The sequence below is a fragment of the Puma concolor genome, chromosome B3 (assembly GCF_028749965.1).
Source record: "Puma concolor isolate L17-30 chromosome B3, mPumCon1.1.hap2, whole genome shotgun sequence".
Classification (NCBI taxonomy): domain Eukaryota; kingdom Metazoa; phylum Chordata; class Mammalia; order Carnivora; family Felidae; genus Puma; species Puma concolor.
This window is the reverse complement of record NC_141672.1, coordinates 113650003-113719287: the sequence shown is the minus strand read 5'-3', so window position 1 is coordinate 113719287 and position 69285 is coordinate 113650003. Positions and strand designations below refer to the sequence as shown.

Below are 69285 nucleotides of genomic sequence, written 5' to 3'. Positions count from 1 at the left end.
AGCGCACGCACACACGCATGAGCGGAGAGGGGGCAGAAAGAGCCGGGGACAGAGGATCCAAAGTGGGCTCAGTGCTGACAGCGGGGCTCGAACTCACGAACCACGTGAACATGACCTGAGCTGAAGCCAGACGCTTGACCGACTGAGCCACCCAGGCGTCCCTGATTCTATTTTTAATTTCTTGAGCAACCACTATACTTTTTTCCATACTGGCTCCATCATTTTACACTCCCACCAACAGCGCACGAGGGTTCAAATTTTCCCACATCATCACCAACAGTTATTTCCTTCCTTCTATTTTTTATTTTTTTTTATAATGGCCATCCTCACGGGGTTGAGGTACTGTCTTACTGTGGTTTTGATTTCCATTTCTTTAATGATAAACAGCGTCAAGCATCTTGTTAAACGCTCGCTGGCCGCCGGTATATCTTCTTTGGAGAAATATCTATTCAAGTCCTTGGCCCACGTTTAAGTCCCCTTATTTGCTTTTATGCCATTGCTTTGGAGGAGTTCTTGATACAGCCTGGATGTTATCCACGTATCAGAGACACGATTCGCAAATCTTTTCTGCCATTCCATCGTTTGCCTTTTCACTCTGTTGATTGTGGCCTTCGAAGCGCAGAAGTTTTTAAGTTTGATGTGATCCCATTTGTCCATTTTTGTTTTCGTTGCCTGTGCTTTTGGTGTCACATCCCATAAATCATGGCCAAATCCAATGTCGTGAAGCTTTTCCCCTATGTTTGCTTCTGGGAGTCTTAGGAAGAGGGCTTCCTCTTCCAGCACAGTTAAGATGGCGAAATAGGGGCGCCTGGGTGGCTCCGTCGGTTGAGCGTCTGACTCGGGCTCAGGTCATGATCTCACGGTTCGTGGGTTCGAGCCCGCGTTGGGCTCTGTGCTGACAGCTCGGAGCCTGGAGCCCGCTTCGGATTCTGTGTCTCCTTCTCTCTCTGCCCCTCCCCTGCTCACGCTCTGTCTCACTCAAAAATAAACAAACGTAATAAAAAAAAATAAAAAGATGGCGAAATAGATGGTCACCTCTAGAACCTCTAGCTTCAAGAATCCCTGCTGTCGTCAAGATCCAGAGCTTAGAAAGCTGGGCCACCGCCCCTCCCCTCCCCTCCCCTCCCCGCCCCGCCCACCACAACGTACCCTTGACATTCATGGAGCTAGTGACTAGACACTGGACCGCGGGTGCGGAGAAACTCACCGTCTCCACAAACCCGTCACCGGTCAGAAATAACTGGGGGAGCCAGAGATGGTCCCTGCCAGACATCTGCTTGCCGGTCTTGCAGCTGATTGTGGAACCATATTTTTGTTCAGTGAAGGAGTCTAGAAGCGCGAGGTGAGCCCTCAGCCTGTGCAGCAAAGGAAGGCGCCCAGGAAGGAGGTTGGAATGGATGATGAGGACTTGGGGGGAGGAGGGGGAACAAGTAATAAATCAGACGATGTATCAGAAAATGCCAGCTTCCCGCTTAGCAGAGAGTGGAGCGTTATTGTACGCTGCGCCCCGCCAGCCATGAAGCGCAGGGGGTTGACGGGGCAGGGTGGTGTTGGCTAGGGTGGTGCGGTGGCTGTGGGCACCGACTGCAGCAGGCAGGATGTGGCTGCCGTGGAATCCCACTTCTGCCACCCAGAGTTGTGTGACTTGATTCATTCCTGGTCTCCTTTTTTTTTTTTTTTTTTTTTTCCCCTCCTCTGTCAAAGGGGTGGGAAAGAGGTGGCCCAGAATAATTTGCAGCTCTCTCCTGGGCTGCCAGGCCATTTCTCACTCAGGTCAGCAAGACCTGAGTTTAAGTCTTCCTCCTAGAACATCTCACAGGAGCAAAGGGGATGCTGGCTCAGAGCGACGGGGCTCCCTGAGTATGAAGACAGCACAGGGGCTTCTGCTCTATGGCACCATCAGGACCCACCCCCCCTCCCCAGCACAACGGAACCCCTGCAGCCCTCCCAATGAGCAGGAGGAAATTTTTGTGTCACAGCTGAGAATGTCTGGGAGGACTTTATGTAGTTCAGCAATTCTAAGGCTTCTCTTTTGGCCCCGGAACCTCCCCTGTCTGTCCCCCAAACAAAACATTTTGTAGAGCCTGACCTACAAACTAGATCACAAATTGGAGCCGGTCCAATGAAAATGGTGGGGGGGATCCCTGCGGCCCTAGGGAAATAGTTAATTCTGATTCCAGAAGGCCTAATTCGTTCAAGGCTCCCCCTTATCGGCTTGTGAGGTGGGGGACAAACCACTTAACGCTCTCTGGCCCTCAGTCTCTTCATCTATCACACGGGGATAATTTCCCTGCTCTGTGTGTTGTCGATGACTCCATAGATATGACGGTACTTTAAGATGCAAACACAAAATGTGGTGTTGCTTTTGTTTATGTTTTCCTCCGTTCTGCAGATTTTTTACAGTGGGTTAGTAGTGAAATAATAAGTCGGACTTCCAGACTTTCAGAATCTGAACATCAAAATGTGAACTGGTTTATCTGCTTTATTTCCTCCTTTCTTACAACTGAAGCCCCCCCTCCCCCTCCCCCTGCCCCCCAGCTCTCCATGTTCCCAGAATTCCAGGGTCCACCTGCAACCTGGACCTTCACAGTCTCCAACTCCCTCTTCTCCCCGCCCCCCTTTCCTGCCCCAGCCTTCTTTGGTTGCCCCAGTGTCCCTCCTGCAGAAACCCCGTTCCAGAAAGGGCACTCGCAAAGGAGCCAAAACATATGCCCTTTTAGAGGGGCAGAGCTCAACAAACATTCCCTCCCTTCTTGCACACGCGGTATTTTCCTTCTTGTACCTCCGTTTGCTCGTCTACAAATAGGGACATAGAGACCTACCTTACTTGTTAAGACTACGTGAGACAAGGTTGTCCGCGTCCCTCAGCCTCAGCACTATTGACATTAGGAACCAGATAACCCGTTGCTGTGGGAGCTGTTCTGTGCACTGTCGGATGTTTAGAGGCATCCCCGGCCTGTGCCCGCGAGATGCCAATAGCACCCTTAACCCTGAGTGGTGACAGCCAAAGATGTCTCCAGATATTGTCCCATGTCCCCTTCGGAGCAAAAATGCTCCTAGTTAACGACCACTAGTAGGTGTGACCGTATCGGGTAAACATACTTCACTATCATTGGGTGTATGTGACCAACACATATTTATAAAATCAGCCACCGGAAGGACATAAAGCTGAGAGCAAATTTGGAAGTGAAAATCAAAGCTGTCAGGCAGAATCCTTCTGTTCTCTCCTCCCCTGCTCCACCCGCATCCCCCACCCCCCCACCCCCTCCCACTCACCCCCAGCAAAGACCGGATGTGCTTGGTGAGAGTCCTACCTTAATCACCTTGGCTGACCCGGAGCACTCCCCTCCACCGGCCTGGATAATTCTTCCAGCGTGGGCCTCACCCTTGTGAAGTTGGATGCATTAATACCAGCAAAATATTTCTTAATCTCCTAAGCTTCAGCTTTGAATCCTTCCAAAGGAAAGAAAGAAACGGCCCAAATCTCTTAATTAGGACGCCCAATCACTTCGATAAATATTTACCCGCTTCCTGCATGAGGCATGGAAACCCTGGGCCATCAGTCAATAGAGGTCAGCAAAGTGCACCTTGGGAGCAGCAGGATGCGGCTCAGACTGGCTTTGGATGGAGTGTTGGAGGATGTTTCCCGTCTTATGCTTCTTTTAGAGACAGGTGAACAAATATTTCAAGCCTGCTCTGCACACCTGCCCCCAACAAAGTCCCAGGTGGAAATGGGGTGGGGGTGGGGGGGGGCTCATTATAAATCATTGCCTGGCTTCCTCAGCTTTCTGGAGAGAGGTGGTGGCCTCCCCTGCCCCTTGGGCCACCAAGCAAATCAAACCATCCCCCGCGTTCTCGAGAGTGCCCTGGCTGAACACCTTTGTCCCTATCTGGAATTGTCCCCCTTCTTCTCCATTTAGCCACACTAAGGGCCATGCTCTACACGCAGCTTCTCTGATGGTCAACTCCATCCTTCCAGCCAATAGTATCTCCCTGTGTAGACTCTATTTGGCTCCTGGGGCCTGCGCACAGCCTTGAAAGTAAGTGGGAACTCTCCGGTCTTGTCTATGTCCCCAAAGCAAGGGCTTCCCTTAGATTTTGGTATCTCCAAAGGGGTCTTGCATAGGGTAGGCTTTCTGTAAATTCTCGCCACCATGGGGTGCCACTGTTCCCATTTTACAGATGTGATAACTGAGACCCTGAGAGTTTCAGGGTCTTGCCCAAGACCTTGCACATCCTCAGGCCTCCCGTTGCGTTGGCTGGGGCTGCCACACGGGGAGCCTTCAGAGACAGATTTCACTGGAGCCTGAAACAGAAGTGGGGGGTGAAGGCAGAGGTATTAGGGAAGCAAGTGCTTAGCTCCCTTCTTTAGGGACCAAAACCACCTCATCAGGTGGCAAAACACAGAAAGGATCCAAGGAAGCAGAAAGCACCCCGGTGCAGGCTGAGGGGGAGGGGAGGGTTTCTGTTAGAACTGTTTGCTCCTCCGGGCCCCCTCTACCCACTGGAACTTCTGTCCATCCTTCTGGACTGAGGTCAGGTTCCACCCTTCCAGGAAGTCCTCTGAGAAGCAACCTCTTCACAACTCCTGTCCTCCCTCAGAACCAGACTGCGTTATATATATACTTCATTGCTGTGGTTTGTCTTCTCAGAAATGCTACAGACTCCCTGGCTGTTATAGTCAGATTTCTCTGCCTGCATTTCCCCCCTCCCGCCCCAGCCCCCTGCACTGCACGCCCCCCCCACTCCATCCCGCGCCTTCCCCCCCCCCCCCCCGCCCCTCCTCCTTCCTCCACATACACACACTTCAGGGGTCCTTGGGTAATAAGGAGATCCAAAGTCACTCGAGGGCTAAGGTAAAGAATGGGATTTCTAGAGAGGGAGGGAACCACCCGATGACCTCAGGAGGGCACTGGGGGAGCTCAGGGGAAGGGAGCTGGGTGTTGCCACCTGGGCGTGGTTACTGCCTGGCTTACTCCCCGCAAAGGGCTGGGATGTTAGCCCTTCCTGTCTCTGCAGCCTCCCAGAAATGAGTGGAATCACTCAAAGGTCCTCCATCACCATCACGGCCACCATGGCTAACTGTTATCGATCACTTAATGTGCCAGGTTCGGGGCTAAGTAAGTCGTGCGCATTAGCCCCATCGATCCTCAGAATAGTCCTCTGAGGCAGACGGGATGGTTATCTCCACTTTACAGATGAGGAAATGGAGGCTTAGCAAGATTAAACAAGTCCCCAAGGTCACATAACCAGGACCGGCCAGAGAATCAGAAGAGGGGTTGGGAGAGCCTGGGAAGTCCCCTGGAGCTCCCTGAAATAAAATGGCTCCCCGATGAGCTCCATGGGGCCTCCCTCTGGGACTTCCTGGGGCCCTCTAGTTTCCTGTGTTGTGTCCTGAAGCCTGATCCACATTCCCAGGAAAGCCAGGCCAGTAGGGTGTGGTGGTGCATTGCCCAGGCTCAAGTCTGGCAGCCACTGAAGTGACCTTGGACAAGTCACGGTACTACGGTGTGTCAGTTGCCCCCCCCCCCCCCGGAAAATAGGAGGAAGGCTGAGAGCACCCACTTCATTCATTGTGAAAGGATTAAGCGTGTTAATATTTGTCAAGTGCTTAGAATGGTGTCTGGCCCAGCCTAAGCACTATGTAAGAGTTTGTTAAATAAATAAAAATTCTCTTTCCTCTTGCTCTATGGCAAGGTGCTTGCTTGTGGAAGAGGCCTGGGGGTGCGCGGTGGGAGGCTATGGGGGGGGGGGGCGGGCAGAATTGCCTTAGCCGTGCAGCCACAAGCCAATAATCAGAGGGACCTTACAGAATCAACCAAAGAGATGGGTGAAGGAGATTTCTTTTCTCTTTGGGCAGTCCCAAGGAAAGGTCTCAAAAAAAAAAAAAAAAAATAAAAATCAAAGCCCACGGAGGCTGTAAGGGGAAGGGATTGACAGGGAGAGGTTCAAAACTCCACCCAAGGCACTGGGATCAGTTCCTCAAGTGGGAGGCCGCAGCCTGGTGGCGGACCTGAGCCAGACCCTTTAATTTCTGAGAAAGGGAGAAAACATGTATTAAAACTCTCCCTGAAGTATTTGACAATCATTTTGAAAGAACCAGAGCGGCGGCTCTTGGAGCTGGCATCCAGCTGCCCACCAACCACCCTGCACCCCAAATGAGGGGTTGAGAAGACTAGGTTCTGCAAATCCAGGCCGGGCTTTCTATCTTACCCGGGTGACTTTTTTTTTTTTTTTTTTTTTTTTTTTTTAATGTGCCAGGAATTCCTCTCCCACGTGGGGTGGACTCCGAGGTACTCAATTAAGCAGCCAATGAAAAGTCAGCTCTTCGGTAGCAAATGACCCTGACACTTCTTGTAACATAAACAGTTGAAACGTTTCCAATTAGAACTGGAGACAGAGACGTTTGAACTCTTTCTCTCCACTCCCCTCCTTCTTTAAAAATAATTGTCAAGAGCTTTGGACGTGGTGTTGTATACGTGTTTTTTATTTTCTTTTCTCTTTCTCGAGCATCAAAGAAATGTATTTTTCTCCTTGTTTTTTTTTTTTTTTCTAATTTGGGGGTGTCACGCGGGTGGGGGTCGAGCGGGGGTTTGCTTAAAGGGGTGCTGGCCTGGTTAGTTACCTCCCGCCCCTCTCCCAGTTCGGGGCTCCGGAGAGCTGGGCGTGACGCTGGGTGCGCAGCGAGTAGGAGCCGGAGGCGGGCGAGCTGGGCCAGTGACCTTACAGCCTGACCCGCAGAAAGAGCTGGTAATGAATGAAAGAGTGAATGAATAAGGAATGAATCAATGCCTCTCCTTCAGCAACTGCTTGCGCGGATCCTGCTCCCGCAAGCAAAGGAGCAGCTGAGGTTGGCTGTTGAGCTGGCTGTCCTGGATTCGAATGTCGACGCTTCTGCCCAGTTTGGGGCAAATTACCGAGTTTTCGAAGCCTCTCTCTTTTTTTTTTTACTCTATAAAATGGGGACTACCGGCCAGGCCGCTTCCCTAGGGCGTGAGGTGAAGAAGAGAATTCTCGCTAGGGTAGCAGTGTTCTGCCTCGTGCATAGTAAGCGCTCCAGCGCCCTAATCATTCTAGACTGTTTGGCGGGCCCTCCAGCTGGGCCCTGCAGAGGAGGCGGCGCTCTGCAAAACCCAGTCCATCAATGCAGCCGCGCGCTTCTCCAGCGTGCCCGGCCCCGCGGGCGCTGGGGCTCACTGGTGAACCCCACGGGAGTCGGCCCGGTGGGAGCGTCCAGGCTCGCGGGGTCCCCGGGATCGCGGACGGCGGGGCAAGAGCGAAGAGCGATGCCTAGGACGGGGACGGAGCTGCAGTGCTCTATGGTCGCAATCTGCATAGACCTGACCTGGGGGCCCAGGCTAGTAGGTCGACGGCGGGCGGGCGCCGTTGGAGCCAGTCCCGAATGAGATCGGGAAAGGGAGGCCGGACAAGGCGCATCTTGAAGGCATTGTGTTTAATAAATCCGGGCGAGACGCACACCCGCTACTCCCCCACCCCTCCTCTCGGCTCCCAAATCGAGACCTGCTGTGGGATCCCCAGTTTACGGGGTCTTAAAACCCCCTTCACTTTGATTAGCAGCTTCAAAGAGCTCCTTTAAAGTTTGCCCCCCCCCGCCCCCACCTTCCCTTTTACAGGCCACCCCTCCCCCATCACTCCTAGACTTCTGGACGACAACAACAAAACAAGACGCAGTTTGGGGGCGGGGTGGGGGTGGAGGGAATCTTCAGGTTTCCTTCTAAACGTGGGCCGTAGAAATTACCTGTTTCAGGCGTGCGCAGGAGTCAGAGAACCGTGGAGTTTGGGCTTTTTTTTTTTTTTCTTTCTTTTTCCTTTTTTTCTTTTTTTTCCCCCCTTTTCGGGGTGTGTGTGTGTGTGTGTGTGTGTGTGTGTGTGTGTGTTTTACCTTTTATTATTTAAATTGATACGTTTCATTACTAGGGAGAAAAATAAAATATTCCTTTGATACACAAAATCAAATTGATATTTAGCCTCTGCTTACTTTTTTATGCATGGCTCCTTTATACCACATGGTAGTGACAGATTGTTTGAGCTGGAAGGAAAAGCCATTCAAAGCTAATTAAGCAGCCATTCCAAGCACTATTTGCAAGCGGGAGGCTCAGAAGCCTCGGCATTTGTCAGCGCTCCCCCACCCCTCGTGGTTTTGACTGACAGCTCTGGCCGCGGACTGACAGCTCCCGACCGTTTCACCAATCAGTGGCGGAGGGCCTCCTCGGCGGCCTCTGATTGGTTTCCCGGGCCTTGCTAGGGGGCGTGGCCGACGGTTCCCACGTGGGGGGCAGGAGCGAGAAAGGGGCGGGGCGGGTTGGAAGCGGGTGCGCCCACCCGTGACGTAAGGGGGAGGGCAGAGAAGGGGGAGGGGAAAAGGAAGCTCCAAAGAGGAGCCATTTTGTGTCTAATGAATGCTGCGGCCAGATGCTCGCATCTGTCGACCCGGGCTTCTCTCTACCCCCCTCTTCGGTGCGCGCCGCACACGATTTATGTTTTTATTTAGGAAAATAAATAAATGAAGAGAGGAGCGCGGTTCAGGGCTGGCGGCCGGAGCGGGCGCGGGGAGGTTCAACTCCGAGGCGGGCGCTCACGTGTAACTCCCTGCGCACCGGCCTCCGAGCGCCCGCTCGCTCTCAGCTCCTCATTAAGATGCAAAGAGCGAACTCCAGATCCTAATGAGGGGAAAATATAGATCCGGGGGCGCGCGGCCGGCTCGCGCGCGCCCGCCACCGGCCCCGGGGTGCGTGCGCTTTCGCGGAGATGCCGGGGAGGGACCCGCGGGCGCCCGTTGGGCCGGTCCACCCGGCGGGGCCCGCGGGGGTCCGGGGCGCGGCCGCTCCCCCACCGCCCGTCTGCCCTGACGTAACCCCGAGCAGCAGATCGAGGCTATCCGTTTGCGGGGCGGACTGGCCCCGGAGTCGAGTGGCCTGTGCGACCGCGCGGGGAGTCCCGGAGGCGCGGCGGTTGGGGGTGCGCGAGGAGCGCGCGGGGGCAGGCGAGCGTCTGCGCCTCCCGAGGCGTCGAGGCTGGCTGCGGAGACACCCACGGGCCCGCACGCGAGCCCCTCCGCAGGCTTCCGCCGACGCCGCAACACTGCCTCGAGCAGGCCGGGCAAACCGGGTCGGAACGGGGAGCTCCCCGGCCGCGGCAGGGCAGGGCCGCCTCCCCATCCCCTCCTCCGCTCCCCTGGCCCCAGCGCGCGGTGAGGAACCTCGGGAACTGGGCCGTTTGTCCGCCGGCAGCCGGCCCTTCCATCTGCGCTGCCCGCCAAGCCAGAGTTCCTCAGACTTCTAGCCGGCAGCCGCCGCACATCAAAGACGCTGTTTATTTGGCTTTCTGAAAAGAAGGACGAATGAACAAAGAAGAAAAAAAAAAAAAAGCTGGGGGCCAGTGGAACGGGGAGGGAGGGCAAGAGAAGGGGTAAAGAGAGGGACACCCTCAGTTCCCAGCAAATTTTTTAAGGTGGGAGGCAACTTTGGGACCCACCATTTTCTCAGTCCTAAATCCTGCGAAGTGAAAACATTAAAGTGACAAAGTGATTCTGTTTGTTTTATAGTATCTAATTGGGCTGCTTTGCAGACCTAATGAGATTCCGGGGAGGAATCGTTCGCCGCCACTGCAGAATAAACTGATACATTACTACCAGCCACAGGTTTCGAGGACCGTACGGCTTGTCTTTTTTTCTTTTGTTGTTATTCCTCGGGTTCCCCTGTTTCCCCCTCCCGCCAAATAATTATTTGCTAGTAGATCGTGGGAAAAAAAAAAAAAGAGAGAGGCGGGAGAAAAAAAGTCTAGCAGCCCAGCACTATAATATATATCTATTTATTATATGTCTTTCGGTTAATTCCTGATCTGAGGAGCGCTGTTTTTCACTCCCATGCGAAAGTCACCAGCGGGTAGGGCCTGATTGCTACTTTTCATGCATAGTTTTAGACACAAGAGGGCATTGTGACGTCGCGCCCGGCGGCGCCCAGTCGCAGGCCGAGTCCGGTAGCCCCACGTGGGGGCCCCGCACTCCCATTGGCCAGCACCGGGCGAAGCTGCCACATTATTTTGTTACTTTTCAGTCCCTATTTGGAACTGCTCTCGCGGCAGTTCAGACCTCGTGCTTGTCCCCCTCGCCTGTCTGTGTGTGGTATCCGCAGGTCCCGGGCACTTTTTTGGGTGTGTGTGCGTGTGTGTGTGTGTGTGTGTGTGCGTGTGTGTTTGGGGTGTGTGTGTTGGGGGGGTTTTCGGGCGCGGAGAGAAGAGCCAGGCCGAGGGGAAGGAAGGAAGCCGCAGAGCTCCCCGGTCTCGGGCTGCGCTCTCTCCTGCCTGTGCGCTCCGAGGCTGCGGTGGCGGCGCCGAGCGCTCCTCGCTGGGGACGCGGCGCTCAAGCTGGGAGCAGCGAGGACCCCTTTGCGGAGGCTTCCTGTGCCCGCTGGAGTTAGGATGCCAGGGCAGCTGATTTGCACCTACTGAGCCTGGAGTTTCCTCCTCGGCCCTGGGAAGGGCTTGCAGCGGCGGCGGCGGCGGCGGCGGCGGCGGCAGTAGCAGACGGAACAGCAGGCTCTCCTCTCCGAGGGGGGGCGTCTAAGCGCCCGCGCCGGGCTCCCGCCCTCACCCTCCGGCGCTCCTGCGGCCCCCAGCCGCCACCTGGGTGCTAGCCTCCTTCCTCTTCTCCCCGAGCGCCGCCTCTGGGATCGGACCCGCGCGCCCCGGATGCTGGGGCTGCCTCGGCGCGCCCCCCTCACGGCGCGACTCGCCGAGTGATCCGGAGGGGGTCCGCAGTCGCCCCAGGAGGAGACCCCGGCCTCGGGACCCCGCGCCGGAGCCACCGGGGAGACGACGATGTCCGCGCTGTCCCCGGCCCTGACGCGCTCCACGCAGCGGGGGGAAGGCGGCCGGCCGCAGACCGCCGAGCCCTAGGCGCACAAAGCCCGCGTCCGCCGCCCGGCCTCGGCGCCCGCCGACGACTTTGCCGCCTGCTCCGCAGCTCTTTGTCTCCACTTGGGGCGGGCGCCCGACTCTGGGATTTCGCTGCGAGAGCGGGCTGGGGGGGCCGGGGGCGAGCACTCGGTTTCCCGGCCGCCCCCCGCTCGGGCTTGGCTCCCCCCTCCCCCGCACCTCCCCGGCCCGAGCTCTCGGCGCTTCCACGCTCTCGGAATCACGACCCCTCCCTGCCATGTATCCGCAAGGCAGACATCCGGTGAGTAATTGCAACTCGGTTTATTTAAGCATCTATCATGGCAGGGTAAACGAGGCAGTTTATCTGGCACCTCCATTTTGCTTGTTGCTACCTTTATGGTGTGTGCGTGCGTGTGTGTGTGTGTGTGTGTGTGTGTGCGCGCGCGCGCGCTCACACAAAGGGGATGGGGATGGGGGGGCGCCGTGGAGAGAGGAGGTTAATTCCGCCCGAGTGGCGTTGGGGGGTTGCCTGTGTTCCAGCGGAACTGTTTGTTTTCACGCTGCCCCCCTCCTCCCCCGCTCCCTCTCCCCAATCTCCCAACTCACCCGGCTATGTTCCAGTGCCGGTCTTACTTGGGAAGGGAGCGCCTTCGTGCAAGGGATGAGCCCCGCCGCCAATGGGGAAGGATTGGGGCGCCCCCCCCCCCCACCCCACCCCGTCGGGCGGCTGAGAAACTTGCTGGGAAGGCTCTGGGCTGTGAGGGTGGCCTCCCGGGTTGGGCGGGGGGAGCCGGGGGAAGCCGCGGAGGGGCTGGGGCCGCCCGGAGCCCAGTCTGACGCCCCCGCCCCCTCCCCTGTCTCGTCCTCGCGGGCTCCAGGCTCCCCATCAACCCGGGCAGCCGGGATTTAAATTCACGGTGGCTGAGTCTTGTGACAGGATCAAAGACGAATTCCAGTTCCTGCAAGCTCAATATCACAGGTAAGGCCGGTGGGGGCCTCCCCGGGGCCGGCGGGAAGGGGCGTCCCCGCCGCGGCTCCTGCCACCCCCCCCGCGGGGACGGAGGGGGCTCCCGACCCGGGGTGGCGGGGCAGCCGGGGCCTCCGCCTTTTGTTTCCCCTTTCCGAGCGCGGCGCCTTAACCCTTGGCTGCCCGCAGCCTCCCGGCACCCTGGGCCGCCGGCGGGGTGAGGGTCGGGGTCGCGGCGGGCCCGCTCCGGGGGTCGCGAGCCGGGTTCTCCACCCCCCCTCCCTCCCCCCGCCCCGGCCCCCGCGGCCCTGAGCAGTCCACGCGCTCGGCCGCGGAAGTTTCAAGTTGTGTCTCTCCGTCCGCCGCGGCGAGGACCCGAACCCCCTCCGCCCCGGGGCTGCGGGGTGACAGGGGTCCCCCAAGGGGCGGAGGGGGGGGGGGCGTTCAGGAAGTGGCAAAGCGGTTCTCAGAGGCCCTGACGTTGGGGCCTCGGAGGAGGCAGTGCGGGCCCCGGGCCTGAGCCGGCTCCTCCTGCCCTCGCAGCCTCAAAGTGGAGTACGACAAGCTGGCGAACGAGAAGACCGAGATGCAGCGCCATTACGTGATGGTGAGAGGCGGCCGCGGGCCGGGGCCAGGGCGGGCCCGGGGCGGGGGTCTGGGGGACCCTGCAGCCGAGTCCCCGGCCCGCCGCGGCCAGCCGCCGGGCAGCCCTGGGAGCCGGGGTTATCCGAGTGTGCCCCCGACCCGCCACTGCCCCCCCCCCCCCGCCCCCCGTCCCCTTAGCCCGGGCCACTTGGAGGAGGGTGGGTGAGAGGAGGGGCCGAAAGGGAAACCCAAATCCAGGCGGGGCGCTTTTGCGCTACCTTCGTGCCCTTTAGTTTGTGGCCTGAAGGTTTCCCAGAGGGACTGGTGGCCCCTGTCTTGGCTAGTAAGATAGGACTGGATCAGCTCACGTCTGGGTGGGATAACATCTCTGTTAGGGACCTCCGGGGAGTGTTGGGAAACTTTGCTGCCTTGCAGCCCTGGGATCTAGCCAGAGTGGGACAGGAGCCCTCTCCGCCTATCCCCTGCACGCGCCCCCCCCCCCCCCTTCGTTCCCCGGGGTTTTGTGAGAGCGGAGGAGCCTTTCAAAGCTCTCTGCCTCCACTCCCCTCCCTCAGCAGGGATACCCCAGCCTCGTCAGCCTTGGCGCAGTAGGGTAGACTCTCTTCCCTTTCCCAGTGTCTGTTGCCCTGAGTTTCCATCTTCTGTTTGTTGAGAGGACATGGGAGGCACTTAAGCGCCCTCCCTGCACTGCTTTCCACATAAGAGGCCTTTGACACATTGCTAAATAACTCTCAGAGGACAAGAGGGGCCCAGCGTACACACGATTCCCTGTTGAACCCGAACCTTGTATAAACAGGATATATGGCCCACGAGGTGCTTGTGGAAGGGAGGGAGGGCCCAGCTTCTCTTACTGCTGCATCGATAATGTTCTGTAGAGACGAGAGCCACATTCACCCCTGGTCAGCCCTTCAACCCCCCCTATAGCGGGCTTTGGGGTTTGACTTGAACTTCGTTAGCAGATGTATCCTACAAGTGTGATTTGGCCAGAAACCTGGCCCCAAAGCTGATTTTGGAAAGTGAACAGATGACTGGGCGTTGCCTGTTAATGGCAATTCTTTTTGCTTTTAGTACTATGAGATGTCCTATGGCTTGAACATCGAAATGCACAAGCAGGTAAGTGCTTTTCTTCTCGAAATCTACCTAGCGGTTAAAAACCTAATAAATGGGTTTCTTATGGCCCCTGCCCTTTGAAAAGGAGCCTCGTCTTCTGTTCCCCCTCCTTCTCCTCGAAGAGCACGTGGATCCGGTCTCTGAAATGCAGGGTCTGAGGCGTTGCTGATTTCTTGGGCATGAGTTTTTGGCACCTGAGCTTGTGAAATTAGCCCTGGTCTTGGATCTTGGTATAAAGGAGCGGAGGAAACGTTGTGCCTTCAGGATCTGCTTTACAAACTCCTGAAACCCAGAGGGGGCTAGCTGGCTGCTTTTAAGTGTTTTAATATAAAATTCTCAAGGGGAAATGCAGGAGGGGTGTGCGTGTGCGTGTGTGTGTGTGTGTGTGTGTGTGTGCGCGCGCGCGCGCGCGTGCGCGCATGTGTGCCTGCCTGCGCGTAACAATTTGATGTTCTACCTTGATAAGATTAAATTTCAAGAGTCTTTAAAGCCAGGCTGAGCTGTCAAAATTTAAGGGAACAAGCCACTAACTGCTTAAAAATACAAAGCCAGGATGAAATATAGCCCTCATGTCTTAACGTTTGCGAGGCAGCTTTCTCCTCTCAATCTTCGTTTGAAGGCAGCCCGGGTCCCCATTTTACAGAGAAGGAAGCTGAAGCAGAGAGGTGAAGTAACTTGCCCAGGGCTGCCTCGCCAGGACCTCGGAGGTGGCTGGTAGTTGGGCTCAGCTTTGAAATCCTGAAGTCAAACCAGTTTAGCTAGTGTGGTGTTGTTTAATGGATATGTAAACTACCTCGTATTGTCACTCTCCTAATAACAGTATACCTCAAACCGAGCAAATACAAACAGCCTTTATCTCAGTGCATATCAGTAACTAGTCCCGGGTGCTAGGCTGGGCTGTGGGAGAGGCCTGTTTGTGTATTTGTGTTCCAAGGAGAGGCTGGCTGTAATTTGGCTTGGCCAGCGATTAGAAGTGACTTGGCACGAATAAATGGCGCAGTCCGGTTGTTCTTTTTAACAATTGGTGTTCTTGAAATCTCAGAAGACTGTTGACTCATTCTAGCCTTTGGTGACCGTGACTTGAATGGATTTGCTGCCCTAAATGAACAGTCGTTGACGGGGGTTTAAAATCTGCTCTTGAAGGGGGCAGGGTCTGGGGCAGGTGAGAAGGGCAGGTGACCCTGAAATGCCTGTCCCTTGCGGCCTGCTCCGGTGGCTTCCTATAAAGCCTTTTGAATCTGTGGTTTCCTTTCTGTCCTGGAGGAGCCCCAGTGTTGGGTGAAGGGCAGCCGGAAAGGGGCCTGAGTTTCCTGGGCGATGTGGGAAGCCAGTTTGTGGCTTCCTGAGGGATTAGCATAGGAAGGCTACCAAGTTTTCACTTCTTAACCCACAGAAATCACAAGCAGCCACGGCTTTGTATATTGAGATGTTTCTCTTGGGCAGAATGGACTGGAGGCAGGTGCTGCCCAACTTTAGGTGGGATTGAACGCATGGAGTGGACCTCGGGTGTTCAGGGACCCTTGGGGTGTTAGGCAAGGTGCCACCTTCTCCCTTTCTCCACCTCCTCTTTTTCCTTTTTTTTTTTTTTCCCTCGGTGCTTAGTATCTTGGGTGTGTTTAAAGAGGGTAATTGCACCCAGGTTTAAAATTTATAGCAGCAGTTATTCTAAGAGCTTCATAATTAAGGCGTAATATGTCGTTGCATGTTGAGGTCTGCATGGGTGGTGTTCCCCGTGTCTGTGAGTGGTTGGTTCTTTGGCACGAGTCCACCTTGGCTGGTGGAGCAAAGGTGTTCCCGGAGTCCTGGGGAGACTCTGAACTCAGGAAGAGTTAACCGCCTTAACGCATGTGGTGCTGGGGTTTGCACAAAGAGCAGCTGTGTGCATCTGGGACTTCTGGCTATTCCCCAGACAGGGTTCTCAGGGGGAGAATGCCTGAGGTTTGGCAACACGGTCCCATTTAATCCTCTCAGCTGCGAGAGGCAGGCAGACGGAGCGTTTGCACCCTTTGTACAGGCGGGGAAACTGAGGCTTCAGGGAGGCCCGTAGCGCAGGGCTGGGACTCCAGTCCAGGCCTCTGGATTCTCGAAATGGGTGCTTCACCCTGCCTGCCAGTCACCTCTGCCCTACAGCCAGCTCCCCTTTGCTTTCCCAGCACGAATGAGTGTTGCCTTCTGGTGCCTTCGCTGGGTTTATGGCAATCTCTGGAGTTGGGTGAAATCGCCCGGAGGCTGTGGAGGAACAAAGAGGCAGGGAGGTGAAGAAACTAACCTGCAACCCTGACCTAATGGGGCTGGCCACTCCCTAGGCTTGCCGGGGTTCTGCAGAAGAAAACCCAGCCACTAATTGTAGTGTGGGTCTCGGGTGCATTTGGCGGATGGTGGTTAGGCCTGAGCAAACAAGTTTATCAGCTGACCTGTTTAGCGGTTGACTGGTGTTTTATCTGCACACACCATCAAGTGACTGGAGCGCTTGAATTATTCATGCAGTGTCCTGCCCTCTAGACTTGACTGTACGTGTGATTACATCTGCCTGGAACAAACAGGCTGGATTCTTCGTCTTTAAGCTCAGGGGTGGGGGTGGGGACTGTCTGTACCTTTATGTAATAGGTGATCTCCAGAGCTGGCACTTTGGAAAGCGTGGGGGTCCTCCGCCTGCTCGCTCACATGCACCCCGCCCCCCCTTCACCGCCACCACCACCGCCACCTTTTTTTTTCTTTTTTTTTAAAAAAAAGGTCTTCTTTGCTGTCTCTGGGGAAATGCCTATTAGTTGGGAACCTCCGGGTCTGCCCGATAGGCCCTGGGTATTGACAGAGGGCAGCTGACGAGGTGCGTCCAGCCCGTTTTTTATTTTACTGAGAGGTTAAGCTCACTGTGGCTGGCTCCTGCTGGCTGTTTCCCTGTATCCTTCTCGTTCTTCTTTCAAGCTGTCAAATCCCACAGAAGTAATAAATGGTTTCTCCTCCTACGCCTCTGCCTACCTCCCTAATTATGGCAAAGCAAAGATTACAGAATCACGGGCCTGGCCTGAGCTTTCAAGGGGTCACCCACCTCCTCTAAGCCCCTGCTTCCAGGCAGAATGTCAAGGGTGATTCAGGGAGGCCAGGGAGGCGATGATGGCTGGCCAGCTCATTGATTCCTGTCCTGTCCCTGCCGAGGCTCTCCAGTGCCAACAAAGCCAGCTTCGAAAGGAGCGCCCCAGAGCACCTGTTGGCTGTGGGGTTTGAGGCACGAGAAGCTGGGTCAGGCCGTCTTCACCCTCCCCCGGTGAGCACTGAGGTTTCAAAAGAGAACTTGAGACATTTGGACTTTGGGGCAGCGCTACGCCAACCCTTTTTACGGTCACCCTTTTTCTATAAACCCAGAGGAGCAACCCTTCCTCCAAGTTTCTCTTGGCATCCTAGAAGGGGGGGGGGGGGGGGCGGGGGAGCCCTCTGGCTTCTTATGCAAACCATTCCAGGTTGCAGATGAGGAAACTGAGGCCAGGGAGGGGAGCTGAGATACCCAGTTACCCAGTCCCGCATTAGTGCTGGGGCTGCTAATGCAACCTTTTGTCCCGAGCCCAGGTCTCTGTTTAGCAAGACTCCAGAGGTGAGGTGTATTTGTTTACTAACCGATAGCACTCTGTGGCTTTAATTGTCATTGCCGCTTTCTGCATTATGTCAAGAGGCTAAGGCGACGCCTGCGAACCCGGCTATACCAAAGTACAAAGTACCCCATTTCAGGTTGTATAACCATATCAGCTGGATGCTTTTTGCCCACCGTCCTCTTCTGAATTGCCAGCTATTTGCACATCTGATGATTTGATGTGCGTAATAATAAACCCAGTGCGGAACTAGCGACCCCAGAGGTCGGGTTCATGGGTGAGGTAAAGTGGTAAGGCCTGTGACCTTTTTACCCAAGGATACAGAAGGCCATGGGCCGTGGCCCGGAACACGGGGCTGAAGAAGGAGATGGGAGATCTCCGTTTGTCCCCTCCCCTCTCATCACCTAAGTAATTAGGGGCTTGGCTGGAAGATGTCCAGGTACAAGTTGAAGTTTGGGGACCATCAGTGTTGAAGGCCGGGTGGCCAGAGGGAGCCAGCAGGTGGCGAGGTTACAAAAACCCTGCCCAGGAGTGCCTGTTTGTGGGGTGCGTCTGGGTTGAGCTAAGAAGAGTTCCGGAGTGGGGGGGGGGGGAGGGGGTGTGGTTGCTGGCATCCAAGCACTCCCTCCTAGGCCCTGGTTTCCACCTCACCTTTCCCGGCCGGTCACTCTTGCTGAGGAGAGTCTTTCTCCAGTCACTTAGCTCCTCTCACTGCGTCGAGGGCCTGCCATGGTCAGCTTTGGGGGTCTGCCGAGCTCAAAGCCCCCTGCCCCCTGTCCTGTGCACCTGCGAGGAGCTCCCGCCCCAGACTGCCTTCCACCCTAGCCTTCTCTGGACCCCCGTTCTTCACTCTGCTGTTGCTATATGGAGTGAGATTCGTGTGCTCTTTTGCTTCTCATACGCTTGATCATTGGGATGGCCTCGGCTCATCCGAGGAAACTGAGCCTGACTCTTCCTTCTTTCCATGAACTCTTCTGGGCCAGGGGCCCCCGGAGGGCACGGAGCTCTTTTATCTCCTTGGGGTCCTCCTCCTGCACTTAGTATAGAGAGGGTCTGGTCTGTGTCAGAGGCCCTCGGTTTCCGTTCCGCTGTGGGAGTGAGCTCCCTTTTCTCTCCTGCGTGGGGAAACTGCTTTCCTATCCCTATCCGTTTGCACAAAATCCTGGGACACTTGGGACCAAAAGGTAGTCAAGGCCAAACCTCCGTGGGGTTTCCCGCCTGCGATCTGGCCTGCATGGCGCCCTTTCTCACACGTCGTCATCTCCTTTTTTGGTGGCCACGGAGGAAGCCCCTCTGCTGGGGTCTCTTACGGGCGCTTGGCACGTAACAGGTGCTCAGCAAACACGCTGGTTTACCTTTACTCAGAATTACTGGGGTCATCAGAGGGTGGGATTCTGGTTCCCTGAGCTCTGGGAGTAGGAAGTGAGGGTTTTAATTGTGGGTTGGCTACCAGCTCTGCAGGCTTCCTCCTACGGCTCTCGGCATCCAGTTTCTTCATCAGTAAAATGAGGGGGTTGGAGCCGTTCCAAAACGGTTATTAGGGGCCTGGGATGTGCTGGGTGTGGGCCGGGGCTGGTTACACAGCCGAATCAGACACCATTCCCTCCGCTGGGGAGTTGGCATCTAAATAAGTCATGGCAGTGCAGTGAGGTAAGTGCTAATACGGCCCCAGTGTCACAGGAGGAGTACCCAGGACAGAACAGCTTATGCTTCCCCGGAAAGGGGGAGGGGAAGGGGGATGGGGGGGGCACAGAAGACTACACCGAAGAGCTGTTACCTGAGCCGAGACTTAGAGGGAGGGCAGGGGTTTATGAGGCAGAAGCCAGCAGAAAGCCAGCCTGGGGGGAGGAGGGGGAGGACGCTGCTCCTCAATCTGGGTGGCAACCGCTCTTGGAAAGGCAATCGGAAGCACCATCCACAAGCTGGAATGGTGGGGGGGGCGGGGCTCCACTTGGGGAGCCAGGCGAGGTGGTGACATTTTGCAGCAAAGTGATCTCCAAGGCCTCTCTGCTCTCACACTCCCGACTCCGTGGCTCCCTCTGTCCCCATATGGCTCTGCGGGGCTGGCCCGCGGCCATCCCGCCCCCCCCCCTCCCGGGCGGCGGTGGGGGGGGTGTGGGGGGCGGGGGATGGGGACGCCCCGCGCTGGCGGAGGGAGCGGGAGGGCCTCCCGGTGCCTCCTTCTCCACCCCCACATGCCGGTTTGAACTTTCTTCCCCAAAGTGGCATTGCCTCCTTGCTCGTGTTGGTAATTCTGTAATGACTGGTTCTGACCCGCCCCTCCCCCATATTTAATTCTCATCAGCCAGCTCTCTCCACTTTGCTATTAATGATAGCAGCCAGCAAAATAGCTTTCAACATGCCATTGACAGTCTGGTTTAAGAGAGCACTTGAAGTAGTGCTAGACAGCTGAAAGCACCCATAATTGTGTACCAGAGTGAGAACTGCGTGCTCAAGGGCCTTGTTTTTATATGCTTAAAGGGACAATATCTTGTTTTCAACAAATGCTCTCTGCGACTCCCGGGCCAAGATGCTTGCTTTCTCGCTCTCTCTCACTCTCTTGCTTTTCTCTCCCGGCTTTTTCTTTTCTGGCTCTCGCCTTAACACGGTAAAGTGTTCCCCCTCCGGTGGGGGCCGGGGAGAAACTTAGGGCAGGGGGGTGGATTTCCTGCCTGAGCCTAAGAAAGGACTGTAGGGTGGGCTGGTTGATGTAAGCCCGCATCCACTGCAGACAGGAGCACCCCCTCCCCGCCGCCCCGGCGGGGGCGGGGGGGGGGGGGGGGGAGCTTCTTAGGACTTGGCCTTTCTGGAGTTTCTGGAGGAATGGATGGGAGGGCTGTTCTCACCCGGTGTTGTTGTGGAGTTCTTTTGTTTGTAGTCAGCCTGAGGGTGGGGCCCAGCTGTCACTGAATGTTTAGCTGAATGTTTAGGCTAAGGCCACCTTTGTGGGGACTGAGGGGGAGGGCTTCACTTACTGGAGAGGCAGATCCCGGACCTGGGACCTCGAAGGCCCTTTCAGCTCAGGTTCCGGAGGCTGTTCACTGTGCAGAGGTGGGGGGGGGGGGGCTCTGGAAAGCATGAGGGTGGGGAGGGGAGGGTCTTATTCTCAAGTGGAGGTTCATGCGGGGTTTAGGGGCTTATGAGCCAGGAGACCCTTTAACTCAGCCCTGGAGATTTGCCTGAGAACAAACACCTCCCTCCCCTTCACCCCAGCCGACTCTGAAGAAGCAACACAGCCCTTCGGGAAGAGGTTCCCCTGTCCCCGCTGTCACCAAAGCTCCCCTTCACCAATGGCATCCTTTGAAGGGTGAAAAGAGAGCTTGGGAACGACCAGGGCTGGGAGCGTGGACGGACTTGGCTTTTGTGTCGAAAGGGGGCCTCTTCCTTTCCACCCACCGAGTGAGGGACACAGACCGGGGTCTGGGGGCCTGGGGCAGCTGCCGCCACCACCACTAAGTAACCTCAGGAGAAGACCTTTATGGAGGACAGACTTTGAAAATTTTGTTCTTCCACATATCATAATTATGATAACATCGACTTCTGGTGTTTCCGTAGCACTTGATTGTTTACAAAGCAGCGAAGACATTTTCATCTTAGGAACCTAAAATGACAGGCATTTGGGCGTCGGACAAACAAACGGCAGGACAGAAGCCTCAGAGTGCAGGGTGTGAAAATGACCTGTATACATCCAGGGCACTAGAGGGCTGTGTTCATAAACTGGACGGGGCGGCAGGGGCAGGGGCTGGCTGTGTGTGGAAGGATGACGCCAGGAGTTCCCCAAGGGATAGGACCATTTTGTATTCACTGAGGCCCCCTGAGCCCTGCGTGGTGCTGGGCCACGTTTTGGGGGAGGGGAGACTCACAGAGGGTAACCTTCCAGTTGGGGGTTGTCCCTGACCCTGAGAGCATTATGGACTTTCTGGGAAGGATACAGGTTTTCTCCAGCTTCTGAGAGAGACGTCTTTTGGCTGCAAAGTTGTGATTGGAGGAAGGAACGGAGAAGCGTCCTGAGTTTTTTTTTTTTAAAGCGTCTTTAATCTAGCTCAAGTTTTTTGTTTTGTTTGTTTTTCACCTTGTACGGTGGACAGTTTAAACGTGAAAAGGGAAGAAAGGAGGTGGTGAGGAAAGAGATAGCTGGGAGGGGAGATGATGGAGCAGAGATACTGGGGAAGGGTGGGTAGGAAGGGGGGAGAGAAGGGAAACCAGGCTGAATTGGGATTATGAGAAGGAAGCGCGAGGGTCAGTGGCTTGGGGGTAGATTGGCAAATTCGGCATGCCCTGGCTGTCTCTTTGGGCATGGAATGTTCCAGATGCCAGGACTTTGTCCTGCTGTCCTTTTAAATCCTTGGTAACCATCGTGCGCAGCTTTTCAGCCGTTTGTTGCGGTTGTTGTGGCCCTTGTAATTCCGATTGAAAACTAGACTAGCCCAACAGAGGAAGTTCCTTCTTAGTGTGCCCGGGAAAGCTACCTGTTTCTTCATACGGGAGACTCCAAGGAGCAGGAATCCTTCTCCCAGTCCTGTAGCACTGGGAATGTCAAGAGCACCTTGGGGGCATGGGAGGGGGACTCTTCCTAAACTGGTCGAGAAGGCTTTGGTTCTAGACTCCTCCACCACCACCCAGCCAGTCTGTGACCCGAAGGTTGGAGGAGGGGGCCTGCTACTCGGTCCCCAGATACGCGTCTCGGGAGAGCCCGGAGTCTGAAACCGGTTGTCCTGTTGGGGGTGTGCTTTGTGAGTCAGTGGCGATCGGTGCTGGGAAAAGCGGAGCAGTCTGGTGGGGGCGGGCGGGGGGGGGACTAGTGGGTGAGGCCAGGGTGGGGGACAGGAACTATCAGACTTCCTGCCCAGGAAGAGGTAGGGCAGACGCAGGGGGCGGTGGAGAAGCCACAGGTGATCCCAGACGGTCTAGACTGAGAGGCTCAGTGGCCCCCGTGGAAACAGAGCAAGCCTGAGATCCAGTAGGTGGAGGCCGTGAGTCGGCCAGGACTGATGGGTCCAGGAGAGCTCTCCCTTCTCCTTCCACCGTTCCCCATTGCTTTTCCTGGAAGGGGCCCCTTCCTCTGAGCTCCCCCACCCCAGGAGAGGGCTGTCATCTTGCGATCTTACCTGGCTTTGCCTCAGGGCAGACATCCTGGGGGGGTTGTGGGGGGGGAAGGCTCTGCAGGGGTTGAGGTTGGCAGTTGGGGTCCTGAGGCCCTCGCACTTCATCTCAGAGGAACAAGGAATCTTCGCGAAGCCAGCCTGAAGTGGGGAGAGAAGCAGCAGCACCCCCAGAGAGCAGCCCCGCCCCTGCCAGAGTCCTCTCACCGTCGGCTCGATGCTGGCCTCCGTGTCCCCCCGATACATGCGTGCGGTGTCCAGCCTGTAGGAACTTATAAAGGGGGCGGGTGGGGGTGCGGTGTAGATAATTCTCTCTTCGTGGCCTGTTGGAGTTTCTCTATTCTCCCACCTGGGTCTGACCTCCCTTCTCAAGGGGCCTCCACGCAGCTCTCCCTCACTGCCCCCCTGCCCAGCCCCACCAGTGGGGAGAGGGGCAGGTCCCTGATGAGACTTTTTACTGGCTCCTCCGTGCCAGAGGGCTCCGAGTTGCTCCGTCAGAAGCCACTGGTTTTCAGAGGGGCATCCTGGCCGGTCAGGTGCAGAGCATCAGGAGCTGGGAGGGCTAAGTCCTGGTGGCCGAGAGACAGGCTTGGAGGCCAGAGAACCTTGGGTTTGAGTCCCGTGTCGGGACTTAACTGGCTGTGCGACCTGGGGCTGACTACGTAGACTTCCTATGAACTTCAGTTGATGCGGGGGAGAATAATAACACCTACCTGCTAGAGCAGTGCCGTCCGGTAGAACTTTCTGCAACGGCGGAAAGGTCTAGCTCACCGTCCAGTATGGTAGCCAGCAGCCGCACATGTTTATGGAGCCCTTGAAATGTGGCTGCTGTGAGAATCTGAGTTTTACGTTGAGTTTTCATTAACGTTCACTGGCCCCCCCGTGGCTCGTGGCTTCATCTGGTGGACCGTGCGGTCATAGGGAGCGTTACAAGGATCATATAAGATGATGCCTCTTGATTGCTCCGTACAGTCTCTTGCACGTAGGAAGGCCTCGGCAATGTATTCTCCCAATGGGACAGAGTCCCCGGCGTTGCCAAGGCCTCAAAGAGCGAGGACAAGAGTCGTGGGGTTGTGGATGCGGTGGAACATTCCAGGGCCCCTTCCCATTTGCTGCTTGTTGGCCCCACAGGCCGAGCCCCACAGCATAGCAGCGTAGGTGTTCCGAGCACTCCCTGACAGGAGCACTGACTGGAACACTGCCGTCTGGGGAGGTTAAGTGACGGGCTCGTGGTCTCAGGTGGACCAGAGGCAGGTTCAGAACGAGAAACTAAGGTCTGTTTTCTTTTTTTTTTTTTTTTTTTATTTTATTTTTTTTTATTTTTTTTTTTAAAAATTTTTTTTTTTCAACGTTTTTATTTATTTTTGGGACAGAGAGAGACAGAGCATGAACGGGGGAGGGGCAGAGAGAGAGGGAGACACAGAATCGGAAACAGGCTCCAGGCTCCGAGCCATCCGCCCAGAGCCCGACGCGGGGCTCGAACTCACGGACCGCGAGATCGTGACCTGGCTGAAGTCGGACGCTTAACCGACTGCGCCACCCAGGCGCCCCTAAGGTCTGTTTTCAATCAGGAACCAATGACTCTTCCCACAGGCTGTATTGAGGCGTGGTCTTCTGTGGTCTCCCTGCATGGCCCCCCCCAAGACCCACCCGTATGTACTTCCAGACTTTGATTCCGGGGCTGGGAAGGCCCCAGACAACGCCTCTGAAGAATCCAGTGAAACGTGTGCAGCCACGTGTAGATCAGGGTGGCTCGGTCTGGGCATTCTTGACATTTGAGGCTGGATAATTCTTTGGGGTGAGGCTGTCCTGTGTTTCCCAAGATCAGCAGCCTCCCTGGCCCCTACCCACTAGCTGTCAGTAGCGCCTCTCCAGTTGTGACACCCCTGTCCCCAGACATTGCCAAAGGCCCCCCCCCAGGGGAGCACAGTTGCCCCTGGTTGTGAACCCTTGGTGTAGGGGGAAGGATTCTCGATCGCAGAGCAGGGAGAGTTGGTCGCCACCGTCTCGCTTTGTGACCCAGAAAGGCTCTTTGCCCTCTCTGGGCCTCATTTTCCTTATCTGTAAAATGAGATGTTGAACGTGGTGGTGATTTGGGAGGAGGTCTGTTTGAGAGGGAACTGATCCATAAACAAGTTGGTAAATAACCGATCGTGATTTTTATGGCCTATGAAATGCCGCCCCTCCTGCCATTCTTGTCTAGGGAGAGAGGACCCTCTGACCCCTTTAATCTAAGAAGGCACCAGCTTGTTGGTGGTGAACTCAGTGGTGGGTGGATAGAATGGGGCTCTGTGTCTGCCCACAGTCAGCCTGTCCCCCCCCCCCCGCCACCCCCCACACCTCATTTTCCTTTCCTGCCACCCAGATTTGCCAGGCAGCCTCTGTCCTTAAAAAGTCCTAGCCAGTGTTTCATTTGTAGTGCTGACCTTATGGGGAGACCCCCAAAATTTAACGAGCTGCCCCTGCAAGGGTAATGTGACTTTTACAGCCTGTTGAGGGGCAAGGGGAGATTTGCATAATGTTCTAAGGGGGATTAGGTGGCTGGGGGTTGCCATGGCAACCCCACAGGGCTGAATTGAGAATTTTTCCTCCTGGCGGGAGTTGGCCAATGGAGTCTGGGAAGGTGGGGGAGGGAGGCAGAGGGTTATCTGAGGGGAGGGAGGGGATGGAGGGCCCCAGGGATGGGGGGGGGGTGGGTAGTGGCGCCTGGGATGAATGGGCAGTGTTGGGGGAAGGTCTAATCTGAAAAGGCTTTCCCTGTTCTGTCTACACAAGCAAGCTCTTTGAGGGCCATCCCCTGGAGTGGGGGTGGGAGGCAAGGAGAGTTTAATGTGTTTGGGAACCAAGAAATTAAAGTGAACAAATATTTAAAGATTATTGGATCTTGTTAACAGGAAGCCCGGTGGATGGAGATTGAGAGTCTGAGAAATGAAAGTCATAGAGTCTTAGAGCCGGGGAGGGACTTGGCTGTCACCTAGGCCCAGGTTACTCCCATGGAGTGGCGTCTAACCCTGTGTCCCTGTTGAGTCGCTGTTGAATGTTCCTAAGGACGGGGCGCTCACCCACACGCAGCGCCTGATTCATTTTTGAGAGCTCTCGTTCTTATACCGGGCCCAAATCTGCCTCCTTCGTGCAATGGAAACTGAAGCCCGAGTGCAGGACAGGCCTGGGGCTGGAGTGCAAGTCCCTAGCCTTCGCCTTGCCAACTCTTTCCAGGGCCAGTAGCCTAGGTGCGTCCTCTCCCCCAGTCCCCACACACACTCTTTCCCCTTCCTCACTCAGCTCACTGTTCCTGATCCACTCACTCCCTAGACTCCGAAGGAAATGCCGGAGATTTCTAGCAGGCAGAGAAAAGGAAGGCGGGATTCCTTCTCGGGGAGCACGGGGAGGGTCCTGTCACAACCCCGGGCACCCCAGACTCTTCCCTTCCATGGGGCTTAGCTGGATGAAGGCGAGGGTACTGGATCTTCGCTGCCGTCCTTCTCTGTGTGAAGGACACGGGGACTAGCACACACAGTGTCTGGCATAAGCCGGCCCCAGCCAGCGTCCTGTTCCCTCCCTCGGGGGACAGATTGTCAGGGTCACACCAGGCTGGGCCTTTTCTTGTACCAAGCCCTCCCGGCATAAAGAATTCAGCAGGCTTCCTCGGAAGGCATAAATATTTAATGGCATTGTAGTTATATATAATTTGATCAATATGTCAGTGCTAAAAGGGCCTTTAAGGAGGCTCACCTATCATTGAGTGATCTGTGATGTAAACCGTGCCAGCCCCTCCAGAAGCAGGGGTCATTATCTCCCTCAGCTGCTAAGTGGATCATTTATTTGCCCCCCTTCTTAAAGGGGGGGGTGGGGGTGCCATTTTCCCCTAGAGCCTGTGGGGCCAGGGCTCCCCACACCGGCTTTTGCTGGAGGTCTCACCCCGCTTCGTGCCTGGACTTCCTTCCCGCTGGTGATAAAACACCCACTTGCTTTATCTGAGTTCTCTCCAAGCTCGATCTGAGCAGAAACTGCCTGGCAAGGAATTTCTTGGTACAGTCCAATAATTGAGGGCCTATCAATTTAGAATTGCCTGGGAAAAGCAATGGGATATTTTGAGTTAAAATTACTCCAGCACATTGTTCCAGAACCTTCCAGCATTTGGTTGCTTCGTGGTTGTGGTGCCCGGCTGCTGCACCCTCCCTCTTCTGCACAGCCCCCAACTTCCCCTTGTGCCGCTCTGATTTTAATTCAAGATGAAGCAGATTCACTTTGAACACCCCGGGACTTGAGTCCGAGAACCAGGTCAAACCCGGCTAAAACTCAAGAACCCCAGAGTGGACCGGGTCCCCACCCCAAACACACACGTTTCTAGAGGAGAAATCTGTGGCCCGGCCACCAGGATGAGCCCTTCGGACAGTAGCTGCTTGACATTGACAGATGGGATGTCACTGCTCTTGAATGGTTTGTGCTGTGAGGACTGCTCCTGGGGACTGAGTCAGCCAGCGGCAGTCCAGCCCCCACCCCCCCCTCCCAAAGCCCAGCCACGCCTCCAAGTGGCTGGAGGTGGCTTGTCCCTTCTCTCATCATCCTTTAAACTCTTGCCCTGCTCCATTTTACTGAGCTCTATGGAGGAGCGCTATGTCACAGAGCAACTCAGGAATGGTTAGCAGGCTAAAACTAAGTGGCCTCGCCTAGATCTCACAAGGTACCACTTGGCCACTGTTGTGTAGACAACCAAATTGAGACCTGGGGGAGAGAAGTGATTTGCCCAAAGCCACACGGCTAGATAGATGGAGGCAGAAGAGCTGGGGGGTGGGGGTGGGGTGGGTAGAACCAGCGCTGCGTGGCTTTGGATCATAACGTGCTCTTTATTTCACCTTTTTTAATGTTTATTTATTTTTAAGAGAAAGAGCAAGCAGGGAGGAGCAGAGAGGGGGGGGGGAGACGTAGAACCCGAAGCAGGCTCCAGGCTCCAAGCAGCCAGCACAGAGTTGTGGGGCTTGAACGCACAACCCGGGAGATCATGACCTGAGCCGAAGTCGGACGCTTAACCGACGGAGCCACCATGTTATGGCGCCCCCATAACATGTTCTTTAAAGTGGCAGATTTCGGGGCGCCTGGGTGGCTCCGTCGGTTAAGCGTCCGACTTCGGCTCAGGTCATGATCTCGCGGTTCGTGAGTTCGAGCCCCCCGTCGGGCTCTGCGCTGACAGCTCAGAGCCTGGAACTTGTTTCAGATTCTGTGTCTCCCTCTCTCTCTGCCCCTCCCCTGCTCGCGCTCTGTCTCTCTCTCTCTCAACAATAAACAAATGCTAAAAAAAAAAAAATTAAAACAAAAAAGTAAAGTGGCAGATTTCTCCTCCCCTTTTCCCATTTGGCTGAGATGAAAATGAAGCACCTGAAAGCCCACGGGTACAGACGACCAGGCGGTTTGAAAATAAATGGCAGGCAGAGGGTCAGGTGGACGTGGCTGTGGGCTGTGTCGAGCGGTCAGCCACATTTTCAAAAAAGAAAAAGGGCCAAACGCTGGCTGGATGCTGCAGGCCAGGAGCAGGAAGGCGGTGGGGTGGGGAGCAAGAGCAGGTGGGGGCCCCTCTCGTTCAGCGTGCCGTGGGGGGCTGGGGCCCGAGGCTGGTTAAGCAGCAGGGCCGTGCACACAGGAGCGCGGTTCGAGACGCAGCCTTCTAGAATGCTCAGGTACCCTCGGTTTACAGCAAGATGTTCGGAGGTCCTGCTTTTAATGAGGAGATGATCATCGCGCAGACGGGAGCCACTAAGGCACGCTGAGCAGCTTGCTCCTTGGGAAATTACCCTTGCCCCCCACTATCTTGTTTTCCGTCGTCTATTAGCCTAACAGTCTCGACGGAGACGCGGGGCAGACGTTACTCCCCGCGCCCAGTCGGGAGCGCAGATTCTTCATCTCGCGGGGTCTCTGTGCACCTGTCTCTGAACTGCTTCTGTCTGTGTCTGGTAGATTAGTGCCTTCTGAGGAACAGTGTTTTTCCACCAGCAAAGCTGCCTGCTTTGAACCACACTTGAAAAGCAATGTTCAAAGGCCGCACCAGCCTCCCCAAACACCTTTTTCCAAAGGCGGCCGTCTTCCTGCCGCTGGCACCTACCTGCTCTCGGGTTTGTATCTGAGGATCTGGCTCAAAGAAGGCGGTGACTTTGCGGGACCCGCGCGGAGGGAAGGACCGGGGCCAGCCTCGCATGGACCACGGCTGCCTTATTGATAACAATTCCCTGGATCGCCGAGAGTTTTCCGACGTGTGATCTAGTTCCAGTTGGTGATTTGTGACCTGTCCCAATTGTTGAAGCCACATGTCTGGATTTTTCCTCCCCCCCCCCCTTTCTTGGAACTGATGTTTAGGGCTTGTTTGAATTGGACCAAATGCTGTTTTAACAGCTGTTCGAATCGGAAATGCTGTCAATTATTAACCCCGACGGTAGTTTTTCTTTCAAAGAGACCTCTCCAGGCTCTCTCAAAATGTCAAAATTTGGCTTCTTGGTAGGAAGGCGTTTAGTGAAGTTGCTTCACTGCGGAGCGAGCGTCAGTGTCCCCATCTGAAACATGGAGACTGTGATTCTAAGTGCCTTCCCTACAGGGTTACTGCGAGCTCACTCATGGAACGTGCTTGGGAACAGCTGGGGTGGTGGGTGTTAGCTGTTACTCTTGTTGTTACGAGTGGCTCTGGCCGGCCAGCTTTTATTTCCAGGAGCTCCCCCCCCCCCCCCCCCCGCGATCCCCGCCCTCAAAAAAAAAAAAAAATGTTGAAAACAGTCTTTGAGTGAACTCACCAGTGTGGTGAGCCCACTCCCGGGGTTGGGCGGCCAGCGTAGAGATGGGTGGGGCTCAGTCCCGCTTCTGCTGTTGGTGGAGACCAGGGGGGCTAGGAAGGAGCGAGCTCTCCTCCCACCCCAGACCCAGCCACGGGGAAGCCCTGTTTTACTATAAATGCTCTCCAAGCATACGGCCACCCCTCCCCTCTCTGCCCCGCGTAATCCTATCTCGCGCTGCCAGACCTTCATTGGGTTCGGGCGCAGGACGGGGCCTGAATGCCGATGCCCCAGGCCTCCTGAAGGTTCCTTGTCTGTGTGGAGTTGTTCTGATGGCCCCTGGTGGATGGATACCTGCGGTGTTGGGACGTGGGTGAAGGAGGCACGAACTGCTTCCAGTAGGGTGGAAGGGTGAGACTGGGAACTTGTTCTACCTGTTCTGAGCCGTGGTCACCTGGTGGCCCGGATGCCAAACCTTGAACCGGGCACAGCTATGTGAACTCTCAGCAGGTCCCTTTTCCTCAAAACCAGAGGATGCTGGGCTCCGGACCGAGCCCTGCAGGAAGGAAGAGCCCACCTGTGGGGAGGCTGTGGCCGCATGTTTGCTAAAGGGTATTGGGAAGGGGAAGGACAGCTACTTTTCATTTTTTGCCTTGAACTCGCAAGACCCTGACACTTGGCCTATTTGCTAGAGGAAGTAGGCAGGTGGGAAACCTTTTATAACCACCCGCCCCCGAGAGCTGTAGCTACACATAGACCACAGTAACTGTGGGGGTTCAGAGCCTGCCCACCGCCTGCCTTCCTGGCTCAGGGGTGGGGGCAGCGGCCAGAGACCCACCGAGAAGGCTTGCAGCTGGTCTGGCTCGACCGCACTGCCTCATCCTGTTGGCGGAGGGCGTACCCACCTCCCCTCCCAGGTGTATGCCAACATTTCATCCACCGGGCCCTTCCTGCCCGTGTTGCTCTGCGGCCACGGGGACCCTGCAGTAGGAAGCCTTGAAAAATAAATGCAGGGAGGCTATTTGAGATCCTTCTGGCTGAGTGTTCATTGAGCACTTACTACGTGCCAGGCACTGCTGTGCTAGTCATTTGAGGTAAGAGGCTTTGGACCAATGAGATTCCTAAGCATTGAGCCTGGTTTGTTTAGTTTCTTTCTTTTTTCCCCCCCAAAATATTTTGGGGCACCTGGGTGGCTCAGTTGGGTAAGCGTTTGACTTTGGCTCAGGCCGTGATCTCACCGTCTGTGAGTTCGAGCCCCACATCGGGCTCTGTGCTGACAGCTGAGAGCCTGGAGCCTGCTTTGGATTCTGTGTCTCCCCCCTTCTCTCTCTACACCTCCCCCACTTGCACTCTTTCTCTCTCTCAAGAATAAAATAAAACATAAAAAATTTTTTTTAATGTTTTATTGTATTCTTGAGAGAGAGACAGAGTGTGAGCGAGCAAGGGTCAGAATGAGAGAGGGACACAAAATCTGAAGGAGGCTCCAGGCTCTTAACTGTCGGCACAGATCCTGACGCGGGGCTTGAACTCACAAGCCGTGAGATCATGACCTGAGCCAAAGTCGGACGCTCAACCAACTGAGTCACCCGGGCGCCCTGTTTAGTTTATTTCTATTTCTTTTATGTTTTTAATATATCCTTCTATTCTGATTTGTCACATCAGCGTGTGACAGTTGAGTGACCATGTTGGTCTGTGCAGGTTTGGACGGAGATGCAGACTGATTGTTCTAGAGCTCCCGCCCCATACAGCCCTGATTCCTGTTTCCTTCCCCTTCCCCACGATCAACCGAGGAAAAAAGGAACAGAAATGAGAAAGGGTCCTGGTTTGGGGTAGAACTCTTCCCACTTCCTTAGGTTAATAATTTATACAGCAATTACTTAGCAATCTTCCCAGATTCCTTACGTTATAAATGACGGACATTTAGCGGGTGAAGCCCAGGGTGGCTGCTAAAACCCCTGCAGTGCACAGAACACATGTCAAATGTCAATGGCATGGGGGCTGAGAAAGTCTGACGTCCAGTGACCTTCACTGGAGTGTGTACTCAAATGTGCAGATGCAGCGGTGAGGCCCATAGGTCTCAGCCAGGGGAATACTGGATACTGCCTCTCTACCCTGCAATTGGAAGCGGGGACCACTATTGACATTCAGTGGGTCTCACATACCGGGGACGGTCCTCTGCAGCAAAGAACTGTTGCGCCCAAATGCCCACAGTGGGAAACCCTGGCCCCGGTTCCTGAGGATCAGAGTGATTGATAGGCAGAGTGTAGCAATCCCTGGTGTAGAAGACAAGCTGTCTGTGTCTGTGGCGGGCGCCCCAGGATGTAGGGCCGCACGGGGCCCCCTGGGCCCCCTCGGGTCTCCCGGGGGTGTGGCCTGTCTCCGATTCGCCAATCAGAGACATCCTCATTAGTGGTGGGGGTGCGAGCTCCGGGAATAGGGGTCTGTTTGCAAGCCTTCAGACAGCGTTGTTTTTTTTTTTGTTTTTGTTTTTGTTTTTTTTTTAATTTTTTTTTTTCAACATTTATTTATTTTTGGGACAGAGAGAGACAGAGCATGAATGGGGGAGGGGCAGAGAGAGAGGGAGACACAGAATCGGAAACAGGCTCCAGGCTCTGAGCCATCAGCCCAGAGCCTGACGCGGGGCTCGAACTCACGGACCGCGAGATCGTGACCTGGCTGAAGTCGGACGCTTAACCGACTGCGCCACCCAGGCGCCCCAGACAGCGTTGTTTTTATTTTAAGTGCACAAGGATTTCTCGTGGAGAATCATTTGACATGCAGATGATCACAGGTTTTTAAAGGCTGTTGTCATGGTTTGCAGTGTGCTGATGAGAGCTTTGCAGCCCGCCCTGGGCCCCCTCAGTCCTGGTGGCCTCAGGATTCATTGCGAGTGGAGAAAAGCGATCGCGAGACGTGTGCGTCTATCAGTGGGCCTCGCTCGGCCTTCCTGCCTGGTCACCATTAACCATGTGACACAAGTTTTTGGTTTTTTGTGTTTTTTTTTTGTAAACCACTCTTCATCCGGGGCTGACATAGGGCAGGGTGGCAGAAGCGGTTGATATTCATCTAAATGGGAGCTTTTCTGGAATGTTGGCGGTGGAGCAGAGAACTGGTCAAGCCTTCCTACGAGTGGCCCATGTGCAGGATCAGGGTCCCAACCAGTTAACTCCTGAGCAGTTCTCCGAGAAGGCAGTGCCTTACCCTAAAAAGTGAAGCCTTAATGGTGGGATTTCGGGCCGGGCAGCACAACTGGGGGGGTGGGGAGGGATCGTTCTGGTTGGGGAGCTGCAAAGTGAAAAGCGGAGGGGGGGTGAAGCGGGTCCCCTTATCCACATATCCCTTTGGCACATGTGGCCCTGGGGGCTCCCTGTCACCTCCCCCTCTGAGAGCCAGAGAACCTGTCTTGCTCTAGGTTTTAGTGCGGTGGGGGAGGGGGAGGTCCTTGTTTCGTTCTGCTTTAATTAGGGCTTCTATCCAGAGCAGGCAGACTGCGTTCTGACCCAAACACATAGACCACCTCTGATAGGAAATCGGAGCTCTGCAAAATGTAGGCAGCCTGGCCTTTGGGGGGGGGAGGGGCAGTTGGAAGAACTTTCTTCACGTTGTGTGCTGTGGACTTTTACCAAGGCCTCCTGGCGGGAGGCCAGCTTGGCGGGGCGGGTGGGGGGGCGAGGAGAAAGCATGGAGGGTCTGTGGTTTCGGGGAGCGGTGGAGGGGGAGTTTGCGCTTCCCCCCTGTGTGACATTTCAGCGACTTGATCGACCCGCCTGGGCTTCACGCGGTCTCTCTTCTTTTGCAGACAGAGATCGCGAAGAGATTGAACACGATTTTAGCACAGATCATGCCTTTTCTGTCACAAGAGGTAAGACCTCCTTTAACTGTGTCCTCCTTGTGTTTCCAGGGCAGTCCAGGGACCCCTGCCCCTGTCCGTTCATACTGTCTGTAGTTGGCAACCTGGGGCTTTATGGAAACTTCTCCAGCACACGAGGGGGAGCATTTGCTCTTTCTTGTAGTGGAACGGGTTCTTTGCTGCTGCCTGAGACCAAAGAGGAGGGTCCTGGCCTGTGATGGGGCTAGCAGTGGGTGCCTCTCGGCTCCCCCCCCCCCCCATCCAAACAGACATTCCCAGACACTGCTTCTCTGTGCCCCACCTCCCACTCCTGGAAACATCTAGAAGCAAGAAGCCTGGCCAGATAGTGCTAAGGGGCAGATCCTATAAAGGGAATGAGTTCCCAAGGGGGACCCCAGCCCCTAGGACAGAGTGTCCTCCCTAGAGGCATGACCAGTCTATTACCCGCCAAGCACACTTTGCAAGGGACCACCCCCTGAGGCCTGGACGGGGCTAGTGGGTGACACGAGGGCAGCGTCTCCAAGGAGACCCCTTGGTGCAGGGCAGACAGGAGAGCTGCCTGAGAGGGGCCTGTTTCCGTTCAGCAGAGCTCCCTCCAGCTGGGGCAGGCCCTGCCTTCTGTCCCCCCCCCCACCCCCACCGAGGGACTGGGACCACCTCCGCTCCCCACCCCCGGACTCCTAGGTCTCTGAATCAGAGTAGCCACTGGTAAACGATTGAATCTACGTGAAAACAGGATAGGGTGACGTCCTCAGAGCTTGCAGCCCAGTGAGGTAGACAGCTGCGTAGGAAGCAGGTACTACCCCAAGGTGGAAGGGAACGAACGTACCAAGAAAACCCTTTTTAAACTAGGCCCGATTTTATAGAGCGGCTTTAGGTTCATGGCGACCTGTACGTGTGGAAGGCACAGAGCTGTCCCGTAGGTTGCCTGTTTTCAGCATCCCGCACCAGAGTGGGGTGTTGGGTCACAGCCGGTGAGCCCGCACACCGCTCTCACGTTCTGTTTCTCTCTAGACACGTTTTTGTTCCTCCCTCTACTTGGAGAGGGATTGAGCGTATATAGAGTCACATACTTTTTTCTTTTTTCTTTTTTTTTAAGTATTTTTTGTTCGGGATTCTCTAAGGCTCTTTTTTTTTTTTTTTTTTTAATTTTTTTAAAGCTTTATTTCTTTTTGAGAGAGAGAGAGAGAGAGCGTGAGTGGGGGAGGAGCAGAGAAAGGGAGACCCAGAATCCGCAGCAGGCTCCAGGCTCCGAGCTGTCAGCACAGAGCCCGACGCGGAGCTCGAACTCGCGAACCGCGAGATCATGACCTGAGCTGAAGTCGGACGCCCAACCGACTGAGCCACCCAGGCGCCCCTCACATACTTGTTTCTGAGCTCCTTGAACACAAGTTGGCAGACCCCGACAACCCCTCAGTGCCCTAGCTGCGTCGCCTACGAGTGGGAAGGTTCTCCTACACGACAGCCGTTACCCGCACTGAGAAAACTAATCATCGAGGAATATCATCTCCTGTCTAGCTCCTGTTCAGAGGCGTGGAAGGGAGTTTTTCTGTATGTGTGGTAGAGGAAGGCGGTTGACTGATGGCCGTCTTTGGGCGCATCCCTATTTTAACTTGAAACAGTTCATGGGACGTTTGCACGAGTAATGCACGCTCGCTGGAAAGGGGTGAAAGAAGGCGAAAATGCCCTGCCCCGCCTGTTTAGTGGGCCTCTTCTGCTTTGTGAAGGGGGGGGGCGCGTCCCCACCTGTCCCGAGCGGACCTCCCTGTGCCCTTTGTGTCGGGAAGGCAGCCGCATCTCACGGACCCCCTGTTCCCCACAGCACCAGCAGCAGGTGGCACAGGCCGTGGAGCGTGCCAAGCAGGTCACCATGACGGAGCTAAACGCCATCATCGGGGTACGTGGACTCCCCAATCTGCCTCTCACCGTGTGTATAGCCCTTTAATTCCTCTCATTTAACCGTAAACCAGAGATGGACCCTGACCTTAGCTGGCCTCAAAGAATGGCGGCCCCAGGGCTCCGGCTTCCCGTGGGCTTGGCCCCGTTTGGGGGCTCTCTCCCCATCAGCTCCCCAGTGGCCCCCTACTCCCCACGTTGAGGGAGTGCCCCACATGCCTCCACCTCTAAATTCATCAGCCCCCAGCTTCCCCAGGGGGTGGGGCTCCGAGGTCACCCTCACACCCAGCCTCCTCCTCAGGCCTCCCTGGGGGGGGGCCTGTCCACCCTGTGTCCCCTCCCTGGCAAAGGTCTGCCCTTCTTTGGCCACCTGGGATCAGAACTGTCTCTGCTGTACTGTTGATGTGAAACGTGCTGTGGAATTTGGGTTTGGGCTTTGTCGTGCCGGGCACTGAGCCGCCTGGCGGGGCGTTGGTCACGCACCCTTAGGAATTCTAGTGGGGGGTGTTCTGGAAGTCCTATCTCCCCAGGACCAGGGAAAGCATCCAAGAATGCTTTGGGAGGTCTGCTTCTGGTGGGACCCCTCAGTGGAGGGAGGAAGCCAGATCCCTCCCCTTTCGCGTCCCTGACTCGCATCTTGGATTCACGAAGCATCTTTCTGCTGCTTTGAGTGAGGCTGAGGACATTTAAGATAAGCAGCTGAGGAAAAACAGCTCTTTTCCCGTGACTTTGGGCAAGGCTCTTAGCCTCAGGCGTACCTGTCCACCTCTGGTCCCTAAAATGAAGGGGGTGGGGGAGATCAATGCTTCCCATCCAAGGACAGCTGGCTCTTGGTCCCCAAGGGCAGCTTCTGAACAATGTAGATTTCAAGGCACTCTCCCTGCAGTTCTTTTCCGTAGGTCTGGGGGGTGGGACTGGGAATCTGTGTTTCTGAAGTTTTTTTTAGCTCATTCTGAAAGGTAGTCAGGCTTGGGAAGCAGTGGCCCAAAGGGCTGAGGTCCCGTTGGCCCTGACGTTCTGGGACCCTGCTTGGTCCTCATTTCTCTTTTGTTCTTATGTGAGGCCGTTATTTCAAGGTGGACCCGACCCGAAGGCCCCAGGGTGGTCCGCCTGGTGGAATAAACGAGAACTCCTGGGTTTTCAGCCTGGGGCAGAAACCCTGAGACATGCGTTCTAGCCATAGTTCTTCCCTGTGTGACCTCGGCAGGTCCTGCCTCTGCCCAGGCCTCAGTTTCTGCATCCGTTAAAGGAGGGAGTGGACCAGCCCATCTCCCTGGGCCAGAAAGCACTGGGAGGCTGGGGTCAGAGGGGCAGAAGCATGCTGGTAGCTCCCGACACTCCCGTCCCGCCTCTGGGACCTGTGTCGGTTGTGTCCTGGGGTCAGTCCCGGGGCAGTCACGCAGTGCTGTTGCGGGAGGGCACCGGCGGAGGTGTGAGCGTGGTCTAAACCCTGGCAGTGCCAGGGTGGGGCAGAGCAGGGTCCGGAAGAGGGACTGTGGGGAAGTGGTCAGTGCCTTCAGCCGTGGAGCTGGGAGGCAGTGCTCCTGAGGGTGAAATCCTAGCACCGTAAAGTGGCTGTCTTCTCTGAGATCAGCCGGCAGGGGGTTTTTCAGCCCTGACACCTGTGAAGTTTGGGGCCAGACACTTTGTTGGGGGGGCCTGTCCTGGGCACTGTAGGCGTTGAGCAGTACGCCTGGCTTCAAACCCACTGGATGCCCATAGCAGCCCCCACACACAGTTGTGACCCCCAAAACTGTCTCCAGACATTGCCAGATGTCCCTGGGGGCGGTGGGATGGCTTCCGGTGGGGAGCCACCGGCGTAACCAACGGCCTTGGTTTACAGAGAGGGGAAGTGATTCATGGATGGTCACATAGTGTCCGGGAGTGTCACCCCTCCCCCCGCTCAGCCCATCTGGGGCCTGGGGCCTCTGTCTCAGTGACCCGTTCACGGCTCGGTGGCCGATAGTGGTAGAAGGGGGACGCGGGGACGGGAAGTGCACCGTGAGCTCTGCCCTCCGAAATTTCTCCTCTTCCAGCCCCTCGCGTCCTGTCCCCTCTCCAGGCCGAGCCTTCCCGGCCCGCACCGGGGCCACAGTGGGTCCCCTCCCCCGCTTCCGCCTCCCTCCTTGGCATCGAAAATCCTCTTATGAAAATAACTTTTTTTTTTTTTTTTCTAAATTCTAAGAAAAGAGCGAAATTGGGGAAGAAACGCTGCTTGGATTAGCTCCACTTCCTTTAAGTAGTATTTAGGAAGCTACAAGTTAGGTCAAGGCAGCTCGAGGCAGATATTGGAATTCAATTAAAGCCAACGAGTGGGGCCTGTGACCCCCATTTTCAAGGTAATTGCTTCTCCGGCTCTCAGTGAATGCAGCCGTCGCCCTGTCATTAAGCAGGCGGCCGTCTAATCGCTGCGCCTGACAGAGCGTCACAAGGCAGGAATTACGGACGGCTGAGGACGGCCGCGGCATGCTCGCACTGGGGAGCTGGGCTTGACTGCACTCCGGCGAAGGGGCGGCTCGTCTCGCCAGGGAGGAGAGGGCAGAGCGGGCTGGTAGCTGAGCACACTGGGGAAGGCGAGGTAGAGGGGGAGGGCGGGGGCGCAGGGGCCGCCAGGGGTCCTGGGCCCAGCAGTGAAGGGCAACTGGTGGCTCTACCCCCGTGGGGCCGTCCGATTTGCCCATCTGGAGGGAGAAGTAGCCCGGCCCCCTGGTCTGGGAATTAGGGGGGCTTTGGGCAAGGTTCCTCCGGGCCTCAGTTTCTCCATTTGTGAAAAGACGGAGGCGGGCTAGGTAAGTGTGCTGTGAGGTGCCTGCTTCAGTGCGATGTGAGAGGCTCTCTTGGGCGTGGAGTTGAAGGATTCTGAGTCCGTGTCTTGGCTTGACAGTTCAGTGTGTCTGGCGTGGGTGGGTGTCCGTCGTGGCAGATTTATTGCACGGAGTAGAGTATTTCTAGGTCTCCTGGCGAGAGAGACTCGGATCCAACATCGGGCTGCTGTAAAGGGAGAAGGGGACAGAGGGGCGGAGGAGGGAGCCCAGGCTTGCTGGCTCAGCACACCCCCCTCTCCAGGGAACTCAGATATCCTCGAGGGAAGACGGGCTGGAAGATGTCTCTGTGCCAGCCGGGGCCTGGCAGGACCCAGTTATCGTAGACCCCATTCTGTTACAGGCCCGTTTTTTCTTGGATCCAAATTGCTGAAAGGGTCAAGATTCCTAAGCACGGGGTGGAGGGGTGGGGAGCGGATTTTGTCCCTTGAGCAGTATCCTGTAGAAGGCATCTCTAGGCAGATTAAAGACCCTGTGAGCTGGGGCGCCTGGGTGGCGCAGTCGGTTAAGCGTCCGACTTCAGCCAGGTCACGATCTCGCGGTCCGTGAGTTCGAGCCCCGCATCGGGCTCTGGGCTGATGGCTCAGAGCCTGGAGCCTGTTTCCGATTCTGTGTCTCCCTCTCTCTCTGCCCCTCCCCCGTTCATGCTCTGTCTCTCTCTGTCCCAAAAATAAAAACGTTGAAAAAAAAAAAATTAAAAAAAAAAAAAAAAAAAGACCCTGTGAGCTGACCCAGCAACCGTTCCCAGACTCCTTTTTTTGTTGGTGGTTCTGTTTTGTTTTTACGTTCTGCGCTGGCCCATTGTAATGGAACCTGACGAGCGGAGGGGGTTCATCTGCACGCTGACAGCGTGGTCTACATTCCTTTGGAAATGTATTCGTGGGAGGCATGTGATAAAGCGTTGACTTTTTTTATTGTTTTCAGCGGGGCGGGGCAGGGGGGGGGACTGGGGGAGTGGGTGGGCGGTGGGGAGGACGAAGAGGGAGATTGTAGCCTGTCACAAACGACATGGCATTTGGAAGCCATACCTGAGGTTTTTTGCATTCACTCTAGGATGTAGATGTGCAGGATTCAGTTGACTGAATTTTCCACGAGGAAGAAGGTGCAGAGATCGTGCTTTAGAATACATCAGCTTCTTTCGGCCCGGCGGCGCAGTGGGGAGAGGGCACGGTGGCTCGGAGTCCTGGCTCTGCTTGCCTCCCCATCTCTGAAATAGGATAACAAGGGTTGTTGGGGGCTCCGAAAGCTATCACGGAGCACGGAAGCTCAATTCGGCGTGGAGCCCTGGGGCCCACCGGCCGTGTGCGATTAGAAGGAAGGGGGAAGGCCCAGGGCTGCTCTCCCAGCAATGCTGGGAGGGTGCCAAGCGTTCATTGAATGCAGTTCGGCCTCTGTGCTTCCTCTGGTGGGCGTCCTCCGTGGGCTTTGGCTCAGCAGGTGCTTAGACAACTTCACTAAGTTCAACCCAAACCGTGAACCTGAGAAGCGAAGCATTAAATCAGCCAGCAGAGGCATTAAAGCGTGATGTGCATAATCCAATTACATATCCTCTACAAGGACGAGCTTCCCTGTCAGCCTGTCCTGTAAGTGGCCATACCTTCTGAGCCCAGGGCGCGGGCACGTGACACACGTGTGGAACAAGGGATTCGCTTACAGCCCGCGGGACGCGTTCTGTGACGGGCTCGTGTTCTGGCGTGAACGAGCACCCCTGAGTGGGCTTGGTTCCAGACGCTGAGTCCCTCTTCGGGGCTGGGGGTGGAGGAGGGATTGCTAACTTCCTTTCACATCCCAGATGGAGAAGTCTCGGCATGGGAAGGAATGGTAGAGACTGGAGACAGGCTGCAGCAAAGCGGTGAGCGCAGTCCCTTCTTGGACGGTGGACTTGATTCCCTTCTCTCCCCAGCCGCCGCCAGTGCTCACGGGGCACTGTATTTCAGCACGTCGTCCTCTGAAGTCAGGGACATGCCACAGGGGACAGAAGTGTTGCCTGCCGTCCCGCCTGCAGAGGGTCTGGGGCTGCGACACGGGACGGCGAGGCAGGTGGCTCACCGCCAGCCAGCTTCCCCTGCCATGTTGGGGAGAGAATTTCGTTTCGCTCTCTGTTGCAACCGAGACTGCTATTAGCAGATGCTACGCCCAGCAAGCGCTGACATCTGCCCTTGCCCCGCGAGAGAAGCCTTGGAGGTCGGCTCCTGAAGTCCCTGCTTCCCGGAACCTTCTGGACCACTCCTGACCGTGCCTTCAAACCATGCAGAGGAGACCTGGCGCGACTTTCTGGCTGTGTAGGGGGTGCTTTTGTACTCGAAGATGAGAAGTATTATGGAAATCTCCTTTCCTCTGTTGTAGAGAAGACACTGACGCCTGACGTGCTATGGCAGATCGCCAGGCAGCCACCATAGCCTTTGTTTCTGATGCTGGCTCGCTGGTTTACGCTTCCAGGAAGCAGGGCACCCCACTGGTGCTCCTTGTCCCCACAAACTGTTCCAGCTGCCTCTCACTGGGCCTTGGAGAGGAGGCGCGGATCTGGGAGGTGGTCACGTTCGGACAGAGCCACTCGGTTGACTTCTTCTGAATGTCTACTCAACATTATCACTTATTTACCCAGCAACTGTGCACTGAGCCAACCTGCCGGGCACCTTCAGCGGTGCGGGGACGGATAACACCAGGTCCCTGTCTTCCTGGAGCTCCCAAGCTGCCAGGCATCACATAAAGACGAACGAAATGGTTGTATTTGTGATCCATTCACAGTTCTTGCTAACGTTTCTCGAGGACCTACTTTGCCTTGACACGTAGTGTAATGCATGGGGTCCGTGCACGATGAGACCATGAACAGAGGCCCAGAGAGGTCCACTGACTCAACCAAGGTCTCATGGCTGATAAGGTGGACGTCCAGCTTCTACCCTTCAGGACGTCCACGCTGGCCCTGGTGTCTGAGCTGTTAGAATCAGAAGGGAGACATGCGTCCTGACCAGGAGGCTGGGGGAAACTTCCAGAGGAGGTGGTATTTGAACCGGCCGGGCAGCCTAGAAGGTTCGGTAAGAGGGCCGAGCTTACCTGGTAAGGTACGAATCAGGGTGTTTGGAGCTCTTCAACGACCTCTTCTCCCGAGCACAGATCCTTCGTAAGCTCTTATTACAGAAACCGAATTGCTCATGGCAGGAGCCAGCCTTGTACCCACACAGCTCCTTCTCTGAAGCCGTTTTCTCTCCTCTCCGCTCCCTCCGGCGATCTTACTGGCCAGGCACTGTAAAAAGTGGATTAAATACCTCACGCGTTGCTTTCTGGGATTTTACTAAATAGTTAACGCTGGCAGAATTAAAGGGCCTGCCAGCAACTGGTCTAAAACCACAGGGCTGCTGGCTCAGACTCCTCTTAAAACTGGGCGTGTAGATACAGTTGGATCGTTGGCCCACACCGGGGAACGGTGGGTAGCCATTGGAAGGGATGTGTTGATTTGTGCCTAACAGTCTTAAATTAAAAATCCAGTTGTCTAGTAGTAAGGTTCGCGAGAGCCTATTTACTTAGGAATAGAGTCACAATTTGTAGATCTCCATTAAGGAAAGTCTAAAGCGACTCAGAGTGGAATCTTCTAGAGAGTGGGATTGAAGGGTAATCTTTTAAGAAAAACTTGTAAATCCGTACTCATTTTTAATATTTTCTGACCATGTATCATTTTTTTCCTCGTAATAAGGCCTAACGATGATAATTTCTTTAAAAATGAAAGACAGGGGAGATCAGCTGTGAGCTCCCGTGTTTTAAAAGAGCCCGAGCCACCGGGCTGGGCTGGGTTGGGTCTCTGCATGGGGACCCCCGGGGCTTTTGTTTCTGCTCTGGCATCTCGGGGCATCTGGGGTTAGGCTGCACTGGGGACCACTGCCCACCAGCAGCTTCCATGAGCCACCTACCAGTAGATGATCCAGCTGATGTGACCACCAGTGGATCCCAGCCTTTCACGCAGAGCTGAGAAACAAACCCTCGGGGGCCACCAGAGTGGCGGTGGCTCTGGTTGCCATTGACTTTGGGGTGAGCCCGGTTTGCCATTTGCAGCTTCGTTGGGGAAGAGCGGGGCCCCTAAGCCCCGGTTGCTCACGTTTACTGCCTCTTGAGGCCTCCAACCAGAACCATAGACCTTCCCCCTGTGTTCTGTTGACTGCCAGCTGTGGCCCGAAAGCCAAGTTCATACTGATAGGCGAGCTGGTCAGATTTTTGCTCTTTGTCGCCCCCGCTGGCCCTTCTTGCCTTTGAGGGTCTCCCTAGGAACACTCTTTGGATAAGACCGGCGGTTGACAGAGCGGAGTCCAGATGGCGCTCTATTGGCTGGAGTTGGCAAGCCACTGGCTGCCCAGTCCAGCCCGCCAAGTATCAGTTTGCCTTCTGTAAAATGGGCCTGACCCTTCCTTTGCCACCTGGTTGGAAGGGTCAGAGATCAGATTTGGAAAGTGCCAAGCGTTCAGTAAACGTTGGTTCCCTTCTCTTGTGCTTAGTTGAGAAGAGGTGTTTATAGGTGGGTATCCGCATATCCAAGGCCCCAGCCACTCCCCAGAAATATTTGGCCGTGGTGCAGCCCGCCCCACAGTTCCTGTGGTTCTCGGCGCAAAGTTTGGAATGATAAGATAAAGGGCATTTTGTAGTGGCTGCTGGGGAGGGAACTAGGCTACCCACACTGGTCCCTTGGATGCAGACTGGAAAAAGAACACCCTGAGGTTAGTCCGGGCAGGGGACGTCTGGGGTTTCAGGGAGCAGAACCCTTGGCTGGGCACTGTTATCACTGCTGTTGACGATGAGCAGGTGTAGATTTGAGAACAGCGGGGAGCCCCTTGTAAGCCCCCTGGCAAATGATAGCTGGGATTTGAAACCTGGTCTGTCACGTCCCAAAGCCCCAAGTCCTTGTTAACCGTTCTCCACCCTGACGTCCCCGTGCCGTTAGCTCTCATTCCACTGGCCCCAAGCTCCCTCCTCTTGATCTCGGGGATTTTCTGCTGTGGCCTGCCCTGGCTCAGTAAGCCAGCCTCGAGTTCCTCAGAAACGAGGGAGGCTTCCCAGGATATGGGCTCGGGGTGGGAGCCACCGGCTGCTCATGTTGAAGGCGTGCAGGCGTGAGCAAACATGACCGCCAGCTTGAAAATGGATCCTTCTCAACAGAGAGGGAGCCCCGAGGGCTGCTTGGTCTTTAAATGCGCGCTTTTTATTGATCCCGGGCTCGCAAATGGACTGTGGGAAATTCTGTCCTGAAACTGGGGGGTTGAGGGGGGGGGGGGATGGGTGGGGAGTTTGAAGACCCCAGTCTTGGTGCCTCGGTTGCGGGTCCATTAACAGACTGCCTTCATCCGGACAGCGTGTGTGGACCGAGCTGGGGGTAAAGGTTTTGGAGGGCACTCCCCCGCCGTCCACGCTCCCCCACGCTCACCACCCGCTTCATTACAGCAACAGCAGCTCCAGGCCCAGCACCTCTCCCACGCCACGCACGGCCCCCCGGTCCAGCTGCCACCCCACCCGTCAGGCCTCCAGCCTCCAGGGATCCCCCCGGTGACAGGGAGCAGCTCTGGGCTGCTGGCGCTCGGGGCCCTGGGTGGCCAGGCCCACCTGACGGTGAAGGACGAGAAGAATCACCATGAGCTGGACCACAGAGGTGCGGCCCAGAGCTGGGGCAGGGGGCGGGGTTGGGCTGGGGGCTGGGGGAGGGCGGGTTCCCGGTTCCCGCGGGCCCTACTGTGCGTGGACACGGCAAACGTCATCACCCTGGGGTCAGGAGTTAGCAAAAGCTTTGGTGCCATCTGTTGAATTCCTGGTCTGTGGCAACCAGAGTCCCACCCCGCATGACCCCCCCCCCAACCAATGCCTGACGTGGCCCCGGCGTGCTCTGCCCTGGGGAGCCTGTCGTGCAGGCACCCTCCCGTTATCCTAGCTACAAGCTGCCCATCCTTCAAGGGTCAGCCCCAGTCCCATTCCTTCAAAAGTGTGCCTTCCAGTCTGGGCTGGGGGCCTTTTGCCAGTTCCCAGGAGAGTTGGAGAGCTGGGGTCCCAAGAAAGAGCCCTTGGTCGCTGTCCTCTTATATCCTCCCCCTGGAGAATGTTACGTCCTCACTGAGATCGATAGTCCTTCGAGAACAGGGGCCGGGTTCCCCGGCTTTTAACTTAGCGTGTATGTCTCACCAGCGCACGTGCCTTGGGCAAGGTGCACAGTGGCACCCTAGTAGACTGTCTTTAAGCGGAGGTAGCTGTCACCCTACTGAGGGAGATGACCGGAAGGACTTGGAACGAGAACCCGCGCCCCCCCCCCCCCCCGCCCTTCACCGGCCCTTACCGTGAGGACCCTGGCAGCTGCACCCAGCCCGGGCTTCATTCAGGAGGGCTTAGTTTGTCGGGAAAGGAAAAGTCGTGGCTCCCTGGCAGACCCTTTTCAAAAACCGCCGCCTCGTGCGCTCTGCCCTTGGATGTTTTTTTCCCGGTTTTATTGAGATGCAATTGACGTACAAAATCGTGTAAGTCGAAGGTATACACATGGTCTGATTTGCTCTTAGCTGTTTACCAGGGCCTATGGCCAGTGCCTTCCCAGCCCTCCCCGGGTGCCACGCCGTCCGGCCCGGGCCAGGGCGCCAGGGTGGTAGCTGATTGTGGGAAGTGGACGGAGGCACGGTTGTGTGTCCCTGCAGAAGGATGCCCCACCTGGGAGAGGAGGCGGGTCTCCTCACAGCAGAGAAGAGAATCGGGGAGCTAGTGCCTGGCTGTGCAAAGACACAGAGAGAACGGTGTTAGTTGAAACACAACAAAAACCGCTCCCACAGTTCCTTTATTTACTTGCTTGTTTATTTTAAACAATGATGGTCTCAACGCCCAGATCCGCTAGGTCGCCTGCATAGCAGGATCCTCTTCCAAACCTTGTGACTTTAAAAACTGCTGAGCAGGAATCTCGGTGCCCTCCTTGGCACATCAGGGAGAGCAGGGCCACAGCCCCCGCCCCACCCGGGACCGGTGGCCAGTGGGGAGCATTGGAATCGGGGCGGTTAATTTTCAAAGCGAGAGATGTCACCTCATGGCCCTGCCTTGGCTGACCCACGGTGACTCAGAGAGCCAGGCCTGCGGCCCATTTTAAAACCTGTGAACTAGCAAAGCTTAAAAACCAGCTGCAGGAGACTGACCCTTCTCCCTTTTTTTTTGTCTTTTTGTCTTGGGGGGCCTGACCCTCCTCCCGTCTGGCTCTTCCGTCCCTGAAGAAAGAGAATCCAGCGCGGTAAGTGTCAGCACGCTGGAATCTGGGCTGTGGGGGGTGGGGGGGGGTGGGTAATGCGGGAGGAGGAGGGGACCACGTGGGATCCTGGTGGGGGTTGTTGTTACGAAACAGGAGTTGCACCTGTTGAGAGTGACCTTCGGTTGGGGAAGCTGTCATCTCTCCAGCCTTCCTGTCCATCATTTGGCAGATGAATAGTTTTCAGTGAGCTCTAACTCTCTTTTTTACGAGAGGTGATTAACCAGAGAGGTCAGCTGGCCAGCCCGTGGAGTTACTGGGCCCCCCACAGGCAACCCCGGGGCGGGGGGGGGGGGCTCCTGCGTCCTGGGCTGGGCTGCCCCCCCCCCCCACCTGATCCTGTATTCTTGCTTCCTCCGAACGCCTGAGGTTTCTCCTTGTTCTGGGCTTTAACTCAGTTTAAGAAAGTGCTAGCGAGCAGGCATCAGGGCCAGGCTGTCTGCGTGTCTGCCAGCTCTGAGATTTGCTGTAAATCTTTCTGATCACACTGAGGCTCAGAGGTTCTGTTTCAAGTGAATAAGCCTTCTGAATAAGCGCAGTGGAGTCTGGATAAAAAAAATCCTGCAGCGATTAGCAAAGCTATTTTATTCCTCATCGCTGTCCTTGTATCTGGGGCCATCTAATCTGTTAGGATGGCTTTGGTTATTACCTCGTGTTAAGTAGGACTTGGAAGGTCAGGCAGTTAACTAACCATCTAGACGGCAGCTTCCTCGGGCAGCCCCTCCATTCCGACCCCCTTCCCTCCCGGCCCTCCTCCCGGCTGACTTTATAAACCATCCAATTAGCCACGGTGCTCTCGGCCCCCCGCGACTGGCCCGTGTGCTCTGGGTCCACATTTGGGCCCAGTGACGGCTGGCTACCTCAGAAAGGAACAACTAAAGCTGAAAATCCGTCTCGATTGCTTTAGTGTTGATCCTCCAAAAGGTGGCCATTTTTGCAGAGGTGGTCTGTCTAGATAGGACTGGACCCCTCAGGGCTCGGGGCTGGTCCTGGCTTCACGCAACACCGGGGAGCTCTCTTGGCCTCTCTGGGCGCCAGTTTCTATACCTGTGACACGGGCATATTCCCGCCCAGTCAGCCTCTCAGCCTGGTTAGGAAGCCCCCTCGGCACAGAACGTGGCATCGAGGAGATGACCCGGTGAACAAGGCACCTGCCGTGGCGTGAACCGAGGGTTTGAAGCCCGACGCCCTCTGTCCTCCTCCCCATTGCTGTTTGCGTTTGGCTTTGTGCCCCCGTCTGTGAAAGCTTTCTGCGCAAAGAAGCTCCCCGGGGGGACCCCCAAGAGCTGAGCTCTTCACCCTGCAGCACCCACACGCATGCACGGCAGACTCCGAGCAGAGGGGGCACGCTCCGGCCCCGGGAGAGTCCGGTGGGAACGAATCGAGACGCCATCCGGCCCGGGGCCCGGGCGCCCGGCTCAGGGCGGGCGAGGCCGTAGGGCCGTGTGCCTGTGGCCGCGGCGTCCGAGGAAGTGTGCGGCCCCTCGCGGACCAGGTTGTCAACAGATGAGGCCCCCGCAGGAAGGACAGGGCCGCGGCCGGGTGGAAGGGGGCTGGCTGGACGGGCTGGAAGCCGTCCCAGAGGGCTTAGTCTGGAGTCCAATTAGAGGTAGCTTCATTCATATTTCCTTGCCTCGCCGAAGCAATAAAAAATACTTAGTTTTTTGGCCGCCTGCCAGCCAGAGGCGGGCTGGATCGATGCCGCTAAATGCCTGACATGACTCTCTCCGGTAGCAGCGAGGGTTTTCAGCCTGACTGCATGAGAAGAAAGAGCTCGCTGTTCTCCGAGCCACGTACTGGGTCGCAAGGAGAAACACGAGCCGCCGCACGCCCCCCCTCGGCTCCGCTCCCCGCCCGCCCCGAGAGAGGAGAGGGGCTGGAAGCGATTCTGCTTAGCACGGGGTGGCCGCCGTCGGAGGAAATGAAATGAAATGGCGGTGATTTTCCTGCCGGCGCTCGCAGCGGCTAATTGAATTGCGGCCGTGTGCGCCTCGCCGCCGCTCCTGCACGGCTGTGGGGAAGGCTGAGCTGCAGTCCCATTATAACCTCCATTTTTTCTTCCAAGGCTTGATAACTCTGCCATTTTAATTTGCTTCAGGCAGAAACTTGGCAGGGAAGGGCTGCCCAGAAACCGGCTTAGGAAAAGGAAATTAAGTTCTGTGGCTGGTCCCCACGCCGTGGCCCGCGCCCCCCGCCCCTCCGCCACAACCCCCCCCCCCCCAACCCAAACGCCGGCACTGGCCTCCAGAAAAGTGGGGAGACGTGAGGTAGAGGCTCACCCGGCCTCCGCCTTGGGATACCCTTCCCTGCCGAGCGGGGGTCCCTCCGTGGCCCTGCGTGGCCCTGTGTGGCCTGCGCGTCTGTGATGCGTGGGCCGTGGATGGGCCGGCCTGTAGCTGGACTGAGTCTTGCTCCTTCCTCCAAGCCCCAGGCCTGATCCAGGGTGGGTGCTCAGAAAAGCGTGGGTGAGTGGTGAGTGAAGGAGGGTCTCGGAAAGGAGTCAACTCGGCAGCCCCCTCGAGGGACATCGAATCTGTCCCGGCCCCCCGGAGGGCAAGGGCACAGGTTTGCTGGCCGGTACCCCTGCTGGTTAGCTCCTCCCTCCCTGCTTCCCAGCCTGGTGCTGACAGCCACAGAACCAGTTCCGCTCATGGCCACAGGCAGCATCCCGAGCCTGCCCGCCCGACCGAGGGATCCCTTCCTCTGCAGGACGCCCTCCCGCCCCTGGGACAGCTCCGTTCCCAGGCCTGTCTGCCTGTGCTGTTCCCGCTTTGCCGATTGGCCCTCTTCCCAGGCCTGGAATTTCAAGCTATAGCTGTGCTTTCTCACCTTAGAGTTTGAAGGGAGAACTCATCAGGCCCTTCCAAGCTTGAGAAACCTTGGTTTCCTTTATGTTGCCTCCAGTGGGGGACCTCGGGCACGTTTCCCAACCCCTTGGGGCCCCTGCATTCCCACCGTTACAGAAAGGATGATTCCACCTGCCCTCCTACCTTTTCCCACCTTTCAGAGGGAAAGGCTTCCCGATGTCGCGATTTTTGTTTCTTTAAAACACTGCTCTTTCTCAGAAGTTGCTGGAGGCCCTGCAGTGGAGGAGTAGGGTGTTCACACAAAATGCCAGGTTGCCCACGTACCCTTAGAAGGCCTGTCGGCAGCCCAACATTCTCCTTCCGGGTCAGTCCCCCCATTCCAGTGGGGTTCAGCTGATGACGTATTGCACACAGCCCCTGTGTGTCGGCTGAGACCCGTCTTTCTTTTTTTTTTTAATTTTTTTTTTTTCAACGTTTATTTATTTTTGGGACAGAGAGAGACAGAGCATGAACGGGGGAGGGGCAGAGAGAGAGGGAGACACAGAATCGGAAACAGGCTCCAGGCTCCGAGCCATCAGCCCAGAGCCTGACGCGGGGCTCGAACTCCCGGACCGCGAGATCGTGACCTGGCTGAAGTCGGACGCTTAACCGACTGCGCCACCCAGGCGCCCCAGAGACCCGTCTTTCAAGACTCAGTGCAGACTTGGCTTATCCCTTCTTTGAGCAAATGTACGTGGCCGGCCCAGAATGGGTGTGGACGGAGAGAGGTGTGATCCGGCCCTCATGGAATGCACAGTCTCGAAGGCCGGAACGCAGCTCCGTGCGAGCCTGTTTACTTACTAGCAGCGTCACGGCTCCAAAAGGGAATTGTGCTCCCCGGGCCTCTCCCGGGGGGGACCCGGTCTGGAGAGCTGGTGGGAAGGCTTCCCTGGCAAGGCCCCGATGGAACAGAGCTGACCTCGAGGGCCTGGCCATTGGTGCAGGACATTGCCCTCTTGAACCACCTGCACTTAGCTAATGTCTTGGTGTGCACGAAACGTTCACGCTGAATCTCCTCGTTCCCAGAATAACTCGGTGTCGCCCTCGGAAAGCCTCCGGGCCAGTGAGAAGCACCGGGGCTCCGCAGACTACAGCATGGAATCCAAGAAGCGGAAAGCAGAGGAGAAGGATAGTCTGAGCCGATACGTACGTCTGAAGGCCTAGTGGGCACCACTGGGTCTGTGCTGGGAGCTGGGGTTGTGGGAGAACACACAGGCCTGACTTGTGGGTGACTCAGAGGCACAGGTGGGGACAGGCTGGGTTGTCTGGTGTGTGTGTGTGGGGGGGGTGGAGACCATACACACACACGCTGTGCACATGGGCCACCACAGCCAGGAGGGAATGGATGAAGAGAGCAGAGGCGCCTCCCACAGCCGGGCCAGGGACCCCATGCTGCCATCACGGCCTTCCCAGAATCCTCGGTCTGCTCCGGGGGCCTTGCTGGCACCCCCACACTTTGACCGAGCGGCGTGGTCATGGTATCTGCTCCGGGCCAAGCTGTGCGGGATGAGAGCTGGGACCGACAGAAGGGGGCCGTGCGGTGCTGGGCTCCACTTGGTCACCTTGCTGCTTGTGGCTTTGGATATGTCGCCCACATTTCCGGGCGAGAGGCTGATCGCCACCACCACCACCCCCCCCCCCCCCCCACACACACACACAGCAGCAGAAATGATACAATGAGCCTAGCATACTTCCTTGTCCGCAATGGTGGGTATGAAGCCGGCTACAAGGAGCTGTGTGGCTCCAGAGAGACACGTTGGAGGGGGGGCTCAGAAATACCATAACAGGTGTCGGCAGGTATCGGTCAGGCTGCTAGTGGGCACGGAGCAGAGTGACCCGGAGCAGGGCTGGGGGGCTGGGCTGGGAGACAAGAGCCTGGGCTTTGGGGTGTGGCCCAGGTTCAGATCCCGGATGCTGGAAACCGGCGGTGGTTCACGCCCCAACTGGGGTGTGGCGGGGGTGGCCTCCTTACTGGCTTGTCTCTCGCTTGCAGGACAGTGACGGGGACAAGAGTGATGATCTGGTGGTGGATGTTTCCAATGAGGTGAGCACAGGCCCAGGTGGCAGCGTGCTCGGCTTGGAACCCTTTTCCTGCCTAGGAGCTGTTGTGTCTCAGCTGCTGCACAGACATTACTGACATGCCCCGAGCAGGGCACCGAGGCCTCCGGGGCTGGGGCACCAGGAGGAGGAGGACAGGGCTTTGCTGCCGGGTGGCTGGGGTTCCTTAGGATGGGAAACTCGGTTGGACAGTGCAGGTGTGCCCCAAGGATCCCAGGGGAGGGCCAGGTCCTCGAGGTCAGATCTGTTATCCCCATCACCCCTGGGATCTCGAGGGTAGGGGGTCGTGAGCCCCTCGGGACCAGTTTTGGCAGGGGACGAGGACTGGAGCGACCTACCCGAGGCCAGGAGACCCCACCGCCCAAATATGAGTCCTGAACTTGTGTTTGATCTTGGGCTGGTCACCACCCCCCACCCCCGCGCAGGCCCCTGTCTCCCCATCTGTGAGATGAAGGGGTGAGACCAGATCGTTAAGAACGAGTCGCCCCCACTTTGAGGCCCCCCAGTCTCTTCCAGCCAAGCTCCTCTGCCCAACAGCTGGCGTACTCCCTTCCCATTCCCAGAGCAGGGAGGACTCCAGGCTGCTTGTTGATTTCCACGCATCTCTGTGCTTGTGCTTTTAGGACCCAGCGACGCCGCGGGTCAGCCCAGCACACTCCCCTCCTGAGAATGGGCTGGACAAGGCCCGAGGCCTGAAGAAGGATGCCCCCACCAGCCCCGCCTCAGTGGCCTCGTCCAGCAGCACACCCTCCTCCAAGACCAAAGACCTTGGTCATGTATGTGGGGCCTGCCACTGGCACCCCAGAAGCAGGGGGCTGGGGCAGGTGGGGGTGGGGGCAGAAGTCTCTGGAAAAGAGGCCGGAGCGGTGATCACTGGAGGGCAGAGGGGTGGAGTACGAAGACCATGGATTGGGGTTTGGCCCTGGTGCCAGTCCTGGCTTTACCACTTACCGGCTGGGCCTCGGGCTGCCAGTTAATGTTTCTGAGCCTTGGTTGCCGCATCCATACGATGGGAGCAGTCAGTCACCCCAAGTCCCTGCCGCACAAGGTGGGGCAAGAATTGAGGGGCTGTCGGGCAGCTGGGTGTCGTGGCCAGCTCCAAGGGCCTGGCTCTGGGGAGAAAGGAATCTTCATGTCTTCCCTGTTCAGAATGACAAATCCTCTACCCCTGGGCTCAAGTCCAACACGCCTACTCCGAGGAACGATGCCCCGACTCCAGGCACCAGCACCACCCCAGGGCTCCGGTCGATGCCGGGCAAACCTCCAGGCATGGACCCGATAGGTATAATGGGTAGGCACGATGAGGCTGGGTCGACCGTGTTTGAGGGGAGGCGTGTGCCCCGGGGCGGGGCTGGAGCCAGAGCACCAGGGAGCGTGTGGGAGTTGGGGCTCTCCCCGGGCCTCCAGGGGGACTTTGCGGTCAGGTCAGAGGAGGACACGGATGCCGGCTGCGTCCACACTGACGGCAGGGCTTACGGGGAGGGCCCCTGTTGGACTCGGCACATGGGAGGAGCTTCAGACAAGTCGGGTTACCTGTGGTCCGTCCCCACCTCTGTCGTTAGTTCTGTGAGACTCTCAACAAACTTCCTTCTCTGGGCCTCTTGAGTCCTGCCTTATAAAAAGAGGTGGGCGCATCTCTCAGCTTGAACCTTCTTGGGCCGTGAAGACCAGGATCCCAGTTGGGGGGGGGGGTTCAATCCCCGAGGATTGCCTGGAGCCGGCAGCTTTCCAATGCAGGAAATGCAGGAGGCAAGGCGGCCTGGTGGCCTGAGCTTTGTCCCGGAGGGGGGGAGGGGGGCCCCCTCCCCCTGAGGGTCTCCCCCAGCTGACTTCCTCCTCCTTGCAGCCTCAGCCCTGCGCACTCCAATCTCCATCACCAGCTCCTACGCGGCGCCCTTTGCCATGATGAGCCACCACGAGATGAACGGCTCGCTCACCAGCCCCAGCGCCTACGCCGGCCTCCACAACATCCCACCCCAGATGAGTGCGGCCGCGGCCGCGGCCGCCGCCGCCTATGGCCGATCGCCAATGGTGAGCTTTGGAGCTGTACGTAGACCTTTTGGCTCCTTTTGGGGGGTGGAAGTAGGCCAGGAGTGGGGAGCCGGTGGGGTCGTTTCTTAGAAAGCGGAAGGAACATACGCTTTGGGGTCAGCAGACGTGGTTCCCGCCTCCTTTTGCCCATTAGTCATCACGTGACCTTGTGCAGCTCAGCCTCCGAGGGCCGTCTTTTTCCATCTGGGAAGTGGGGCGATTACCTCTTTTTCTGGGCCCTGGGGGGATGGGAATCCCCAAAGGAGGCCAGTGGCTTCCGCGTGGCATGGGTTTGGTGAATGAGGCTGTTTGCCATACCGAGGATGGGTTCAGACCGGGGTCAGCAGAGAGGGGTGCTTTTTCAGGGGACAGTGGCGTCTCTGGGATGGCCTCCTGTCCTCATGATGGGCCCGTCGGACACCAGGGGAGGGAATGGAGTGGGACTGTGCCTCGTGGAGCCGGGAGAGCGGGTGGGGTGGGGGGGGATCCAGAACACTGGCTCAGGGTTGGTGGGCCTGGACTGTCACCCTGTCCCTGCCACTGTCCTGGACAAGACTTTTGGGCCCGCTGGGCCCGTGTTTCCTCTGAAAGAGCGGGCTCTGCGCGGCTGGCTTCCGGGTTGGGAAGGGGCGGTGCTGTGTGGGCAGGACGTCGGAAGTGGTGAAGAGGCCAGGGGGATGGGTGGCGGCGCCCCTCACTAAGAGCTGGCCTCGTCTTGCCTTTCAGGTTGGCTTTGACCCTCACCCTCCCATGCGGGCCACGGGCCTGCCCTCAAGCCTGGCCTCCATCCCTGGTGGAAAACCGTACGCTCTGGCTATGTGTGTCGCATGTTTCTTGGGGAAAGCACGCCGTCCCCCGCCCCTATCCCCTGCCCTGGCAGACGTCCCCTTGGGAAGGGTCTCCCCTCTAGAGGCACTCATAGACCAGGTTGCAGCCCGGGAGACGGCTCCCGCTCAGCCCTGGGGCTCCCGCTGCATGGGGAACACTTGAGCCCAGGGGGCCTCCATAACCAAATGAGGGGAGCTGCATCAGCAGGGGGGGGGCAGACCTTTGTCCCCCCCCCCCCCCCCGTTACCCCGGGGCTTCTAAAGGAGGAGGTAACATCCAAGCTGGTAAATCGTAGGAGAGGGGGCATTCTGAGGCACAGGGAGGGCCGGGGTGGGGGGCTGGGGTGCTGGTGACCTGGCTTGGAGCTGAGGGGATGTGACCAGGAGCGGAAGCCAAGGTTGGGATACTGAGTAAATCCCCTACCCTGGTAGAGCCAAACCAAGGAGGTTGGGGGGGTGTTACTGGGTTCCCTGAGAGCTGGGGAGCGTGTGCGGGCTGGTGCCGTCCGGCCCGGGCAGGCCTCGTGGGAACAGAGAGAGGATGGTGGGGGGGGGGGGGGGTTGACGGAAGGGCCGCGTCTCCCTTTCAGAGCCTACTCGTTTCACGTGAGCGCCGATGGGCAGATGCAGCCTGTGCCCTTCCCCCACGACGCCCTGGCGGGCCCCGGCATCCCACGGCACGCCCGGCAGATCAACACGCTGAGCCATGGGGAGGTGGTGTGCGCCGTGACCATCAGCAACCCCACGCGGCACGTCTACACAGGCGGCAAGGGCTGCGTGAAGATCTGGGACATCAGCCAGCCGGGCAGCAAGAGCCCCATCTCCCAGCTGGACTGCCTGGTGAGGACCCTGGGCCGTAGGCCTCTCCGCCGCCAGGGGGCGGAGGGGCAGCCTGGCGCGGCCCTCTACTGGCCGGGCCACCGAGCGAGCTGGCTGACGTCCCCGAGCCCCGGTTTTAACGTCCCGACGTGCCGATGATCCCGGGCTTCCTGGGGTTCTTGAGGAGGTGCATGAAAGATGGAAGGCTGGTGAACGAGTGAGGGCGGGACGTGAGCAGGGGTGGCGAAGGGCGCTCAGCGTCGCTGAACGGGACCCCTCTGGTCCCTGGCGAGGGGAGGCGGACGGAGCTCGACACTGTCCCTTCTCTGCCCAGAACAGGGACAACTACATCCGCTCCTGTAAGCTGCTTCCCGACGGGCGCACGCTCATCGTGGGCGGGGAGGCCAGCACACTCACCATCTGGGACCTGGCCTCCCCCACACCCCGCATCAAGGCCGAGCTGACCTCCTCGGCTCCCGCCTGCTACGCCCTGGCCATCAGCCCCGATGCCAAAGTCTGCTTCTCCTGCTGCAGCGACGGGAACATTGCCGTGTGGGACCTGCACAACCAGACCCTGGTCAGGTGAGGCCGCGGGACGGACCAGGGGAGCCTCGTCCTCGGGAAGCTTTGCGCCGGTCGTAACCGGGCTCGTCGGAGGTGCTATGAGGCTCCGTGGGGTGGCCACGGCAGAGCGGGTGAGGGGACAGCCTTGTGCCAGAGGATAGAGGATCCCCCCCACCCCCCACGGAAGGCTCCGGGGAGCGGGGAGCTGGAGCAGGTCAGGGAACGGGGGATTCAGAGCGGCAGAGGTGAGCAGAGGGTGAGAACTGAGGAAGGAGGAGGCCTCGGGACCAGAAGGTCGGAGCAGTGTCACTTGGTGGTTCTTGTGGGGCCTCGGGAGCCGCTGCCGGGTGTGAATCCTTCCCCCGCTATGACCTTGTGCAAGCCACTCAACCCTGTGCCTCAGTTTCCCCTGTGTGAAGCGGGCATGGTGAAGCCCGTCCTCGGAGATAAGAGTGCAGTGCAGGACTGGCTGTGTCTGTTGGTCCTGATAGCTTGCAGCTTGTTGATGGCCTCAGCCCCATAGCTCAGGCAGGGGAAGGAGGATGTGGATAAAGAACGAAGCAGGAGCCTCTCCCCCTGCCCCCCTTCCCCCCCCCCACCCCCCGCCGTTATGCACCTGTCTCCAGGACCCACCTGTAGGGGAGACTCTTGGGTAGGTGGAAGCCCAGCCCGGCGGCTCAGCGAAGGACCATGCGTGCGTGGTAGACCCCCTTCTAGGCCTCAGTTTCCCCTTCTGCACAGACAGAGCCGGCCCGCCTCCTCGGATAGCTGCCCGCTTGGCACTCAGTGGCTCTCCCCTTCTCCCCGCTTGGCTTTCATAGGCAGTTCCAGGGCCACACAGACGGGGCCAGCTGCATAGACATCTCCCACGATGGCACCAAGCTGTGGACCGGAGGCCTGGACAACACTGTGCGCTCCTGGGACCTCCGGGAGGGCCGCCAACTGCAGCAGCACGACTTCACCTCCCAGGTGTGTGCTCTCCTCCCCCTCGCCCAGGACAGCGCGCTCCCTTCCCTCCCAGGCTCCGAATGGCTGGGTCAGGGGACAAGGGAGCCCTCACAGGCAACCGTTGCAAATGGACCTGAGACCAACCTGAGCCGCCTTGGAAGGCTTCCTGGAGGAAGCAGCAATAAAATAGAATCGACAGAGCCTTGGAGTTGGACGTACTTGACCCAGCTGCTCAGATCTGGTTCTCACTTGAGCACTTTGTTGAGCACCTTGGCCTTGGTCTTGTCCCTTATGGGATGAGCACAGCAGTAGCAACCTCATAGGTCTGATGTGGGCAGCGAAGGTGGTCCCTCTTCTGAAAGCCTAGCCACAGCCTGGCTCCTAGAAAATTCTCTATAAATGCCAGGTATCCTAATTTCCCATTGTTACTTGTATTACTTATCTTAATATTTCAACCATATATATTTACTATTTTAGTGTTTTATTTCAATTTTTAAATTTTACTTGTTGATGCTTGTTTATTTTTTTGTTCTGAGAGAGAGAGAGAGAGAGCGCATGAGCAGGGGAGGGGCAGGGAGAGGGGGAGAGAGAATCCCAAGCTGGGCGTGGAGCCCCACGTGGGGCTCGATCCTATGACCCTGGGATCATGACCTGAGCCGAAATCAAGAGTCAGACGCCCAAACCGACTGAGCCACCCAGGCGCCCCTGTGTATTCACTTTTTTTTCTCAAGGCAAGGCAGGAATCCCAGAGACAGAGTCACTTTGAAAGTGAAATTCGGAGCCGGAATGCTGGCTGTACCACTTTGTGGAGTCAGCAGCCTCTCTGAGCCTCAACTTCCTCGCCTATAAAGGGACTCCAGGGCCGAGGGAGAGGGGCTCCGCCTCGCAAATAAATCGCAAGTGGGGAGGCGATGGGAGCAGGAGTGCTGGGCTCCTGCCCTCAGGGTCCCCGAGCAGGCCTCTGGGGAGCCCCCTGGGGCCCCGAGGGCAGAGGAGCTGAACCTAGTCTGGCTCCTCCCCCCTGCAGATCTTCTCGCTGGGCTACTGCCCCACCGGGGAGTGGCTGGCCGTGGGCATGGAGAGTAGCAACGTAGAGGTGCTGCACCACACCAAGCCCGACAAGTACCAGCTGCACCTGCACGAGAGCTGCGTGCTCTCCCTCAAGTTCGCCTACTGCGGTGAGCCTCGGGGAGCCGGGAGCCCGGCGCAGAGGAGGGCCCCTAGGGCTTATAGAAAGTCACAGCCCTGGAGTGAGCCATGTCCTGGAATCGGACCTCCTGATCGCGACCACTGTCCCTCCCCCCGCCTCCCCATCCTTATCCCGGGGATGCAGATACTGCCACAGGGTGCCAAGCTCTCATGGCGCCCGGCCAGAGCCAGTCCCTGCAGGCCTGTGGGCCAGAGGAACAATGCTCACAGCCTCGTGAGCCTTTCCTCCAGGCGGCTGAGACCGCGGGCTGCGATGGCCGATGGCCCCGGACTGGGACATCTGCTTCCCCCGCGCCCGACTAGCTTTGCTGCCTTGGACACCTCTCATCCTCTCTGAACCCCAGCGGGTCTTTCTCTGGGGCCTCTGCGTGGCTTTGGCATTAGCACGGGCAGGGCCCTGGCAGGGCGGCCTGCAGAGGAAGAGTGCCCGCTGACCACTGGCTTCAGCTGGGTCTCCAGACCTCAGGGCCTCGCCATTTCTGGTACTTCCTGCCGCCTTCCCGTAGTAAAAATGAGAAGGGTCAGCCGACTACTGGCTTTAAAAAGAATCTTTTGGGGGAAGTGTGATGTCTGGAGTTAACTGCATATCCTACCTTTGCCCATCCAGCTGCTCCCCCCGCCCGCCCTTGACCACGGAGAAAGGTGTCCTGTGGGTGTGAGCCGGTGACGGGTCTCGCTGACCGAATGCCCCCCACCGGCCTAGGGTCTAACCATGCACTGGTTGGCTGCTCACGCCGCGTTCCCATGGCAGCCAGACTTGTCTGGGGTGGGTCCTGCCTTCCATCCGGGGCAGCAAGCCACAAGCTGACGCCCCCTTTGCCTCCCTCCCGTAGGCAAGTGGTTCGTGAGCACTGGGAAGGACAACCTCCTCAACGCCTGGAGGACCCCGTACGGAGCCAGCATATTCCAGGTACTGCCCGCCATCCGAGCGCCCGGAATTCTGCCCAGAGTTGGGACCCACCCACGGGGATGGGGCTGGTGGGAGGCAATGCAGGACTTGCCCCGGCCCCTTCCAGCCCCCACCGGATGGCGGTCCAGGACGGGTTCCCCGGAGGCAAGGCCTTGGACACGGCAGCGGGACATACCCTGCAGGGCGAGGGCTTTTAGGCAGGGGTTCTCGTAGGATCTCTAGAGCCAGGGGGAGTCCCGTCATGCTCTTGGCTCTGGCCTTTGCGCTGGGCGGTCATAGGATGTACACCGGGCAGTGGAGCAAACTGGACAGCTCTTTCCAGAGCAGCGTTAGCCGGCCTTCAGGTGACTTTGTCCTTTATGTCGACACCTCGGTGTAAGGAGAGAGGTGCTGCAGGAAGAAGGGTCTGCAAAGACACGAGCGGGGGAAGGGACTTTTCCTGGTTTCTGAAGATCTGGGTTCCAGCTCACTGCCCTCTCAATTATACACACTCTTGCCCCCCCACACAGCACACACACACGCACACTCATACGTAGCACACATTTCACTCACACTTTCACACGCACAGCATGCACACTCTTATACACACACACACAGCACACACATACAATGTGCTTCCGTGCTCCCAGCTGTCAAGCCGCCTCCAGGATCCGTGCTGGGGAAGGTCTGGTGTCCGGCATAACGTTCAGAGTCTCCCCAGTCACGCTGGACGCTTCAGGTTGGGTGTGGACCCCTCCCCAGCTCAGCAGGCTGAGGCTCTGGCCCGCTCAGAAGTGCTCCTTCTGAGCACTTCTCAGAATGCTCACACCCTGCTCAGAAGTGCTCCTTCCTGTCTGTAACCTCCGAGGAGAAGCTCACGCTCCAGCGTTCTCTTTCGAGCCATTCCACTTCGAGATCGTGCTGGACCCTGTTAATGAGCTTTTCCTGGGGGGCGGCGGGGGGGAAGGGGCATCCGTCCCCGGAAGTGCCTCTCCGGGCTATGCTGGGAGGGCCCGCGGGGTGCGCCGAGGTTGGAGCTCCAGGGCCGTGGAGAGGGGGTGCCGTGCAGATAGCCCTGCGGTCGTGCTGAGTACCAAGAAAGTGAATTTCTGCCTTTTTTTCCCTCCCTCCCGCCTGTCCTTGCCTTCCTCCTCCAGTCCAAGGAATCCTCGTCTGTCTTGAGTTGTGACATCTCGGCGGATGACAAATATATTGTAACGGGCTCTGGTGACAAGAAGGCCACGGTTTATGAGGTCATCTACTAAACAAGGACTCTAACAGGGCTGTCAGACTCTGGGAGAAACGGACTCGGCGGTGACAGGGCGACCCCGCGAGGGGCCCCGAGGCTGGCGGAGGCTGGCGGCGGGCAGCCGAGCGGTTCAGGGCTGCGCTCCGGCAGGCCGAGAGGGCGCACCCGCCACGGTCTGGACTCCTGGGCACGGGCTCCCATGTCTCACGGACTCCGATGGATGTCCCTCCTCCTCCCCCTCCGCGACCCTGGCAGACGCTACAAGTAGATTGATTTGGAGGCTCGGGGCCCCAGCGCCCCACCCCCCCCACCCCACCCCCGCGGACACCCTCGTGAATCTCCATCTTTCCTTTCCCTTTCTTTTGCTCGGTCCCCCTGCCCTGGGTCGGGGACACTGGAGCGGACCACGTGTTTATGCTGGGGGAGGGAGGGAATCTCCTGTTCCCGATTGTGCAGCGCACAACCTTTGTGAAAAATGTAAATAACAGACTCCTCTATCTTGGACTGGTCAGTGGGGGAGGGGGCCCCTTCCCACCGAAAACGCTAGCCGTGTACTTCGCCTGCTGTATTTGTAACCCACTCGTGGTGGTGGCTTTTTTTTTTTTTTTTTTTTTTAAAGGGACATCCCCATTTGGGAAGGGGAGGCCGGGAGGGGGAGCCAAACGGAGAGGGAGTGGAGGGGGTAGAGGAAGGGAGCCACAGCCGGTGACCAGACTGACCGGAAAGGGCCCCCCCCCCACCCCCCGGGCCGCGCGCGCTTGGTGGCAGCCTGGGCCGACAAAGGTCTGATTCTCTGTGGCCTCCTGCGCTCGCCTCCCTCTCTCTCAGGGGTCCGACTCTTGCTCTGTCTTTCCCTCTTGCCTCGCTCTCTCTCTTTGGTGCACACTTGGTTACGGTGAGGAGAAATGGAGGTTCAAAAGGAGCCCCATCCCTGGTCCTTGATCTTCGGACACGACCTAAAAAGGACAAAAAGCGGAAAGCATATGGCAACTCAGCTCAGGGAGCTACCAGAGAAAAATAGCGACTGATGTGGGTGCTTTTTTTTTTTTTTTTTTTTATTTGAATAAAAAGAATTAGAATTGACGTCCTTTATAAAACGCCTTCTCCCCCCTTTTCCTGCCTCTGACCCCTTCCTCTCTCCCTAGAGGGGCAAAGTGTAATCCACCTGCAGGGTTGGGAGTCCGAAGGGATCGTCTCCCCCAGCCCCACCCTGGGCAGCACAGCAGGGCTGGGGGACCAGGGCTCGGGTGGGGACCCTGATCCCAACACTGTGGCGACTTCTCGCGGTTGCAGTCTCTCTCTCTTTTGAGCCCCAACAGATGACAGGTAGCAAGTGGTCTCCTGCAGGTACCACATGTTGGTACCAGAATGTTCTGAGGTATTAGGATTTGGGTTTGTCGGTTTGTTTTGTTTTGGTTTTTTTTCCTCCCTCCCTTGGTCTTTTTTTTTTTCCGTCGTCGTCTCTTAAGGAAAAGGTAAAGGCCGATGTGAGCCCTGATGGTGGGCTCTCCATGGATGTAGCATATGGAAGATAATTTTGATATTGCATTTTTATGGATTATTTTATAATGTGTGATTCTGTCTGGTGAGAAGGAAGGAGGGGCTCCAGTGGAAACTTCTGGTCTTCAGTGATCTTGCTCTGGGCGAGCAGCTCCCCTGACGGGGGGTGGGGGGGGGCCCAGGGGCCATGGAGACTGGTGAGGCCCCCCCTGTACCTTTCTGAGGGTGGGGGAGGGGCCGTCTCCAGAATTTCTCTCTCTTTCTCTGGTTCATCTGCCGTCTTGTGAAGGCTCCAGCCGCAAAGGAGGGCGAGGGTAGAAAAAGCTGATTTCCTGAAGAAAAAAAAAGAAAATGAAAAGTCATTGTAATGAGCTGTTTTTATATTTTTAAAAGTTGCTATTTAAAGGTTGGCTTGATTGTCGTGTTTTAATTGCCTCCTCCCCCCACCCCCTACCCACCCGCTTGTCAGTCCTCCCCAAGAAGAGCCACTGGGGGCCACTGTCCCTCCTCATGCCCTGGGTTCTGGGTGATGCCCTTTGTCGTCCCTGAACATAGGCTCTTCTCATTTTTGAGCACTTCACATGCTGTCCCCAACCCCTGAAAGTCCCATCTTGCAGGACAGTGAAAGGGCGTGTGCTCCATACCTCCCGGGTCTCAGCACCAGGGAGTGGTGGGTGGGAGCTGGGATTTCCTTTGCACACAGGGGCGGGACGGAGTTCCTTAGGGGAGGACTACAGATCTGTACCAAAGCCTTAGCGGTGAGTGCAAAAGTTTGGGGCAAAAAATGCAACGCGAACTTCACGTGGGAGGTTCTAGGACCATCTGGACGCTGAAAGCCTCCGCCGTCCTTCTTAAGCTTCAAGTTAGATGTTACGGGCGGTGAACTTGAAGTCTGGTTCACAGAGGTGTTTGAAGGCTTGAGAGGAAGGGTTTGCAGAAGGGCCGGGGTAGGAAATGCAGGCCAGTGCCCCCAGGGAGGCGGGGCTGGGCGAGGGTGCTTCCTGGGCTCTGGGATTTCCTCCTCAAGCTGGGGACTAGCATGGTTTCCAACGCCGTACTTGGTCACAATCGTCCCATTACTGTTGTCCCAAATAAATCACAACGGCCTGCTGTCACTGCACACAAAAAAAGGAAGAACTTAACGGTTTTTAAAAGGAGTTTACAATTAGAATACAGCACAGTCTTTATTAGCCTAGGAAGGACAGCCGGACCGCAGGCACAGGAGTGGGCCAGCTGGAGAGGGATGCCCTCGGGCTTCTAGAGGAGAAGCTTCCAGCAGGTTGGAGGAATGTTCATCGGAGCTGCATGGACTTTAGTAAAAGCTCACCCACCTTGTTCGTCCGGGTCTGTGCATTGAAGCCAAGGGCTATCTGGCCAGAACATTCTGCGTGTGCCCCGGACCCGCCTGGGGACTGCAGGCCCCATGAGACACGCCTGTCGGAGGATCCTCGCCTCCCGTCTTGCCCTGGCAGAGGTGGTTACTACCGTTTCTGAAAAGGGGAACAAGACTGAAAGACTGCCCTACCCAGAGGTCCTGGGCACAGTCAAGGATGGAGAGCCGACCAAGATTTAGTCTCAGCCACGGACGCTCACAGTTGAGGTCGGGGGACAGCACAGCCCCTCATTTGTGTGAGCCCTGCTGGCGACACATCCCTGGGCACCAGCCGCTGGCGCCTTGTTTCCTGCCTGTGGTCACCGCCGCTGTCCCTTCTACCAGCTCTCCAAGCTTTTCCCTGACGACTGTCACACTGCGTGCTGCCTCACCGGCCGCTCCCCTCTGCTTTCCACCCAGCTTGTTGGAAACCCAGCATCTCAGGCCAGCAGCAGCTGAAAATGCATTTTTTTTTTTTAATTTTATTTTTGAGAGAAAGAGACTGAGTGCGAGTGGGGGAGGGGCGCAGAGAGAGGGAGACACGGGGTCGGAAGCAGACTCCAGGCCTTTGGCATAGAGCCCGATGCTCTGTGGGCTCGAACTCACGGACCGTGAGATCATGACCTGAGCCAGAGTCCGCTTGACCGACTGAGCCGCCCAGGGGCCCCTGAAACTGCATTTTGAGGGCCCCTCTGCTGCTGGCACCTTTGTGAGGTGCTCAGATTCTAGTCTGTGCAGAGGGGCCTGCTTGCAGCAAATAATCCGCCTCCCTTCCTCAATACCCCCAGGTTGCCCCTGCCCCCTCTCCAACAGGGCGGCAGAAGGTCTCCATGCCAATTTCCTGGCCTTTTCCAAGTCACCGGAACTGTTCTTTTCCTGCAAAGACGCAGGCCCGTGCAGTCTTAGCGTTGGCCACACCTCACCACACCTGTCCGGCTTGACCGGCTTCCCTGGAGGGCAGCACTCAGGGCTTCAGGGGCCCAGGGCAGCCCCGGTGAGTAAATGGTGAGCTCTTAACCTGTTGGAGGGGACCCTAGTTCTCTGTGAGCTGGGCATCTAGATTCTCAGAACTGAAGCCAAGACGTGAACTGACTTCTGGAGTTCTTTAAGCTCTGCTGTTGCTTGAAGCAAGGGAGCTGCATTTAATTTTTTTTTTTTTTTTAATGTTTACTTATTTTTGAAAGAGAGAGTGTGAGTAGGGGAGGGGCAGAGAGAGAGGGAGACACGGAATCCGAAGCAGGTTGCAGTCTCTTAGCTGTCAGCACAGAGGCCGACGCGGGGCTCGAACTCACGAACCACGAGATCGTGACCTGAGCCGAAGTTGGACGCTTAACCGACTAAGTCCCCCAGGCGCCCCAAGGAGAGCCGTATTTAAAAGCGGGGAGAGTATGGTTGTCAGAAGGCCACTTTCATGATTTTAGTCTGTGGGCCCAGGCCATTCCAAGCCACAGCTGACCAGGCCAGCCCTTCTGGTGTCCCTCTGAGCCACTGCCCATCCCGGCTCCCCACCCCCAAGGTGCTCAACCCCAGCATGGGCAGTGAGTCTCTGAATTTGAGCGTCCATGAGAAGGCCCAGAGATACGGACCTCTGGATACTGCAGCTGGAAAGATCCTTAGCAAGACTGTTAAATATTAGAAACTGGCCATCAAATGTTTCATGATGACAAAGCGTATTTTTTTTTTTTTCAAGAACACGGTACTTGAAAAGGAACATTATTATTTTTTTTTTTTTAATTTTTTTTTTCAACGTTTATTTATTTTTGGGACAGAGAGAGACAGAGCATGAACAGGGGAGGGGCAGAGAGAGAGGAAGACACAGAATCGGAAACAGGCTCCAGGCTCTGAGCCATCAGCCCAGAGCCTGACGCGGGGCTCGAACTCACGGACCGCGAGATCGTGACCTGGCTGAAGTCGGACGCATAACCGACTGCGCCACCCAGGCGCCCCGAAAAGGAACATTATTTTTAACGTGAAGTATAGCAAACAAACCTGATGAACCCTTTGAAAACTTGCACAGTTATGCACCGCTTTATTTTTCTTATGCTACTATAAAATGTGCTCTGTTCCAGTACCCATGAAGCATTTTTAAACATTACACTAAAATTGGACCCTTTGTATTTGAAGAGGTATCTATACTGAGCCCTTGATTAAATGGGACCATTGAGGCCCAGAAAGGGCAAGTAAGTCACACAGCCTGAACTGGATTACAAATCACATCTCCCTCCCCCTTAAACCACCAGCATACTCTCCAGGAGGGCAGGACTGAACGACGTTTCGAATCCAGAGGATGAGGGCTCCTGCCCCTTCAACAGTACTGGTGAAAAAAAAAAAATTGCTTATGGAAAGAGATGGCCAAGAAAAGTCATGGAAACCAGCCTCCTGCTTTGAGAACCTAGAACTCACCAATCCACCCATCTGTCAAGCCATCCATCCAACCAACATTTACGGAGTGCAAATCTAATATGCCAGGCATAGTTCTAAGTGCCGGAGTGCAAAGCTCAAACCAATAAGACAGTGCTTGTCCTCACAGAACTTTCTCAGCCAGAGGTGGGAAGGAATGGATCCCACGGGCAGAGGAGGAGATGCGTGATCTCAAAGGGACGAGCCCAGGAGAGAAAGGAAAGGAGAAGAAGCCCCCTCCCAACTCCACCCCCGCCCAGCTCAGGCCTTCCTCACGTCCATTAGGGCACCTCAGTCAGTGCCCAGAAAAATCTACGGTGTGCTCACCCTGACCCTGACTCAGCTCTCTCCCAGGCAGCTGAGACAGGGCAGGTGGTGGCTCAGAAGTGGGCGCCTGGGACCTCCTGGACTGCAGAGGCCAGAAGAAAGTCAGATGGGGCTGGGACCTTGTCTCTCCTCGGTATTATAGCAGTCCTGTGCAAGGGTTCGATTCCCTTTAACCATGTGGACACAGAGACGTCTTGGACAAGATGAAACTAAAACCATTTTATAAGCTTAAGGAAAGAAGGAAGGAAGGGAAATACTTTAATGTCATAAATTTAAAAACTTTAAAGGTTTAGGAGTACTGGTTTAAAATCAGCCAACAAAACCCCCAAGAATAATCATTACTATTGCTGCTTTTCAACATAGTTCTGGAGGCCCTGGCCAATGCAATAAGACAAAATAAAAAATCAACAAGGTACAATGATTGCAGTGAGAAAACGCAAAGTTGTAATTATTTGCAGATAACATGGCTATATACATTAGGAAATGTACACGCAAAGCAAATATGAGAGTTCAGTCAAGTGGCTGGATCCACAATCGACATTCATTAATCAATAGCATTCCTATTCATAAGCCGCGACCAATCAGGAAAATGTAATATGAAGGAAAAAAATGCATTTACCATAGCAACAAAGACTACCCACGAATAGATCTGAGTGAAGCCACACAGAGACCTTTATGGAGAAAAATAACAAAGTTTCATTGAAGCAAATGTTTTTGAAAAAGACCTACATGGATCATAAGTTATACCACATTCATTGGTGAGAAAATCCAACTGTATTTCAAACGCTGTCTTTCCCAGAAACCTGTAATACAGTGTTAAGCAAAATCCAACTAGGGTATTTTCTATATAGTTTGAGACACCAACACTAAAATTTATCTGAAGGGTTAAGGACCAAAAGTAACAAGTATAAATTTGGAAGAGAATAGGAAAGGAGACCTTGCCCTCCAGATATCAAGACTTAAGTAAAAGCTACAGTCAGCAGTCGGTGCGTGAATAGACAGACCAATGGAGCAGAATAAAGTCCATACACAGACCCTCCTATAAATAATGATCCAACTATGACCCATGTGGCATTATGTATCAGTGGAGAAGAGGATTCAGCAGGCAGTGCTAGGAATGGGCTTTCTTCATGGAGGGAAGATGGCTGTCTACCTCACACACTACCCAAAACTAAATTCTAGGGGGGGTTAAAGTCTTTAAACTTGTGGGATAAAATAGTAGAGGGGAGGAGGGCGAGGAGGGAAAGGATGATTGAACAGGACGCAGAAAGTAAAGGCTATGATGAAGAAAAAGAAAGGTCAACAAGGGGCGCCTGGGTGGCTCAGTCTGTTGAGCGTCCGACTCTTGACTCTGGCTCGGGTTGTGGTTTCACGGTTCGTCGGTTCGAGCCCCACATTGGGCTCTACATTGACAGCATGGAGGCAACAGGCAACTTGCGGGAAAGAAACAAAATGAATGGCCGGGAAACCTGTGAAAACTTCTCTCTAGCTATCAACCGACGCAAATGCAAAAAGCAAAGTGACACAGAGGAATTCATCCCCCAGGGATCAGCAAGTCTTTGAGTCTGATAACACCCATGAGGAATGACTGGCAACGTCAAACACCGCTTGTGGGGGCACCGTCGGGTCACCCACTTTGCCGAGCCTTTGGCGATAGTAAAATGGGAGCAACTCGCCCCTACGACCTGGTGATTCGACTTCCAGGTATATACCCTAGGGAAACTCTTACGCAAGTACATAAAGAAATGTACATGGAAATTTTCATTGCCCCGTTATTTGAAGTAGCAGGAGCAGCTGAAAAGAACCTGTCCTTTATTGGGGGGGGGGGGGGGGGAGGGGATGCATAAAGAAAAAAAAAATCTATGCATTTTCCTATGATGAAATTGTATGTGGGCATTAAAATACATGAGCTAGATATTTATGTATCAACTTGGCTAGATCTCAGAAACACAAAGTCGTGTGAAAAGAGCAAGTCGCAGGAGGAAATATATGATATGATACTACTCATGGCAACTATCAATATAAAATTCTAAATTTGAGTAGATAAATCCAGGCATAAAAGCATGAGTGGAAAGCACACACCGGGCCTGCCAGCACAGTGGTTACCTGTGGGGCGGGACGGAAGGGAAATGGGGGTCAGGTGGGAGTTCAGTTACACCTATCGCGTTTTATTACCTTTAAAGAAATCTGAAGAATATGTTAAAATGTTCCCATTTTAAAAATCTGCGTGGCGGGGCGCCTGGGTGGCTCAGTCGGTTAAGCGTCCGGGCTTCGGCTCAGGTCGTGATCTCACAGTTTGTGGGTTCGAGCCCCGCATCGGGCTCTGTGCTGATGGCTCAGAGCCTGGAGCCTGCTTTGAATTCTGTGTCTCCCTCTCTCTCTGCTCCTCCCCCGCTCATGCTCTGTCTCTCTTTCTCCTTCAAAAATAAATAAAAACATTTTTAAAAAATTAAAAAAAAAAAAAAAAAAAGAAACCACCTTGCATTGGGGGCGGTGGGGGCCTGGGCCCAGGTCGGGGTACCCATGCCCGGTGGCGTGGGAGCAAAGTCCCAAGCTCACCATGTCATCTTAGCCATGTCACTGGGCCTCTCCAGACCTCGGTCTTCTCATCTATGGACCGATGCTCGGAGGCGGGATAAGCAATCCTTGGCCCCTCTCCAGCCTGGATGTTTGTGATTCTAATGATTTTGTAGGGGCGCAAGGGCAACTATCTCATGCAGAGACAACAGGAGTTAAATTAGTTTGGCTTTTCATTATGAGATATGCCAAACAGATACCAACTAGAGAGAACAGTACGGCGAATCTCCATGTGCTCATTGTCAAGCTTCAGCATTTACCAACTCAGGGCTTATCCTGTTTCACCTTTCAGTGCCCATTTCTACCCGGCCACTGCCACCCGTGGGGTGTTAATGCAGCAAATCCCAGAGATCTCATCATTTAATTAGTAACGATTTCAGTATCTCCACCGGCTAAGATCTATTTTAAAAACATAACCAATTCTGCTAACCCACCAAAAACGTGAACAATAATTTCCAATGTCATCAAATACCTAATCTGTACTCAAATTTCCTCAAGTGTTTCATAATTTTTTTTTTTAAATTGTTTATTTGAATTAGAATCCAAGTAAGGTCCGTTCAAAGCAACTGTAATTGATAGGTCTTTTAGGTTTCTCTTTTGTGTCTCATTCTCTCTCTCTCTCTCTCTCTCTCTCTCACACACACACACACACACACACACACACTTATTTATTTAGAAACAAAATTATTTGTCCTCAGAGCTTCTCACAGTCTGAATTTTGCTGATTGCTAAATTGTTAGATCTTGGAGCTTGATTAACCCATGGCTTGATTTTTGGGGGTTCAAGAATACTTCATTAGGAAGCACATCCTATCTAGATGTTTCCCCTTTTATATGTTAGCAGCCACTGATGATCATTGTTCAGATTCATGAATTCACTAGGGGCTACAAAATGGTGATATGTTAATTCCGTCGCTCCTTCGTCTGTTTGCTTGAATGCTAGTATGAGGAGAAACTGCCCCTCATCAACCAGGTGATTATCCTGAAATAGAGTTTAAATGCAGGAAAAACGTTTGATTCATTTGCTTTATCTGCCAGCTTTTAAAGTACTAAACTAGTATCCTCAACAGCTGACATTTTTAAAAAATATCATTATGAACTTGTAGATTTAAACATGTTTGATATGCTTTAGTCACGTGGAGTTAGCCTTACTGTTTCTTAAATCATCCTGTTTTAGAAAACCTCTTCAAGATGCCTCCTAAGTTTTTTTGACATGACTTTGGTAGGTTTTGATAACTTCGTTGCTTTCTGACATAAGATCATGTTCCTGACTCATCTTGTACATTTTCTGTCCTAGGTCTGGAGTCAGCCATTTCTCCAAGGAGTTCCTTTTAGTGGGAAGTGGTATTTAGAGACCATAATCTGTGGGCTAGGGGTGCTTGGTGCTAATGGATTGGTCATTCATTGTTTTTAGATCCCTTCAGTAGCAGAACAAAGGTGTGTGTGTGTGTGTGTGTGTGTGTGTGCGTGCATATTTGTTAAAGATGAACTACATCATGAAATCTACTGATACTTTTTTTTAACTTTATTTATTTTGAGGGAGAGAGAGTGCGCACACGCATGAGCATATGGGGGGGGGGGGCAGAGAGAAAGGGAGAGAGAGAATCCCAAGTAGGCTCCCCACTGTCTGTGCAGAGCTCACCGCGGGGCTTGATCTCAAAACCCATGAGATCATGACCTGAGCTGATACCAAGAGTCGGATGCTTAACCGACTGAGCCATCCAGGCGCTCTCCAGTATTTCTAATTCAAATTCAGGGTTCCAGGTTTTTGCTTAACCTCATTGATCTTCTATCTGAATTTCCTCACAAAGTTGATTAAATTCTGAATGGTTTATCTCTAAGTGACAATGAAGTTCCAAACCCCTTGTTGTTACCGTTTGCTGTTTGCTTCATTCTCCAACCTGACTGTGAACTTCCTGAGGGCAGAGATCAAGTTTGATTCATTCCGTGCTCCTGGCTCCTAACGGAATAACTGTCCCATGCTAGGTGCTTAATGAATAGCTACTGAATCCCCAAGTGATGCTTTTGATGAAGACTATCCTTAAAGAGAAGAGTAGAGTGAATGGAATCTGAAAACTAGCTCTGAAATTTGAGCCAAGGCTATTCACCCATCCATTAATTCAATAGAAACAGACAGCTCAGACCCAGTGTTGAAGGCTAGGGACGAGAGATATAGAGATAAATGGTCCATGCCCTCAAGCAATGCACTCAAGTAGGGAAAACAAACTCAGATTAGTAGAACAGCTATAAAACAATGTTATGAATAAATAGTGTGCTGGAGAGCGCGTTGTGGGGGTTGTGAAAAGGGAGGATCCGGTAACTTTTACAAGCGGCAGAAAGAAAGGTATCTGAAGCGCCTGTTTGTCTCCGTGTGTTAAGCATCTGACTTTGGCTCAGGTCATGATCTCACGTTTCATGAGTTCGAGCCCCCATCGGGCTCTGTGTTGGCAATTACAGAGCCTGCTGCGGATCCTCTGTTCCCCTGTCTCTGGCCCTCCCCAGCTCCTGTGCGCGCTCTCTCTCTCTCTCTCCTCTCTCTCTCTCTCAAAAATAAGTAAGCATTAAAAAAAAGAAAGAAAGAAAGAGAGGTATGCATGAAGGCTTTGCAGAAATCTTGTTTGTCCTGGGTGTTTAAGGATGCATCGCAGTTGTAGATTGAGAAAAGGAAAGGCATTTTAGTTTAAAAAAATTTTTTTAATACTTATTTAATTTTTGAGAGACAGAGCATGAATGGGGAGGAGGAGAGAGAGGGAGGGAGACACAGAATCGGAAGCAGGCTCCAGGCTCCGAGCTGTCAGCACAGAGCCCGAATGCAAGGCTTGAACCCAGGAACCGC

The 69285-nt window shown here is 55.8% G+C and overlaps 1 protein-coding gene across 8 annotated transcripts; it reads left to right on the top strand.

Moving 5' to 3' along the window:
* The first annotated feature begins 10070 nt into the window (after nt 1-10070).
* Nucleotides 10071-60183, top strand: TLE3 (TLE family member 3, transcriptional corepressor). Of its 8 annotated transcripts, none has more exons than XM_086711089.1 (20): nt 10071-11197; nt 11775-11875; nt 12407-12470; nt 13538-13582; nt 32820-32882; nt 34693-34797; nt 43013-43217; nt 44803-44819; nt 48707-48826; nt 49674-49724; nt 50362-50514; nt 50888-51029; nt 51585-51769; nt 52496-52572; nt 53187-53436; nt 53750-53997; nt 54801-54948; nt 55955-56105; nt 56970-57046; nt 58183-60183. In XM_086711089.1, exons 1-20 carry the CDS (start codon nt 11174-11176, stop codon nt 58288-58290), a joined length of 2334 nt encoding a protein of 777 aa, XP_086567215.1. In that variant the 5' UTR covers nt 10071-11173; the 3' UTR covers nt 58291-60183. The 8 variants fall into 8 exon arrangements, with proteins under 8 accessions (XP_086567215.1, XP_086567213.1, XP_086567219.1 ...); XM_086711087.1 differs by having other exon boundaries at nt 51585-51784; XM_086711093.1 differs by having other exon boundaries at nt 10072-11197; nt 34693-34767.
* The last annotated feature ends 9102 nt before the right edge of the window (nt 60184-69285 follow it).

Coding starts and splice junctions, on each gene's coding strand:
- TLE3 (XM_086711087.1), top strand. CDS start 11,174: ATGTATCCGCAAGGCAGACATCCG. Junction 32,883..34,692: donor TGCCTTTTCTGTCACAAGAG/GTAAGACCTCCT, acceptor TGTTCCCCACAG/CACCAGCAGCAGGTGGCACA. Junction 49,725..50,361: donor TGGTGGATGTTTCCAATGAG/GTGAGCACAGGC, acceptor TTGTGCTTTTAG/GACCCAGCGACGCCGCGGGT.